This window comes from Apodemus sylvaticus, chromosome 1, assembly GCF_947179515.1.
Source record: "Apodemus sylvaticus chromosome 1, mApoSyl1.1, whole genome shotgun sequence".
Taxonomy (NCBI): Eukaryota; Metazoa; Chordata; class Mammalia; order Rodentia; family Muridae; genus Apodemus; species Apodemus sylvaticus.
In genome coordinates, this window is record NC_067472.1 from 199339683 (window position 1) to 199409976 (window position 70294).

General features: G+C 39.8%; 2 protein-coding genes across 2 annotated transcripts in view; both read right to left on the reverse strand.

Annotated features, from left to right (window-relative positions):
- Positions 1-13397, reverse strand: part of Bsph1 (binder of sperm protein homolog 1) — a 15520-nt gene extending 2123 nt beyond the window's left edge. The window contains exons 1-2 of the mRNA XM_052165412.1: positions 13265-13397; positions 691-720 (exon numbers count right to left, since the gene is read on the reverse strand). Coding sequence (XP_052021372.1) covers positions 691-720; positions 13265-13397 — 163 coding nt within the window. The remainder of the gene's footprint in view (positions 1-690; positions 721-13264) is intronic.
- Positions 13398-43193: 29796 nt separating this feature from the next.
- On the reverse strand, positions 43194-60732 carry Cabp5 (calcium binding protein 5). Its single transcript, XM_052180953.1, has 6 exons — positions 60670-60732; positions 58388-58418; positions 57673-57816; positions 55589-55698; positions 45418-45565; positions 43194-43429 (listed from the first exon to the last, which is right to left on the reverse strand). The coding sequence occupies exons 1-6, from the start codon at positions 60730-60732 to the stop codon at positions 43404-43406; spliced, it is 522 nt and encodes a 173-aa protein (XP_052036913.1). The 3' UTR covers positions 43194-43403.
- Between the last annotated feature and the right edge of the window lie 9562 nt (positions 60733-70294).

Below are 70294 nucleotides of genomic sequence, written 5' to 3' on the forward strand. Positions count from 1 at the left end.
TCTCTATGAGCCTATGGAAGTTGTTTTTATTCAAACCACCACAAACTAGATCCCAAAAATATTACTTATTTGACTCCATGTAGGTCAATACCATATTTTTCATATTGAAACATATATAATATGGTTAGACAGCTGATTATAAAACAATGTTTTTCTATTTCAGTACAGTTTTCCTCACAATATCCCAAATTATTATTAGCTGATTTTCTATATGAATTTTTATATCGGTCATTGCCTATTAGAATGGCAGAAATTTAAAAGTATAAATTTTTAGTTCTGGTAAGAATTCATGGGAGCATATTTCAATCTTTAATCTGTTTAAAATGAATATATGCAATGTTTTATGAAAAAAGAGAAAAATTACTGGAAACAAAATCAATAAGTTCACATTTTTATGGAATCAGAAGACAACACACAGGGACTGAAGAAATGGTTCAGTGCTTAAGAGCACTAGCTGCTCTTCATAAGGACCTGGATTCAGTTTTCAGCACCTATATGTCTTCTTACAACCATTTGTAAATTCAGTTCCATGGAATTTGGTGCCTTCTTCTGGCCTCTAATGACAATAGGCATTCATGTGGTGAGTGGACATATAGTCAGGCAAAACACCCATATACGTAAAATTAAAATAAAGAAAAACATGTAAAGAGAAAGAACATACTAATAATGAAAATTTTCTGATCAACTTACCTTCTGTCTCTGGATTTCTAATTATAGACTCTGAAAAATTAAAATTTAAGCAAAGTTCATTTCTTAGTCTTAATCATAGACTTTAAACCAGACTCTTTTGGAAAATGTCCTTTAGAGATATGTTAATCTGAGATTATGTCAAAGAAGAGACACCATGACCACAGCAACTCTTAATTGGGGATGGCTTACAGTTTCAGACGTTTAGTCCATTATCATCATGATGGGAAGCATGGTATCACATAGGCAGACATGACACTAGAGAAGGAGCTAAGAGTTCTACATTTTGATCCACAAACAGCAAAAGACTGTATCACACTGGGTGTGGCTTCAACAAAGGAGACCTCAGCGACCACCCCCACAGTGACACACTTCTTTCAGCAAGGCCACAGCTACCCAGATAATGTCACACCTCCTAATAATGCCACCCACTGTGGGCCAAACATTCAAACACATGAATCTATGGGAGGCATACCTATTCAAACCACCATAGATATCATACATATTCTGTTTCTAAATCTAGTTTTATGCTCCTGAAATGATTTACTTTATAGAAATCCTACATCCTTTTTCACTGCTAGGGACTGAACCCAGGCCTTGTGGATGTGGCAAGTACCTAGCACCATGCTTCCTCACTGGGGAAATTTTTGACTTATCCTATACATTTCTTAATGGCTTCATTCCAAAGTACATCATCCCTGTAAAACAGAGTAGTACTTCATATTTTATCAATGTCTGAATGGCTCTTAACATTAATTATCCAGAAAAAGTATTTATAATACATTTATTTTATATCATCAACAAAGCCAGGTTCAAATATAATTTTACCATCTTTACTAGTAGCCTATTAATTATCAGTTTATAGGTTATGTCTCTTTTATAATATCATATAACCTATATCAGCTTATAGGTTATGTCTCTTTTAATATCATATATATTAGAGGTACCCTGCTGGAGACACATTTTCCTTCCAGCCCATAATTTAACTCAGGGCACAGTTGGCACTTTAGACCCCTTCCCACCCACAGACAACTTGACTCCCAGGAAGTCCATCACAACCAGGCTAACAGGAGGGAGAGGATCCAGTCAAAAACAATGAGGTCAGTTAACACCTGAGATACTAGATGGTGAGAGGCAAGCACAAAAACATAAGCAACAAAACCCAATGCCACTTGGCAATATCAGAACCCAGTTCTCCCACCACAGGAAACATATAGACCCCAACAAACATGAAAGGCAATATTCTGATCTAAAAACTCATCTCATGAAGATGATAAGACAATCTTAAGGATGACATCAATAGCTCCCTTAAAGAAATACAGAAGAACACAGCTAAATAGGCAGAAGCCTCTAAGAAATACAGAAAACACAATCAAACAGGTGAAGGAATCGAATAAAACTGTTAAGGTTCTAAAAATGGAAATAAACAATAAAGAAATCACAAAGGAAATCAACACTGGAGATGGAAAAACTAGGAAGGAAATCAACACTGAAGATGGAAAAACTAGGAAGGAAATCAGGAGTTTCAGATGCAGACAACATCAAAAGAATACAAGAGATAAAAAAGAGAATCTCGGGTGCACAAGATCCTGACACAGCCTTCAAAAAAAGCTTCTAACCAAAAAATCCAGAAATTCAGGATACAATGAAAAGACCAAACCTAAAAATAATAAGCATACAAGAGAGTGAATATTCCCAATTCAAAGGGCTAGGAAACATCTTCAAAAAATCATAGAACCTAATCTAAAGAAAGAGATGTTCATAAAATTACAAGAAGCCCACAGAACACCAAATAGATTGGACTAGAAGAAAATTTTGTCCATCACATAATAATCAAAACAGTAAATAAATAGAACAAAGAAATAATATTGAAAGTTGCAAGAGAAAAGGGCAAGTAATATATAAAAGAAGACATATAAAAATTACAGAAGATTTCTCAACAGAGACTCTAAAAGCCAGAAGATTGTAGACAAAGTTTATGCAAATCCTAAGAGAATACAAATGCCAACCTAGGCTACTCTACCCAACAAAACTCTCAATCACCACAGATGGAGAAATAAAGATATTCCATGACAGACCCACAGAGGATAAGAGAAGGAAAACTCCAACACAGGGAGGGAAATTACACCCAAGAAAAACAACAAAATTAGTTTCACAACAAACCCAAAAGGAGAGAACCACACAAACTTAATATAACCTTTAAAAACAAAAATAACAGGAACCAAGAATTGTTGCTCTTTAATATCTCTCAACATCAGAAGAGTCAGATCCCCAATAAAAAGACATAAGCTGATCAGCCACTGCCTGCCCAGTTCTTTCCAACCAGGTAGACCCGTGCCGGTTCTGCCATGGGGAATACCCCATTTCCTGATACTTTCTAGAGATCCAGCTGCACCGGGGCATATTTTTTTTTTGTTTTTGTTTTTGTTTTTTTGTTTTTTGTTTTCAAGACAGGGTTTCTCTGTATAGCCCTGGCTGTCCTGGAACTCACTCTGTAGACCAGGCTGGCCTCAAACTCAGAAATCCACCTGCCTCTGCCTCCCAGAGTGCTGGGATTACAGGCGTGCACCACCACCGCCCGGCAGGCAGTGGGGCATTTGACCCTTGCCAAGTCTGCCACAGGGAAGAACCCATCTCCTGATACTTCCTGGAGGACCAGCTGTATGCAGGGCATTTGAGAGAAAAGTAATCCCAGTAGTACAGATTCACAGACCTGCAGGACAGAGAAGTCACAGTCAGACACAGCAAGAACAGCTAACACCTGAGATAACTAGATGGACAAAGGCAAATACAAGATCATTACCAACAGTAACCACGGCAACATGGTACCATCAGAAGCCAGTTCTCCCACAACAGCAAATCCAGGATACTCCATCACATCAGCAAAGCAAGAGCTGGATGTAAAATCACATCTCATGATGCTGTTAGAGGACTTCAAGAAGGACATAAATAAATCCCTTAAAGAAATACAGGAGAACATGGGTCAATGGGTAGAAAACCTTAAAGCGGAAACACGAAACTTCCTTAAAGAAATATGGGAGAACATGGGTCAAAAGACAGAATCCCCTTAAAGAGGAAACACGAAAATCACTTAAAGTAACACTGGAAAATGTGGGTCAATAGGTAGAAGCCCTTAAAGAGGAAACACAAAAATCCCTTAAAGAATTTCAGGAAAACACAAACAAACAAGTAAAGGAACAGAACAAAACTATCCAGGATCTAAAAATGGAAGTAGAAACAATAAAAAAAAAATCACAAAGGGAGACATCTCTGGAGATAGAAAGCCTTGGAAAGAATTCAGGAGTCATAGATGCAAGCATCAACAACAGAATACAAGAGATAGAAGAAAGAATCTCAGGTGCTGAAGATATCATAGAAAACATTGACTCAACAGTCAAAGAAAATGCAAAATGCAAAAAGCTTGTAACCTAACACATCCAGGAAATCCAGGACACAATGAGAAGACCAAGCCTAAGGATTATAGGTATAGAAGAGAGCGAGGATTTACATCTCAAAGGGCCAGTAAATATCTTCAACAAAATTATAGATGAAACTTCCCTAAAGAAAGAGATGCTCACAAACACACAAAAAGCCTACAAACTTTTTGCACAAAAACTCCAAACAGACTGGAACTGAGAAGAAATCCCTCCTGTCACATAATAATCAAAACACCAAATGTGCTAAACAAAGAAAGAATATTAAAAGAAGTAAGGGGAAAAGGTCAAGAAACATATAAAGGTAGACCTATCAGAATTACACCAGACTTCTCATCAGAAACTATGAAAGCTAGAAGATCCTGGGCAGATGTCATGCAGACCATAAGAGAACAAAAATGTAAGCTCAAACTACTATACCCAGCAAAACTTTCAATTTCCATAGATGGAGAAAACAAGACATTCCATGACAAAAGCAAATTTACACAATATCTTCCCAGAAATCCAGCTCTACAAAGGATAATGGGTGGAAAATACCAACACAAGGTGGGAAACCACACTGTAGAAAAAGGAATAAAATAATCCTTCAACAAACCCAATAGAAGATAGCTACACAAACAATTTCACCTTTAACAAATAAGATAACAGTAAGCAACAATCACTTTTCCTTAATATCTCTTAATATCAATGGTCTCAATTACCCAATAAAAAGACATAGACTAACAGAATAGATACATAAACAGAACCCAACACTTTGCTGCATACAAGAAGCCTACCTCAGGGACAAATGCAGTCACTACTTCAGAGTCAAAGGTTGGAAAACAATTTTCCAAGCAAATGGTCCCAAGAAACAAGCTGGAGTGGCCATTCTTACGTCAGAAAAAATTGACTTTCAACCAAAAGTTGTCAAAAAAGATAAGGCGGGATACTTCATACTGGTCCAAGGAAAAGTCTACCAAAATGAACTCTCAATTCTGAACATTTATACTCCCAATGCAAGGGCATCCACATTCATAAAAGAAACTTTACTAAAGCTCAAAACACACATTGCATCCCACACAATAATAGTGGGAGACTTCAGCACTCCACTCTCACAATGGCCAAATCATGGAAACAGAAACTAACCAGAGACATAGTAAAACTAACAGAACTTATGGACCTAATGGATCTAACAGATATTTGTAGACCATTTTACCCTAAAGCAAAAGAATATTCCTACTTCTCAGCACCTCATGGTATGTTCTCCAAAACTGACCATATAACTGGTTACAAAACAGGCCTCAACAGATACAGAAAATTTGAAATTATTCCATGTACCCTATCCGATCACCACGGCCTAAGGCCAGTCTTAAGCTCAAACAAAAACAATGGAAGACACACCTACACATGGACTTTGAACAATGCTCTACTCAATGATAGTTTGGTCAAGTAAGAAATAAAGAAAGAAATCAAAGACTTTTTAGAATTTAATGAAAATGAAGACACTTTATACAAAAACGTATGTGACACATTGAAAAGCAGTACTCAGAGGAAAGCTCATAGCTCTGAGTGACTCCAAAAAGAAAATAAAGGGAGAGCTTACACTAAGACCTTGAAAGAACACTTGAAAGCTCTGGAACAAAAACAAGCAAACACCCAAGAGGAGTAGACAGCAGAAAATGATCAAACTCAGGGCCAAAATCAACCAAATAGAATGAAAAAGATATATACAAAAAATAAACAAAACCAGGAGTTGGTTGTTTGAGAAAATCAACAAGAGAGATAAACCCTTAGCCAGATTATCCAGAGGGCACAGAGGCACTATCCAAATTAATAAAATCAGAAATGAAAAGGAGACATAACAACAGAAACTGAGAAAATTCAAAAACATCATCAGATCCTACTACAAGAGCTTATACTTAACAAATTTTAAAAATCTGGATGAAATGGACAACTTTATAGATACATACCAGGTGCCAAGGTTAAAACTGGATTAAATAAACCATCTAAATAGTCCCATATGCCCTGAGGAAATAGAGTTATTAGTAGTCTCCGCCACACTCCAAAAAAAAAAAAAAAAAAAAAAAAAAAAAAAAAATGCCCAGGAACAGATGCGTTTAGTGGGGAATTCTATCAGATCTTCAAAGAAGAGCCAATACCGATACTCTTCAAACTATTCCACAAAATAGAAATTCAAGGAACACTACCCATCTCATTCTATGAAGCCACAATAACACTTATACCTAAACCAAACAAGGAAGAACTTCAGACCAATCTCCCTCATGAACATCTATGCAAAGATACTGAACAAAATTCTGGTCAACCAAATCCAAGAATGCATCAGAACTATAATGAAGCCACGATCAGGTAGGCTTCATCCCAGGGATGCAGGAATGGTTCAATATATGGATATCCATCAATGTAACCCACTACATAAACAAACTCAAGGAAAAAAACCATATGGTCATTTCATTAGCTGCTGAAAATGCTTTTGACAAAATCTACCATCCCTTCATGATAAAAAGTCCTGGAGAGATTGGGAATCAAAGGATCAAACCTAAACATAGTGAAAGCAATATACTGCAAACTAGTAGCCAACCTCAAAGTAAATAGAGAGTAACTTGAAGCAATCCCAATTGGGGATCAGACAAGGCTGCCCACTCTCCCTATCTATTCAATACAGTACTTGAAGTCCTAGACAGAACAATCAGACAACAAAAGGAAGTCAAAGGTATACAAATTGGAAAGAAAGAAGTCAAAATATCATTATTTGCAGATGATATGATTGTATACTTACGTGACCCCAAAACTTCCACCGAAGAACTCCTAAAGCTTATAAACAACTTCAGCAAAGTGGCTGGATATAAAATTAACTCAAACAAATCTGTAGCCTTCCTTTACTCAAAGGATAAGCTGAGAACTAAATTAGGGAAATGACACACTTCACAATAGCACTAAATAATATTCCATACCTTGGTGTGACTCTAACCAAGCAAGTGAAAGATCTGTATGACAAGAACTTCAAGCCTCTGAAGAAATAAATTGAAGAAGATCTCAGAAGATGGGAAGATCTCCCATGCTCATGGATTGGCAGGATTATTATAGTAAAAATGGCCATCTTGCCAAAAGCAATCTACATATTCAATGCAATCCCCATCAAAATCCCAAATCAATTCTTCCTAGATCTAGAAAGAACAAATCTCAAATTTATCTGGAATAACAAAAAACCCAGAATGGCAAAATCTATTCTCCACAACAGAAGATCTCCTGGGGGAATCATCATCCCTGACCTCAAGCTCTACCATAGAGGATAGTGATAAAAACTGTGTGGTATTGGTATGGAGATAAGCAGGAAGATCAATGAAATAGGATTGAACACCCAGAAAAGAATCTACACATGTACGGTCACTTGATCTTTGACAAATTAGCTAAAAACATCGGGTACAAAAAAGACAGTATATTTCACAAATGGTGCTGGATCATCTGGAGGTCATCATGCAGAGAAATGCAAATCTACCCATTCTTATCTCCTTGAACAAAGCTCAAGTCCAAGTGGATCAAGGACCTACACATAAAAGCAGACTCACTGAAGCTTATAAAGGAGAGAGTGGGTAAGAATCTTGAACACATGGGCACAGGGGAAAAGTTTCTGAAGAGAACACCAATGGTGCTCTAAGATGAAGAATGGACAAATGAGACCTCATAAAACTGCAAATCTTTTGTAAGGTAAAGGACATGGCCATTAGGACAAAATGGAAACCAACAAATTTGGAAAAGATCTTTATTAATCCTACATCTAATGTATACAAAGAACTCAAGAATTTAGCTCCCAGATAGTCAAATAACCTCATTAAAAATGGGGTACAGAGCTAAACAGGGAATTCTCAACTGAGGAAACTCAAATGGCTCTAAAGCACCTAAAGAAATATTCAGCATCCTTAGTTATCAGGGAAACTTATGTGATAAACACATAAGTGACCCCAAAAGTTTTACTAGAAAACTCTTATAGCTGATAAACAATGTCAGCAAAGTGGCTGGATATAAAATTAGCTCAAACAAATAAGTAGACTTCCCATACACAAAGGATAAAAGAGGTGAGAAAGAAATTAGGGGGAAAACACCCTTTACAATAGTTACAAATAATACAAATTAGTTACAATAATACAAACTATTTTGGCAAGCAAGTGAAAGATCTGTATGACAAGAACTTCAAGTATCTGAATAAAGAAATAGGTGAAGACCTCAGAAGATGGAAAGATCTCCTATGGTCATAAATTGATAGGATTCACATAGTAAAAAATGGCCCTCTTTCTAAAATCAATCTACAGACTCAATGCAATCCCCATCAAAATCCCAACTCAATTCTTCACAGAGATAGAAAGAACAATTATCAACTTCATCTGGAACAACAACAACAACAACAACAACAAAACCCAGGATAGAAAAAGCAATTCACACCAATAAAAGAATTCGAGGAATCTCTATCCCTGATCTCAAGTTGTATTAAAGAGCAATAACTCTTTAATAAACACTGAATGATATTGGTACAGGGACATACTGGTAGATCAATGGACTAGAATTTAAAACCCGGAAATGAACTCACATACATATGGTCACTTGATTTTTGACAAAGAAGCCAAAACCTTCCAGTGGAAAAAAAGACAGCATTTTCAATAAATGGTGCTGGTGTAACTGGAAGTCTGCATGTAGAAGAATGAAATTTTTTCCATTCTTATCACCTTGTAGAAAGCTCAAGATCAACTGGATCAAGGACCTCCACATAAAACCAGACCACTGAATCTAGTAGAAAAGAACGTTTGGAAAAGCATTGAACACATCAGCACAGGAGATGTGTTGCACATTTGATATCCTGAACAGAATACCATGAGCTCAGACTCTAAGTTCAACAATTGACAAAAAGGACCTCATGAAACTTGAAAGCTTCTGTAAGGCAAAGGACACTGTCAATAGGACAAATGGCAGCCTACATATAGGGAAAATATCTTTACCACGCCTAGATCTGATAGAGGGCTAATATCCAAAATATACAAAGAACTCAAGAAGTTAGACTCCAGAAAAACCAAACAACACAATTAAAAATGAAGAATTCTCAAATGAGAAATTTTTAGTGGGCAAGAAACACCTAAAGGAATGTTTAACATCCTCAGTCATCAGGGAAATGTAAATCAAAATGATTCTGAGATTCTACCTCATACCAGTCAGAATGGCTAAGATCAAAAACTGAGGTGACAGCAGATGCTGGAGAGGATGTGGAGAAAGAGAAACACCCTTTCATTGCTGATGGAATGGCAAGCTTGTAAAACCACTTTGGAAATAAATCTGGCAGTTCCTCTGAAAATTGAAAATAGTTCTACCTGAAAATGACCTATACCACTACTGAACAGTTACCTAAAAGCTGCTGCAACATATAACAAGGACACATGCTCCACTATGATTATAGCAGCCTTATTTATAATATCTGGAAGCTAGAAACAGCCCAGATGTCTCTGAATGGAAGAATGACTACAGAAAATGTGGTACATTTACAGAATGGAATAGTACACAGCTGTTAAAAATGATGACTTCACAAACTTTGTAAGCAAATGGATAGAACTAAAAAGTATCATCTTTACTGAGGTTACCAAGACCAAAAATGACATATATGGTGTGCACTCATTGATAAGTGGATATTAGCCCAAAAGCCCAGAATACCCAAAATACAACTCATAGATCATATGAAGTTTAACAAGAAGGAAATCCAAAGTGTAGATGCATCAAACCAACTTAGAAGGTGTAACAAAATAATAATGGGAGGCAGAGGGAGGGAGGGACCTGAGTGACAGAGGGAGGGGAAGGGAAAAAGGGAGCAGGACCATGTATGTAAAGAGGCAGGAGAGAAATTCAGAGGGCCAGGACAATGAATAGAATAGAATAAGTAGCAGTGGGATGTGGGGAACTGGGGAAAACATCTGAAAATCCCAAAAGCCAGGGATGTGAAAGGCTCCCAGAACCCAGTGGGGATGACATTAGTTGAAACAGACCGGGGAGATAGAACCAGAAGAAACGACCTCCAGTAGATAGACATGGCCCCAGTGGAGAAATGGGACCATCCACCAATCTCAAAAAATTTAGCCCTTAATTACTCCTAAAGGAAATGACTCCTATCTAAAGGACAAAAATGGAGCAGATACTGAAGGAAAGGCCATCCAGAGACTACCCAACCTCAGGATCCATTCCATCTGCAGCCACCAACCCCCATCACTCACTATTGCTGATGCTAAGATGTGCTTGCATATAGAAGCCTGGTATGGCTGCCTTCTGAGAGGCTCTGCCAGTAACTAAGACAGATGCAGATACTCATTGCCAATCATTGGACTGAGCCTGGTGACCTCAATGGAAGAGTTATGGGAAGGGCTGAAGGAGCTGAAGGAGGTATTGCAACTCCATAGGAAGAACAACCGTATCAACTAACTGGACCCCTCAGAGCTCCTAGGGACTAAAGCACCAACTAAAGAGTATATGGACCTTTCCATGGCTCCTGATACGTATGTAGCAGAGGACTGCCTTATATGGCATCAGTGGGAGGGAGGCACTTGGTCCTGAGGAGCCTTGATGCCCCAGAGAATGAGGATGCTAGAAAGGTAAGGTAGGAGTGGGAGGGTGGGCAATGGAGCACCCTCTTGAGGCAAAGGAAAGGAGCCTAAGGAAGATTGGCGAGGGGAAAACAGAAAGGGGGTAAGATTTGAAATGTAAATAAATAAAATGATAAATAAATTAAAATATGTCAGAGACATAAGGAGAGCAGATTTTCCATCCACATCAGGACTGTCACACTCTTGAACTCACAGCTACTGTGACAGCATGCACAAGGCCCATGGAAATTCAAACCATAGAAAACCCTTACCTATTTTAAAGGACCTTACTTTCTCTTGAATATATACATAAAATAATATTTTTATGTATTTTAAAAGTATGTAGTATTTAATGACACCACTTACTACAACATTTTTACAACATCTAATAAAAGGTTTTTAAAAACAAACTCACCTATAGTTGGTGCATAATAATCTGAAAAACACAATTAGAAACAAATATTTATTTCAGTAAATTTAACATTTAGAATTAAAGAAACAAAAATATCTCACTAAATTTGATTGTAAAAAATTTTATTCTTAATTTGCACATTTGAACACACAGTAGTTGTGATAGCATGCACAAGACCTGTTCAAGCTCAAGCCATACAAAATTATTATATTTGAAGTTAAGTATTAAAGTATCATGGCTTGTACAAGACAAGAGAGTACCCTGAGTGACTGCAACTCTAGTCCAGTGGCCTCAGAGGTCAGTGCAAAGATGAGTTTTGGCTCTAGTGCCCAGGGTCCCATCAAAGAGTGGAGCTTCGCACAAAGACTGCAATGGCAGTTATGAAACCTGCATGAGCCTGAACTAGGTTCTTTGCATATATGTTATGGTTCTTGCCTTGGTATTTTTATGGGACTCCAAATGGGAGTGGGGAATATCTGATTGTTTCACCTGTCCAGGGAACCTTTATCCTCCTCTTGGGTTACCTCGCCTAGCCTTGACATGAGGGTTTGTATCTTATGCCATATTCAACTGATATCCTTAGAGACCTGCTTTTTCTGAAGGGAAACAGAGGATGAGTGGAGGTGCTGGGGGACAGGGAAGGCGCCGGGGAAGCAAGGGAACTGGAGGGAAGGGAAACTGCAGTTGGAATGTATTACATGAGAGAATATCATTTTTAAAATGTAGCTTTGGTCTCTCAGATCTTTGTGAGAGTTGTCTTTCCGTTGCTGATGTTCCAGTTGCTAAAGAAACTTGACTCTATACAACTGTTGTTCCAGAAGTTATTCTGGGACTGTGGCTCTAACCACAGCTCCCAGATAGTAGACAGAATTTATGGGATCTGAAATGGGTTTCCTTTCTCCAGAAAATTCCTAAACCCAAGGTGCAACTGAGGTTTTAACTCCACCTAGTCACCTTGGTGCTGAGTATCCAGCCTCACCCTTGATCCTATTGTCATATATGCATTACAGGATGATGTCAGCAATCCATTTGATTATCAGCACTGTGTTTCATCAGCACCCTAGCTGAACTGCATGCAGTTTTCCCCTAGGAAGTGTCACAGAAAACAGAACATCCCAATAGGCTCAGGAGAAGCGGAAGCCATACCAAACACTCCAACAAGTGCATAAAAGAGACAAAGTAACACAAAAAATGTAACCCTACCTCCACTTGTGATCCATTACCTACCAATAAACTCCAATATATAGTGATCTAAAGTTACATAAATTAAACAGAAATGTCTTTCAAGAGTAATTTTGGGGGTGTTCCCTAGGACTAACATGAAAATATAAGTAATGGGAGCTTTGAAACCAGAAAATATAGCTATTGAGTGTTCAGCCCTAAACGGGACATCTATATTAAGCCCCAGTCACTGAATCTAAGGAAACAATGCAGAAAAGGAAGCAGAAAAAGAGGCAAAGTATGGAGAGAAGTGTGAAATGATGTTCTCTGAACATGGCATAGATTGGCTATCACATTTGTAGCAGCTTGCAAATGATCAATAGAACCAAAGTTCCAGCATAGACAAGGGAGATGTGGGAGGTAATCTTTGTAGGCATATGCCTTACTGGGGAGCTATTGATAGCCAAAAGCTTCTAGGAGAGAGCATCATTCTATTTTGAGGGCATAGCTACTGATAGAACTCTAGGCCTACCCTGTCTGAATTGCCTACACACATGCTCACATGGGTGCCAGTAACTTTAATGGATTATTTAAAAAAGCATTTGGGTTGCAAGCAGCAGAAGACACTCAGGCCATCCTGCCTTCATGGGACAGGTGGTGGGCACCGCTATAAAGAACAAAGAGTTGATGGAGAGACTGGAAAAATAGAAAAGTGGAGCAGTAGTGGAATGCACTGCGGAAAGAGGCAGATCTGGAGATGTGACAAGATGTAGCAGCAGTGAGAACCAGACTGATGTGAGTGGACTGCATTACTATCTAACACCATGGTGATGTCTGTATCGATGCTACCTCCAAAGGCCATGTCTGGGCATATGATCCTACAGCATCAGGGTCTTTGTTGATGTCTGTGGCCCATGTTACCACAAAAGGCCATGCAAATAACTATGGTCTGCACTGACCCCTGTAGTCATGTTGATTTCCATGGACCATACTACTGCTGGGACCATAAGGATCTGAATAGCCTGAACTTCCACCTGAGTCCATAGTTATGTCTGGGTCAGTGCTGCCCTCAGGGACCATGTCTGGGTCCATGGTCTTATTAATGTGGGGGTCTGTGTTGATGTTTGTTGCCTGAAACAATACCAAAGCTCATGAGGATGTCCATGGTCTGGGCTGTTACCCAAAGCTATGTTGATGTTCAGGGGCTGTGCTTCCTCTGGGACACATGCTTGATCTGAATGGCCTGTGCTGCCACCTGAGGCCATGGTGATTTCCAGGTCCATACTGACACTGAGTTCCATTCCTGGGCCTATGGTTCTACTAAAGCCAGGTTCTTTGCTGATATCCATGACCTATGTTACCACCAAAGACCATGTGGATGCCTATGACTGTGCTGTAGCCTGAGTCCATGATGATACCTGTGGACCATATTGCTATAGGGGGTCATATTGTTGTGGTGGCCTGGGCTACCACCTGAGTCTATGGTCATGTTTGCTTCAGGTTGATGCCCAGGGCCATGTCTGCAGCCCAGGTCTGTGTTGATATTTGTGGCCAATGTTGCCACCAAAAGGCATGTGGATATTCATGGTCTGGACTGCCACCTAAATCCATGTTTATGTTCATGGGCCTTGCTGCCAATGGGGGCCATGTTGATGTGAATGCCCTGCACAGTCACCTGAGGCCATGGTGATTTGTGCAGTTTAGGCTGCCTCTAAGGGCCTTGTATGTATCTGTGGACCTACTTCAGGCTAGGGCAATGTTCATGGTCTATATTGTCACCAGAAATCATGTGGAAATTCATAGCCCATGTTCCTGCTGACTGTAAAGACCAAGAAAGCTACTTCTGAAGTTATATTGATCACTATAGATGCATAGTTGAGAAAGATGGACATGGAAGGCTTCTATGACAACCTGTAACCCATCCAAAACCACCAACACCCCCAAATAAAGTAAAAGCCCTAACATTAAGCCACTGAAGCTATTAAAGTGTGATAAGAGTTCTGAAGTTAGCTCTCCACAATTGATATGTTCTAGTTTGGGATGTGGAAGGAGAAAAACTCAAACTTTCTCTTTAAGGGATAGGCTACTAGCAGTGAGTATAAGAATAACACAAATAGGACTTTTGTTCTAGCGGGGTTACAAGGGGGAGAGCTGACATGGAAGGACTGGGGAATGAGTGTGATAGGATGCATGACATAAAATTCCAAAAAAATCAGTAAAAGTATTATGCTATCAACGAGAGGGGAGGCCCTTGGTCCTGTGAAGGTTTGACATCCCAGCATAGGGAAATGCTAAGGTAGCCAAGCAGGAGTGGGTGGGGGGAGCAACATCATAGAAGTAGGTGGGAGGGGGAAAGGAATAAGAGGGCTTATGCAGGGGAAACTGGGAATGGGGATAACATTTGAAATTTAAATAAATAAAATAACAAATAATAAAAAAGAAAAAATGTTGTAAATAGGACATGGTGGAGTAAATTGAAGGGGGAAATAAGAAGATACATATATCCTTATTAGGTATATATACATATACATATATGTATATACATTATTGTATGTTTATATGTATGTGTGAAATTCTTAAGAATAAAGAATCTTTAAAAAAAAAGAAATAGAAGGAGAGGTTGCCATTTGCCAGCTATTGGTTATATATTTTATTCCCAAAATAATAATTTCGATCCTGGAAAGAGATCACTCAAACCAACACTCTTTGAAATGTTTCCAGCCCTCACATCTCCCTATCCAGGACATGATCATAAATAGTTTCAGCATGTACCACTCAAGGCCTGTCTCTTCTGTCGGCCCACTCGCTTGTTCAATCATTGATAGAAGATATTTATGATGTTTAATTTTAAACCTGCCATGATATCACTGCCAAATGCTAATTAAGATTTGATGATTTTCATAATTGGATTTCTCTGAAAGCAAAATGCCTCTAACTTCTGATCATATTCTCTCATCTTCAGATTGGCTATTGCAGTAATAGGATCATTACAACCTATACTGTCTAAAGTAAGCACCACAAGAAGCCTTAACTATGCACTTCAGTAGCTCAAAAAAATGGCCCAGAGGCACTTGCCACCAAGTCAAGTCTGAAGCACAACCCACTTATATCCAAAGCACCCACATAGCAAAAAGAAGAGCCTGGATCCTTACAAGTTGTTCTCTGACCACCATATAAGCACTGTGATGAGAACCCCCCCCCAAAAAAAAAACACAACACAAAACAAAAACTGATGTGACACCTGGCGATAGCTCAGTGTTTAAGAGCTCTTCCTGCTCTTGCAGAAGACTTGGATTCAGTTTTCAGGACCCACATGGCAACTCACAACCATGTGTAATTCCAGTTCCAGGGACTATCGGCCATCCTCCAAGGTCACCAGGCATGCACATGGTATTTATATATGCATGAAGGCAAAACACTCATACATATAAAATAAATCTTTTGGTGAAAAGGCACTGATGGTAGCCTTTGTAACTCTAGGAAAAAATGTTCATGAACTGTTCATAAACAAGCAACAGCTGGATGACCAAAAGTGAAATATCACTGCATCATTCTAAATACAGGATAGAATTTCCAGGATCCATGGGATCTCACTTTATATAGCAGAGATGATGATGATGATATATGGAGGGATAAAATGGCCAATACTTCAAAAGGCCAGATGCTGAAAGTAGAAAGGTCTTAGGAACATTTTAAATAGCTTCTTGTATTATGTACTGTGTGTAGTGTACATGGTAATAGCGAGAACTGGACCAGAAAGATGGCTCAGGGGATAAAAGTGCTTGCTGACAAACTCTGATGACCTCAGTTTGGTTAGCAAAGTCTATATGGTAGAAAGACAGAACAGACTCCCGCAAGTTTTTCTTCGATGTCTATGTGCACACTATGATCAAGTAGATATGCACGTAAACAAATAAATATTATTTAAATTTCTCAAATAAAAACATGCAACCATGTCAAAAGTGTTACCTTTCATTAATCATAAAAAAGGAATTCCAGTTGATAGAAAAGAGGTTATACAAAGAGAATCTTCTCTTTCTCTGTTTTCTCTTTCACTGTTAAATACTTATCCATTCGAGCTTTTAATTGTTTTTAGATGAGAAGACATGCTGAGGAGTACTTAACTGAGTATATACTCTCAACCACTCCATACAATGCAGTTTTCACAGATCTTCAAATACTCACAACACTAAGGAACCAGAATGCAATCCTTCCTTAAATAGCCATTTCAGAGTCACTCAAGACAACACAACTTTGATAAGGAAATGAAATGAGCTTTCCAAAACCAAGTCTCCTTTTCTTCTTATGTAGGCATTTCAAACATCAAAATTAAGAGAGAGCTTGTTCTGTGGTGTGATTTCTGTCAGGAGAATTCCCCAATTTGCATTCTCATTCTTTTCTCCCCTTTCAGTTTTATCTTTCTAGGTTTGGGCCTTTTGGAGGATCCTATCTTCTAGAGAACATTCCTTTTCATTTATTACAACACATGAAATCAGGGTGGTATCTCCCAGACAGGAAATCTCAGAGTTTGTTACATATGGCAATGAGGTACTGAACTGCTTCATCAAAATCCCACCCCCAGTCATACTCACTTCATCCCTTACCTTCTACTTGAAAGCTGAAAAGGGTGTGAAGAGGGCAGATCAAAACCAACAGAAAACCTGCCGGCTGGGCCATGCTTTTTCAGTCAGGTTGGTAAATGTAGCTCACTCTGAAAATCTTGCAGGCCTGGCATCCAGTCACAGCCTCTGTCTCATCCTTGTCACGTCATCTCTCCCCTCCTCCCTGCTCTTCCCACTCATTTATCTCTCCGGAGCTAGACCAGGTCTGTTACCTTTTCTTATCCTTTTGTACTGAAAATGCCTACTTGGCTTCCTATCTCCCTTTTCTTTCCTCTCTTCTTCTTCCAACTCTTATTTCTCCTCCTCCTTCTTATTCCTTCTTCCTCCACATCTACCCCACTCACTCATCTCTAACTCTAGTTCATCTTGTCATCTACAACCATCTTCCCCTGATCCCTTTAATCTCCCCCTATATTTTCTCCCCTTCTCCATTTCCCCTCCCTCTTCTTTCCATTCCCCTCTTTCAACTTCCTCTACTGCTCATTCTGTTTCCCAGTCTCACCCTCCACCTTTTTCTATCCATTATATTTCCTTCTCTCCAGACTACAAAACTAAGCCTCTAGCCTTGCAATTGAATATATAAATAAAAAGAAAAACTTCACATTAATGGCACTAAGTATAAACAAAGAGATCCAAGGTGTTCCCAGGAAGGTAATCACCTGGGTCATATAGGGAGTCACGAGTAAAAGGATACCTTAATCCATCTTCATAAAACAGAGTTGAGGAATATGTTATAGAAACCCAGGAAAGCTTCTTTCTCCAGAGTCCTATGACTTAATAGATTGGTAGAAGAGTGTCTGAATGGCTCTCTGAGTTGTATTCTTTTCATGCTGCATAAAGCATTTACTAAAATGAGTTTACCTCCAAATGAAACAGAAACATTTCTCAGCGAGACTATTTTACCTCTTCCTCCTGGAAACTCCACAGATCCTATGGTCTACTATCAGCTGCCAGTCACCCATTGGGTACTAGGAACATTATGTCCCAGGAGGTACCATCACCCACAAGTGCAGGGGAAATATGTAGACAAAATTCTGACACCTGTGCCTGCCAACAGCAGTGGGTGCAGGCTGGATAGTTGTCTTGTAGAAACCATTGTTGACTTTCTAGCCAGGATGATGGCAGTCTGTGAGATTGTGATGCTGTAAAGAGTTTCAGGGGACTCTGCTCTGAAGTCTTATCTCTCATGAGTTCAGTTGTTTTTCCAATGAAAGATGAAGAAAAATGAAAAAACACAAATGACACAAAGTCAAGGTTAGGTCTGAGAGTTTATCCTTTTACAAGCCTCTTTGTAAAATCTTTGGTGGTTGGTTGGTTGGTTGCTTGCTTGCTTGCTTGCTTGCTTGCTTGCTTGCTTGGTTAATTAGTTTTTTTTAAAATATCACTTTTGGGTTTGATGAAGGATGTGGAGAAAGAGGAACACTCCTCTACTGCTGGTGGGGTTGCAAACTGGTACAACCACTCTGGAAATCAGTCTGGCGGTTCCTCAGAAAACTGGGCACCTCACTTCCAGAGGATCCTGCTATATCACTCCTGGGCATATACCCAGAGGATTCCTGGGCATGTAATAAGGACACGTGTTCCACTATGTTCATAGCAGCCCTATTTGTAGTAGGCAGAAGCTGGAAAGAACCCAGGTATCTCTCAACGGAAGTATGGATGCAAAAAATGTGGTATATCTACACAATGGAGTACTATTCAGCCATTAGAAACAATGAATTTATGAAATTCGTAGACAAATGGATGGAGCTGGAGAACATCATACTAAGTGAGGTAACCCAGTCTCAAAAGATCAATCATGGTATGCACTCACTGATAAGTGGATATTAGCTCAGAAAGTTGGAATACCCAAGACATAATCCACATATTAAATGAGGTACAAGAATGGAGGAGTGGCCCCTGGTTCTGGTAAGACTCAGTGTAGTAGTATAGGGAAAAACCAGAACAGGGAAGTGGGACGGGGTGGATGGGAGAACAGGAGGAGGGAAGGGGGCTTATGTGACTTTTCAGGGAGTGGGGGGCCTGAAAAGGGAAAATCATTTGAAATGTAAATAAAAAATATATCGAATAAAAAAAGATAATTAAATTTAAAAAAAAGAAATTCTATTTTATTAGATATTAGAATGGCTACTACAGCTTTCTTCTTGGTTCTGTTGGCTTAGAAGCTTTTTTCTCAGCCAGTTACTCTGAGGTAATGTCTGTCTTTAATGCTGAAGTTTGTTTCTTGTATGAGGCAGAATGATAGATGCTGTTTTCACATCCTGCCTTTTTTATTGGGGAATTGAGACCATTGATGTCAAGATATTTTAATGTTCAGTGATTGTTAATTTGTTATCTTGATGTTGGAAGTTTTGATGTTTTCTGTGTGTGTGTGTGTGTGTGTGTGTGTGTGTGTGTGTGTGTGTGAGAGAGAGAGAGAGAGAGAGAGAGAGAGAGAGAGAGAGAGAGAGACAAAGAGAGAGAGAGACAAAGAGAGAGAGAGAGACAGAGAGAAATAGAGAAAGAGAGAGAAAGGTGGTGGGCAGGGGAGGGAGAAACAGAGGCAGAGAGAGACAGAGACAGAGCATGCTTCCCTTATTTTGCTGGTATGGAATTATTTCCTGTCTTTTCTCGGATGTAGTTATCCTCCTTGTCTTGGCTTGGAGTTTTCCTTCTGGTATTTTCTGTAGGGCAGGTTTTGAGGGTAGATACTGTTTGAATTTAGATTTGCCTTGAAATATCTTGTTTTCTCCATCTCAGGTGACTGAGAGTTTTGCTGGGTGTAGTAGTCTAGATTGTCATCTGTGGATTTAAAGCTTGCACAATATCTGTCCAGGCCCTTATAGCTTTTAGAGTCTCTGTTGAGAATTTGAGTGAAATCTGATAAGTCTGTCTTTGTATGTCAGCTGACCCTTTCCCCTTGCCATTTTTAATATTATTTCTTTGTTCTGTTGGTTTTGTGTTTTTATTATGTGACAGGAGCACTTTGTTTCTGGTTCAGTCTAATTGGTGTTCCGTAAGCTTCTTGTATGTTTATAGGCATCTCTTTCTTTATATTGGGAAAGTTTTCTTCTCTATTGTGGAAATCATATTTTCTCTTCCTTGTAGCTGGGACTCTTCACCTTCTTCTATTCCTATTATTCTTAGGTTAGGTCTTTTCATGGTATTCCAGATTTACCAGATGTTCTATATCAGGAATTTTTTAAATTTGATATTATCTTTGATTAACGTATCAATTTCTTTTAGTTTATCTCTACACCTGAGATTCTCTCTTCCATCTCTTGTATTCTGTTGGTGATGTTTTCATTTATTGTTCCTGCTCTGTTCCACAGGTTTATCCATCTTCAGGATTCCCTAAATTAATGTTTTCTTTATTACTTCTATTCATTTTCAGGCCTTGAACAGTTTTATTCAGTTCCTTTTCCAGTTTAATTGTATTTTCCTATATTTCTTTAAGGAATTGTTTTCCTCTTAAATTTCCTCTATGCGCTTGATTGTATTTTCCTGAATTTATGTAAGGGATTTATTTATTTACTCTTTAAAGACCTCTATCATCTTTATAAGATGGTATTTAAGGTCATTTTCTTGTGTTTTAGTTATTTTCAGATATCCAGGACTTGCTGTAGTGGGGTAGTTGTGCTTTGGTGTTGTTATACTGCCCTAGATTTTGTTTATGTTCTTTCCCAAGCCTTTAGCCATCTAGATGGCTTTAGTCCCTGGATGTCCCTGTTGTAACAGTTATTGGGAGGGGGCCTGACATCAATGACCCTGGTGTAGTAGACCTCTAGTGGCTATCTTTCAGCTGTAAGATTCCAATTCAGCAAGTATGTATGATTCTGGATCAGCGGGTCTGATAAAGGTGGAGGAAAAGACGTCGAAGAATAGAGGTCCAGTAGGGATAATAGCCTGCTCAGGGAAGCTGGACCTGCCCGAGGACTCAGAGTTGGGTGGGGGGAAAATGGTTCAGGAAGGGAAATTGACCAATATGGTTCTTGACCACATGTCAATGAAGGTGGCCAGAGAGGTGGCAGGAGAAAGGAGGTCCAGCAGGGATAGAAGCCTGCTCAGGACAGTGGGTCATTGTGCCCCAGAGGATATGGCTACAGGAAGTTTTTAATGCAATGTTTATTTGTTTTAAAGTAGTAACAAGGAACATTCCTATTTTTTCCCTTTGGAAGTTATCTCAGAAGACTTTTATTTTAGGAAATCCATGTTTCTTTCTCCCCCTTTTATTAAAAACAGATTATTTTTCTCATACAACTTATCCTGATCACAGTTGCCTCTCTTTCTCCTCTTCATCTCTTCATCTCCCCTCCTATCTCCCATTCCTCTTCATCTCCCCTCCTATCCAGATCTACTTGATTTCTGTCTCTCATTAGATAAGAACAGTTTTTTTAAAGATGGCAATAAAACATAACAAAATAAAATATAAGCTAAAGCAAAAAAAAAAAAAATCACATCGAAGTTTGACAAAGCAAACTAACAGAAGGAAAAGAGCCTCAGAAGAAGGCACTAGAACCAGAGACTCCAGAGTATACACTCAAGAGTTCTACAAAAATACTAAGCAGAAAGCTATACTATATAGGTAGAGGACCTTGTGCAGATCTGTGTCAGCATTGTGCTTGCTGCTTCAGTCTTTGAGAGTTCATATTAGTTTTGTTCAGTTGATTTAGACAGTCTCCATCCCCTCTGGCTCTTACATTCTTTATACCTCATATTTCATGGAGTTTCCTGAGCTCTGAGGAAAGGGGTATTTAATAAAGACATCCAATTTAGAGGTGTGTGTGTGTGTGTGTGTGTGTGTGTGTTGTCTGGCTGTGGGTCTTTGTATTACTGCCCATACGCTCCAAGTGGAAATTTCTGATGACAGCTGAAAAAGGCTGTGATCTATGAATATTTTATTGTTATGGTTTTTAGAAATAGATCCATACTATTTGATTTTTACCCTAGGTCTCTGGGCTATCTTGTCTCTGGTTATTGGTTACCCAAGCAATGTTCAGTATGAGTTTGATCTCCGGGAGTGAGCCTTAAGCCAAATTAGATGTTGGTTGGCTCCAACAAGCTTTGTAACACCATAGCCCTAGCATATTTGAAAGGTAGAACAGATTGTAGATCAAAGCTTTTGTAGCTAAGTTGGTGTTTACATTTCTCTTTTGGTAGGCTGTAAAGTATCTTCCTATACCAAAGACACTAGAAGATTGGAGTGAAGAGTTCTCTCTCTCTCTCTCTCTCTCTCTCTCTCTCTCTCTCTCCCTCCCTCCATCCCTCCCTCCCTCCCTCCCTCCCTCCCTTCCTCCCTCCCTCCCTCTGTGTGTGTGTGTGTGTGTGTGTGTGCATGTGCATGTGTGTGTGTGTTATATCTGGTTGTGCATAGGGCTTAACCTCTCCATGTCCAGTGAGTTGTATGGATGTTATCCAGAGCAATGGGGCCTTTCTGTCAGTGCAACCTATTATCTTGACAACTACCTGGGTGTTGGGGAAGTTCCATTGACCCCCTTGACCAACAATTCAATTGGATGTGAAGCCAATCCTCATACTGGAGGCTTCCTTTTTTAACAAGAGATGGCCAGTTGGGACTCTTTCTCCCTCACTATTCGGAGATTTCATTAGATCACCTTCATATATTTGAGAAAATTTCCAGTGCGCTGTTTCCACACCATCCCTGAAATACCCTTCTATTCTATTCTTTCCCCACAATTTCTCCCTCAGCCCTTCTCCTTTCCTCTTCTATACCTAGTCCTTCCTTTCCTGCCAAAAACACCACCAATCCATCCCTAAATTTTACTATTTACCCATCCAATGGAAAACCATGTGTATTCCAGATTCCCTTCCTCTATGCATGAACTCTACTCTGGGACTAAAGATTGTAGCTTTGTTATCATTTATTCAATGACTAATATCCTCATATAAATGATCATATACCATATTTATCTTCATGGGTCTGAATTACCTCACTCATAATGATTTTTTTCTAGTCCATACATTTGTCTACAAGTTTCATGATTTCATTTTTTAACAGCTCAGCAACACTCCATTGTGTAAATGTACAATTTTCTTTATTCAGTGAGGGACATAAATGTTATTTCCAGTTTCTGGTTATAATGAATACAGAAACAATGAACATGATTGATCAGGTTTCTTTGCAGTAGGATGGAGCATCCTTTGGGTATATGCTAAAGAGAAATATAACTGGATCTTGAGGTAAATTGATTCCCAACTAAGCAGGGTTCATATGAACTCATAAAATTGAAATGGCAAAGATGGGGCCTATGGGGTTCTGCAGCAGGTTCTCTACCTCGCTCTGTCCCAAAAAGGAGGAAGAGGAGGAGAAGAAGGAAGAGGAGAAGAAGGAGAAAGAGGAGGAAAAAGAAGAACAAGTTTGTTTTGGAGTATGGTCAAACTCCTAGTGGCCAGTTCTTTAAAGAAAACTTGGTCCTTCCAGACATGCATCACCCTTCAGAAGCCATCAGTTATGGAAAGCTATACTTGAATATCCTCATCACAATTTTAAGGGCTCTCTTCCATATGTCTAGGCTGTTTTGTAGTCTTTTGCTAAGGGAGGATGGAGGACTTGTCCCAAAAGCCTTATATGTCCCCTTTAATTTATTGTGCATCTGCAGTCATCAATACCACATCAAAGGTAGCTTTCTTGCCCTTTACAGTCATCAGGAGCATAGATCATGGACTTACACATGGTTTCTGACAACAGCACAAACCACAGACATTCACATGGTCTTCAGTGTCAGCACATGCCATATGCATGGGTCTCTAGAGGCAGTTAGACCATGGACATTAATATGACTCTCTACCACTGTATGGACCATGGAAACCATAATAGCCCTCAGTGGCAGCACAAGCCAAGACATCACCTTGGCCTCAGGTAGCAGTATAGGCCCCTTACATCAATATGGTCCCTGGTGGCAGTACATCCCTCAGAGATCAACAAAGACTATGAACATCCACATGGCCTTCTGTAGTAACACAGGCCATGGACATCAAAGACTACAGTAGGACCATGCACCCAGACATGGTCCACAGAAGCAGCATGGAACCAAACATCATCATGGAAACAGGTGGCAGTGCCGAACACTCACATCAATATGGCCCCAGGCAGTATAATATGCCTGCCTGGATCTTAGAACACATGCAACAACTCTTAATTCAATTTCAACCACAGCTTTCTTCTCCTAAAATTAGGAGGACAAGACTTACTATAGAGGTGTGGTACAAAAACTCACATAAAGGATGAGTTATAAATGGAAGATTAAGGTTAATAAATTAACTAAGGAGTAGCTGTCAGGTTTCTAGTAAGGTTGTGATACAAGCATTGAGTTGCAGCTTGTACTGGGTCTGGAGAAGATAGCAGTACTTACTTCTCTCCCTTCTCCATTTATGGGAAGTGGGGTGAAGAGATGGTTTGGTAGTGAAAGCACTGACTACACTTCCTACAGACCTGGGTTCAATACCCAGCACCCATATGGTGACTCGCAAACCTCTGTAACTTCAGTTCCAAGGGACCTAACACCCTCTTCTGACCTCTGCAAGCACCAGACATATACTCAGTGCACTGACAAACATGCAAGCAGTAAATAAATAAACAGACAAACAAATTAAATAAATAAACAACGAATATCTAGCTTGTGTGCCCTACCCCTTGGTTTTCTATAAATGTTTTCTTCTAGAGTCTGCTTTATATATCATGAGATCTTGAGGCGGGTTTATTCTACCTTATTTGAAGACTAAGAAAACTCAAACCAATGTCTGACTGTGACTCTTCTCCAGAGTCATCCTCTTCCCTGCTCTACAAGAAAAATATCCCCTAAGACTTGAGACAAAATATACTCTAAGTATCTGGTTACCCAGTGCTAGGAGATAAGCTTGACCTTTACCTAAATGTTTCAGTGGTGGGTGTCTGGCTACCAAACTTCATCTCATAGCGTGATGCTGGTAAGAGGCTACCAATATTTCCTATTAATATCCAAAACCCAATCTAAGTAGATTCACGCTCATTCAAAATCATCAGTAAATTTCAATCCTACAATATCATTTGACCATTTGCAAAATCTCATCTTGCACAAAATCCCTTTTGTTATGTAAAGTAGTAAGCCTTGAAAATGACTGGTGGATAGAAACATTAGAGTGAATGAAAACATCCTGTCACATTGTAAAACCTTAGCTTGTACAAAAATCAGTCAGATGCATAGCTCTGTTGCACACATCAGCTCACAGTGGTTCTGGTGGCCTGAACAATCAAAATTCCAGAATAAATGGGTCAGGATAATCCAAGGCCCTAACACTGGCAGAGGAGCAATCAACAGTGGGTCATTGCTGAGGGAAGAACAGTGACTCTTCTTTGGGGATTCATTTCTGATAGGTCAGCCATGCACAAGTACATGGTTCCACACTCACATGCATATAGGAAGCACTAATTGTAATTCGGGGTGAGAAAGAGATGATAAAATTGAGAGGGAGATGGGGCAGAGGAATTAGAGGAAGTTAAAGGGAGGTAATAGTCGATGGATATGATAAAAACATATTGTACAAATGCATAAATTTTCAACAAATAAATAAAAAATACTACCTTAAAAATCAGATAGAGACTAGCACACCCAGGAGAGACTAAGGGAAGAGAGATATGGAATGACCTTTAAGATATAAAGCAGGTGCAGATGCCTGCTGTGCAAGTCTGGTGACCTGAGATCAATTCTTATAATTCCTCCAAAGGTAGAGAGCAAGAACAAACTCCATAAAACTGTCCTCTGACCTCTACATGTTACCTCCACATGTGTACCATGGCATGTGCAAGTGCATGCACACATACAGAGAGATAGAGATAGAGATAGAGATAGAGAGAGAGAGAGAGAGAGAGAGAGAGAGATGGAGAGAGGGAGAGGGAGGAGAGGGAGAGGGAAAGGGAGAGGGAGAGGGAGAGGGAGAGGGAGAGGGAGAGGGAGAGGGAGAGGGAGAGGGAGAGGGAGAGGGAGAGGGAGAGGGAGAGAGAGAGAGAGAGAGAGATATTTAACAAAGAAAGAAATGAGCTTCAGGAAGACCATAGTATTAAAATATTTTTGTAACTCATCTTAAATTAATGTACCCACTCATGTCCCTTTATCAGCTTCCAATTGTATTTAGAATGCAAGAAACACTCTGTAGACACCTGTCACATCCTCCACAGCAAATATTCCTCTCGGTCCTTTGAACACATTTGGCCCTTCTCCATCTAATAACCTGCTTTCTTTTCTAGATTATCCTCCTTCTTTTATATATTTTTGTGTTTATTTTTTCTTCCTTCTGCACCCCGGACCACAGGTTGCATATAATATATTCATGGGGAACCTCTCAGTCAAAAGTGTATGTTCCATAATTACCTCTCCACCTTCATGTCCATGATTAACAGAAAGCATGTATTTATTTGTGTGTTTTCACTTCCTGTGTGGTTTTTCAATGAACACTGAGACCATTCAGATATAGGTGCCTGCTTCTTACATTGCTGTGCACACAATACCTACTATTTGTAGCCCCATCATTCTAATAATTCAATAAAAATTTGATTCTGGCATTGTATTTAATACTATATTTAGAGGCTGTAGTGATAGATCAGCAGTAAAGAGTACGGACTGCTCTTCCAGAGGACCCAAGTTCAAATCCCAGCACCCACATGCAGCTCACAATTGTCTATAATTCCAGTTCCAAGGGATCTGACACTCTCACACAGACATACATAAATGAAGGCAAAACATCAATGCACATAAAATTTAAAAAGAGTAGTGTGTGTGTGTGTGTGTGTGTGTGTGCTTATAACAACAATTAAATTTTTGAAAGTTTCTAAATTTGAAAGAAGGGAGGATTTGGAGTGACAAAAGAGGAGGAAAATATGTAATTTTATTATAACTTAGAAATATAAATGAGGTAATTTTAAAAATAGTTTTCAAAACTTTGCTCCTGAATGAATGCATAAGAGAATGCATTGAGGAGGACTTCCGTAAGGGCTGAAGCTCTATCTTGGTATTATAACACGTGCCTAGAATCCACTAGTGAGGAAATGAGGCATGACTTAGGGGCAGCATGCTTGTCTAGAGTGCATGAGATCCAGTGTTTAATCCCCAAAGAATTCCATCAGCAGCCTGGAGAGAATAGATAAGACAGCAAAAGGATGGAAGTTCTAGATACACAAAACCAAAACAAAGGAGAAAAGACATACCCATCTGCACAAAACTGTACTTTGATCTTTACCCCCTCTCTCTCACACACACACACATACATACACACATGATGATGATGATGGTTTTACATTATTTTTAATATATTTTGCTATCACATAATAAAACCCAACAGTAGTTTCCCCTCCCTCATCTCCTCTCACTCTCCTACCTTCCCCAAAGGCCCCGTTTACTTCTCCTCCATTTCTTTTTAGGAAGCACCAGGCCTTCCATGGATATCAAGCTAATATAGCATATCAAGTTTCAGGAAGACTAGGCAACTCTCCTCATATTAAGGCTGGATGAAGCAACCCAGTAGGAGGACAAGAGTCCCAAAAGCAGGTAACAGAGTCAGAGACAGCCCCTGTTTCCACTGTTAGGAGTCCCACAAAAAGACCAAGTTACACAACTGTAACATGAGAAGAGGGTCTAGGTCAAACCTATGCAGGCTCTCTAGACATTACTTCAGTCCCTGGGAACCCATTTGAACCCAGATTAGCTGATTTTGTGGGTTTTCTTGTGGTGTTATTAACCCCTCTGGCTCCTATAATCATTCTTTTCCCTCTTCCACATGATTCCCCAAATCTTCCAACTAATGTTTGGCTGTAGGTCTCCGTCTCTGTTTCCGTCAGGCTCCATTTCCTCCACTGCTAGGAGTATTAGCTAGAGTCACCCTGTAGAATCTTTGGAATTTCCATTTAACCAGCTTTCTAGTGATGGCCTCCAAATACAGTTGTCTTTCCCAATACTCTCTCCCTCCCTCCTCCCTCAACCTGATCCCTTCTGTTTCCACCCCCACAAACCCCACCCCCATCCACCTGAAGAATATGTTCTATTGCCCCTTTCCAGGGAGATTTATTGATACAGAGCCTGAAATTGCTATAACTCCTATAACTAGTCATGTTTTCCAGCACTGGCCTCTGTGGTAAATGCCTGTAATGCTATTCTAGAGGCTGACACAAAGGATCTTAAGTTCAAGGCTTGCCTACACTTGCTGGCAGAGTGGGTTCAATACTATTGTGGACAATTTAACAAGATACTGTTTCAAAATAAAATGTAAAAATGTATCTGAGAAGGTATTTTCAGTAATGGGTTGGGGCATGGCTCAGTGGTAGAGCACTTGCCTATAATTCATCATAGAGGGATTACAAGTGGGGGCATGACTCTGTGTTAAAATCCTTACAAGCTTTTCTGAATAAGGCCTAAAAGCCCTCATAAATTCAGTCTTTTATTATTCAATAATATCTATCCAAGAGATATTGGTGGTCTATTAGAAGTTACAGAACACTGATTTTGTATTTTAAAATGTGTGACACCCCCTAAGCTTTGGGCATAGGGTTGTACCTATAATAGATACATTCTAAAATATCATCACCTATACACAGAAACATTTTGTCTTGTTCCTTCCTATAGTTTAGGCCTTAAACATCTCCCTCTTCTTTAGTACATATATTAAAGCCTTACTCTTCAGGTTATGGTGCCATGGAGATTTAAAAAGAAGAAACTTGGAATGGTGGGACCAAGTAGGAGGCCTGAAAGGAAATACAGGATCCCAGTCTTATTTTGATCAGGCCTCTGTTGGTCTGTCCTGGCCTTGGTAGGGGTGGAATGACATTGTCCCCAACCTTGGAACAGGGACAACACTGCATGGGACTCCACAGGCATCAATGGCTGCTATGGCATAATGATCACATAATATGTGGCATAATGTTCATATTTTCATGTTCTTCCTTCAAAGAATGCCTTCCCTGTCAACATTACTAACTTCATGATAATCAGAGACAGCCTGAGCCCAGAAAAAGATGTAGCTAATGTCTCAGCAAAATGGTAAACACTGGGACCTTCAGGATACCCCTTAAGGCTGCGGAAAAGAACTCTGAAAACAGGAGTTTGAAAATATTTAATTTCTTGACTGCAAAATATAAGGATGCAATATGAATTATATGAGGAGCTTCACAAATCTAAAGAAACAAAAGCAGCTGATCTGTGAACCAACATCTCAGAAAAATACTAAGGAAGGAAATAAAGAGACTTAAAGAGTGGTAATTGCAGGAGATCCCACCCACCTAAGTTTTTGTTTATGCTTACAAATGCGAGCAGATTCCTGAGTTCCAGGTTAGCCTGGGACAGAGAAATTTAGGTCCAGGTGAGGTCTAAATGGTAATTCCAGGGTGGAGTCCGACCCAGCTATCTTTTCATCTGTGCTGATACTTGTATCATCCCCAGAGTCAAGAGGCAAAGGTCATAGAATGCTGATCCTTAGGATGGTCAAGAGGGAACCTGGAATGAATAACTAAATTGATATGCAAATAAAAAACTTCATTTTGATATGCATGAGATGAGCTATCAAAAAGCAATAGTTCCTTTTTAAATGCCATAATTTATTTATATTTTTACACTTCATATTTTATTTCTCCACATCCCATATCTCCTCCCAACCCACTGTCTCCACATGGATGTCTCTACCCCCCACTCTACCTGACCTCTAAACTCCCAGAGGCCTCCAGTCTCTTAAGGATTAGGTGCATCATCTCTGATTGAACACAGACCCAGTGGTCTTCTACTGTATGTGTGTTGGAGGCCTCATATCAGCTGCTGTATGCTGCCTGTTTGGTGGTCCAGTGTTTGAGAGATCTTGGGGGTCCAGATTAATTGAGACTGCTGCTCCTCCTACAGGATTGCCCTTCTCCTCAGCTTCTTTCAGCCTTCCATAATTCAACCAGGTCAGCTGCTTCTGTCCATTGGTTGGGAGCAAATATCTATATATGACCGTTTCAGCTGCTTAATGGGACTTCTAGAGTGTGGTGGTGCTAGGTCCCATTTTCTGAGCATTCCATAGCCTCAGTAATAGTGTCAGGCCTTGGGACCTCCCCTTGAACTGCATTCCACTTTGGGCCTGTCACTGGACCTTCTTTTCCTCAGGCTCCTCTCCATTTCCATCCTTGTAATTCTTTCAGACAAGAACAATTATGGGCCACAGTTGTGACTGTAGGATGACCCCCTCTCCCTCATTTGATGCCCTGTCATCCTGCTGGAGGTGGGCTCTATAAGTTCACACTCCCAACTGTCAATCATTTCATCTAAGGTTCCTCCCTTTGAGTCCTAAGAGTCTCTTACCTACCAGGTCTCTGGTGCATTTTGGAGGGTTCCCCCTACAACCTCCTATTTCCTGAAGTTGCCTGCTTCCATTCTTTCTGCTGGCCCACAGGGCTTCAGTCCTTTTCCCTCACTCAATAACAGATCAGGTTTCCCTCTCCCCTCTACTATCTACCCACTCACCCCAGTCAATTTTCCCTCCCAGGTCTCTCCCTCCCTCTTGTGGTTGCTTTGTTTTCCCTCCCAAATGGGACTGAAGTGTCCTCACTTGGGCACCTCAGCTTGTTGACCTTTCTGATACAGTTCTTTGCACTGTATCTTGGGTACTCTTTTTCCATTGTATATTTTTGGCTTCTTTATCAAAGATTTTCTGTATCCATTCTTCTGTCATGGGACATCTGTGTTGCATTGATATTCATAAGTGAGATTGGTCTGAAGTTCTTTTTTTTAATTGGGTCCTTTTGTGGTTTAGGTATCAGAGTAGTTGGGGCTTCATAGAAGGAGTTAGGTAGTGTTCCTTCTCTTTATATTTTATGGAATAGTTTGAGAAAAATTGGTATCAGTTCCTCTGAAGGTCTAGTAGAATTTGGTACTAAATCTGTCTGCCTCTGGGCTTTTTTGTTTGGGAGTTTTTTATTTGGGTTTTATTGCATATATTCATTTACATTTCAAATGTTATACCCTTTCCCGGTTTCCCCACTCCCCAAAAACTCCCAACCCATACTCCCACCCCCTACATCCAAGAAAATGCCCTTCCAGCCAACCCACTCCCTCCACTTCGATTTACCCACTCTGGGGCATCTATTGAGCCTTAACAGGACCAAGGACCTCTCCTCCCACTGATGCTAGACAAGATATTCCTTTGCCACTCTTTTGTCCAGAACTGTGTACTGCTTGGTTGATGGCTTACTCCCCAGTAGCAGTGGGGCATAGGGTTGGCCGACATCAACATTCTTCCTATGGAGCAATAAAGTCCTTCAGTTCCTCCCGTCCAACTCCTCCATTGGGAACCTAATGCTCAGTCCAATGGTTGGTTGCTAGCATCTGCCTCTGTATCTGTAAGGCTCTGGCAGGGCCCCTCCAGAGACAACCTTAACAGGCTCCTTTTGGTACGCACTTCTTGTCATCCATAGTAGTTTCAGGGTTTGGTGACTGTTTATAGGGGGAATCCCCGAGTAGGACAGTCTCTGGGTGGCCTTACCTTCAGTCTCTGCTCCAACTATGTCTCCATAATTGCTTCTGTGAGTATTTTGATCCCTTTCTCAGAGGAACCAAAGCACCTCAACTTTGATCGTCCTTCTTCTTGAGCTTCCTGTGGTATGTGAATTGTAACATGTTTATTTTGAGATTTTGGGCTAATATCCACTTATCAGTGAGTGCATATCATGTGTGTTCTTTTGTGATTGGGCTACCTCACTCAGGATGATGCTTTCCTAGTTCCATTCATTTGCCTAAGAATTTCATGAATTCATTGTTTTCAATAGCTGAATAGTACTCCATTGTGAATAGATACCACAGTTTCTGTATCCACTGTGTATATATACCATAGTTTCTGTATCCATTCCTCTGTTTAGGGACATCTGGGTACTTTTCATCTTCTGCCTATTATAAATAAGGCTGCTATGAACATAGTGGAGCATGTGTCCTTATTAAATGTAGGAGCATCTTTTTGGGTATATGCCCAGGAGTGGTTAGGTCCGCAGGTAATACTATGTCTAATTTTCTGAGGAATCGCCAAACTAATTTCCAGCGTGGTTTTACCAGCCTGCAGTTCCACCAACAATGGAGAAGTGTTCTTTTTTCCCCCCACATCCTCTCCAGCATCTGCTGTCCCCTGAGTTTTTCATCTTAGCCATTCTGACTGGTGTAAGGTGGAATTTCAGTGTTGTTTTAATTTGCATTTTCCTGATGACTAAGGATGTTGAACATTTCTTGACCATTAGATATTCCTCAGGTGAAAATTCTTTGTTTAGCTCTGTAACCCATTTTTAATAGGGTTATTTGGCTCTCTGGAGACTACCTTCTTGGGTTCTTTGTATATCTCGGATAAAAGCCTTCTGTCAGATGTAGGGTTGGTAAAGATCTTTTCCCAATTTGTTGCTGTCTGAACCAAAGAGTGTTTGAGAAAAAAATCTGTCTAAAGCAGAACAGAACACACACACACACACACACACACAGAGAGAGAGAGAGAGAGAGAGAGAGAGAGAGAGAGAGAGAGAGAGAGCAAACAGCATGAAAAGATGTCTCCAGCAGACTACAGAGTCAAGACCTGTCTACAGAAAGCTGTCTAGGAAGCCATCTCAAGCAGAACATAGGCTGCCAGCTATTTTTTTGCTGCTCCCACACATCCCCCCCCCCCCAGAACCCTTCTCCAAGCCAATTCTGGTCCTTGGAAGAAACTTCCAAAGAACACGCTTATATTCCTGTTGGTAAACTTGCTTTCTTTATGTCTCCTCTGCACAAATTTTCTGATGTGTGTTTTTTTTTTTTGGTTTTTTTTTTTTTTTGGCTTTGTTTTGTTTTGTTTTTTGTTGTTCTATGGATGTTTGTTAAATGACCCTAAGATTGAGATTCTGGATTATGAACAAGGAATGCAGCCATAAGTCAAGTCTAGCACTTCCACTGAAAGAGCTCACACTGAACGAGACTGTTAGAGCATAGACAATACTCAGATTGGGGAGTTATTTCAGATATTTGCAGGATAATATGGGCGTGGTCAAGACTGTTGATGCAGGTGGCAAGCAGGTTGTCATAGATAAGGAATATGAATTTACAGACAGTAAGAGAATAATGCAATGCAGGGTGGGATAAGGGGCATGAGAATAAAGGAAAAAACAAGAGAAACTATAGGGTAAGGTCAAAGAGATATTCATCAGAAAGCGAACGCAAAGGTCAGTAGGGTATGGATTATGGACGACTGTAACCCAGATAAGAAGATTAGGCCATCTGCTGGATTGCTTTGCAGATGGCTAATAGTATTCATTATATTTTGGTTCTTACTAACAGCTCTGAAGGATAACTTTAATTCCATGCATAGGAGCCATCTGCCCTTTCAATTTCTACAACCTTCCATGTACTTCGTGCATCCCATGGTTGAGGAAACACTTTACTGTTGTTGCAGTTGTTGCTGGTGTAGTTGTTGCTGTTGCTGCTGCTGCTGCTGCTGCTGGTGGTGGTGGTGGTGGTGATGATGATGGTACTGATGAAAACATGACAGAAATGGTCATAACAGTGACAGCTCATATTTACTAAGCAGCACCCATGCTTCCTATATACATTACATAGTTTCCAGATTCAAACAAGTTTCGACTTTACAACATCTCCGAGAGCCACAGGTGAGAAATGCCATGTTACTTAAGAACCCATAACCACATCAACCCATTTATGAAATTCGAAAGAGGAATTCTCTTCTTTATTCTTGTTAGTCCTTCCCTCATGGTCCAAAGTAAGGGATGAGGCAATAGTGTCAAACAGCTTGAAGATGCACTTCATGTTGCCCACTCGTACTAGTAAAGAACAGATTATTATAGCAGACATTGTTTAATTCTTACATTCATTTAACACATCATGGTGTATATTGGGCAGAAAAGCATTTCCTGGTAGAGAGAGAACAAGATCCTTCTGCTTTATATCTATTAAACTCAGGGACTCAGAATTTCATAACCATGTTCCTCCAATTTGAAATTTAGGACCCAGTAAGTTTTTTCTCTGGAAAGTATGCCTGTGCATTCTGATATATAGAGAAGTAGCAGATGCTAGATCCAGAACTATCAAACTCTCCACCAGTTATAGCACCCCACCAAAAGTGTAAAATTTTTGTCTAAACTCAGTGGGTGGGAGAATTATATCTCCCTTTCTACTACCTTCCTCAAACATGTTGCTGTGTATTTAACTAGCAGGCAACAGAAGACACTAGACAGAGGATTCCTTGAGAACTGATTTGAACCAGAAGATAAAAAACAGCATTTCCAGTACAGTGTTTGGGAGAAGAGGAAGAGGGATTACTTATCAGATTGTTTTACTTGTGGACTTCTTAATGTCACTAAAGAATATTGGGGAAGGGAGAATGGTAGCTGTGAGCCTGGATTAACAAACATGAAAGTTGAGCTGGTATTCTATCTTTACTCCAAGCAAGACATTAACTTTATAAAAGCTTTGTGTTGTCTGAGTATTGGCTATAACAATACACACTGGGATATAAGACCAGATGTTAACTATCACATATTGAGTATAGTAATAATAATAATAATAATAATAATAATACAGTAATAGCCTATACTTTGGCTTTAATTTGCATTTTGCCTCTTATGATTACCTTCATCCTTTTTATTTATTTTTTATTTATTGAAAAGGGAAGTCCCTTCATTTTTTTTTAAAAAAAATCTGTTAAAAATTGTTTCCTATGGTTTATTCTACTAGTTGTTCCTTCAGCATAGATGGTGACTAATTCATCCCTCTGGGGTCTGTGAACATATAGAACAAAACATGAAATTCTCATTTTCATACAGAAAAATAAAAAGATCAAGGGGTTGTATTTCCCAAGCTTAACTAATCAGATGTCATCTTCTGTTTACCACATCTAAATACCACTAAAACTTACTACGTACTTGAAAAAATTTTAAATTCCCATACTCTTGACTTTAATAAATTTGTCATCTTTTTGATATAATAAAAAAGCAGTACTGTTTTTGTGCATAGAATGCAAATAAAAAGTGCTATGAAAAGTGTGTTATTAAATTTCACTAGACAGCACTGTTCAGATAAGGTTCTGAGCCTAGTCTTACCCTACTTTTTGTTAAAAGGAAAGATTATGAAATTATACAGTGGAGATGTACCTGTATTAAACTGAAGCTTTCCCTTTTCATAATCAAAAGGATTCAAAAAAGCATTGGAAAGGGATTTGTTTTTTCTCCCAGTATATGATATTTCACAATGAGTCATTGTGTGTCCCTGCTTATCTAAAGTCTTGTCATACACGAAAATGTATTTTTGTAATATTGGCGGTGCCTATTGCACTCTCTTAGAAACGTCACAGGGGTGATACACCTTGTTTACATTTGTTGTGTCTGAAACATGTCCTAGGTAGCTCTACCTCTCAACTTTGTACAATTGAGAGTTACCTGAGAAAGGTAACTCATCTGAGTCTCATCTGAGGAATTACCTAGATCAGACTGGCCTACAAGCCTATCTGTGGAGAAAGGTCTTGGCTGTTAATTGATAAAAGACATCCCAGGCTACTGTGGGCAGTACTATCCATGTGCAGGTGATTCTGGGATCTTTAAGAAAGATAACCTGAGTCCAGCTAGCAAGCAGTATCCTCCATAGTTCCTGATGTAGATATCTGGCTGTGAAGTACCATGGTCCACAATAATGCTGTTTGGTATGACAAGCAAGTTTGACCTCAAGTTCCAACTTCAGATCCTGGACTGACTTCATTCTGTAATGGACTGTAACTATAATATAAAATGAACCCTTTCCTTTCTTAATTTGTTTTTGGTTAGGGCACAGCAACAGAAACCAAACTAATACAAAACACTTCCCTAGTACTCTTGATGTAAACATGACATAGGCTTTCATATCACTAAGAAGCTAGTTTCACAGAACAGATATGTAGCTTTCAAAACACCATGAAAACTTGATCTATTTGTGTTACTACAACACAATACTAGAGACTTGGTGGCTTATGAACAATAGAAATTCATTCCTCCACTATGAGAACACAGCCCACAGAATCAATTAATCAGGGCACATAGGCGGTCACAGAGACTGAAGCAACAACCACATACCCTGTATGGGTCTGTTTTAAAAGGGAAGCAGAGGAGTGCCTCTGGGAGGAAGGAGAGGTAGGAAATGCTAGGAGGAATGGAGGGATGGAAAACTGCAGTCATGAGAACATCTGAGAGAAGCAATTTTTTAGAGATACCAAAAGAATGAGGAGGACAAGGAAAAGAAGAAGAGGAGAAGGAAAGGAGGAGGGAGGAGCAGGAGGAGAAGCAGAGGAGGAAGAGGAAGAAGAGGAGGAGGAGAAGGGGGAGAAGGAGGAGGAGGAGGAGGAGAAGGGGAGGAAGAGAAGGGGAGGAAGAGAAGGGGAGGAGGAGGAGGAAGAAGAAGAGGAGGAAGAGGAGAAGGGGAGGAGGAGAAGGAGGAAAAGGAGGAGGAGGAGGAGGAGGAGGAGGAGGAGGAGGAGGAGATGGAAATGTTTTCTAAGACACTGTATGATTCAGAGTTTGAAGAGGACCCTCATTCATGCCTCAGATGACAACTTTGCATTGTAAAATTTCATATGATTCATGTCCTAGTAGCATTACCTTAAGAACTGTGGGTTTTTAATTTGTGTTTTTAATCAACATATTTATTAATCTTGGTTTTTGAGATATGGTCCCACCACGCTGGCCAAAAACTTACCATGTAGCCTAAAGTGGCCTTGAACTGTACTCACATTCTGGAGAACTGGTTTTCACAAACACAAGTCATTAAGGTCAGCTCAGGGCTGAAATTTCAGGCTATGAATTCGAGAAATGCAAATTTTAAATTAAGGTGTGTCCTTAACTAATATGTTGTTGGAATTCTCTTCCGATTCATCTTTCAGAGAACACAGAGTTGTGTCTTCCCTGTCTTCTACATGGGAAGGTTTCTCTCCACCTGCACCAACTTCAATACACATTCACCCTTATGTTCATTCACCCCAACCTCTAGAATTAATAATAAAATGTGAGTGGTGGAAAACTATAGTCTGCGGAGCTTATAAAATTAAGTTCTCACAGTTACATCCCTCTGGCTTAAGGCTTTCAATAGGGCAGATTTCCAAAGGGACCATGTTTATGTGAAACGATATGCCCTTTCTCCTTAGATATGAACATGACCTTTTGAAAAAATTTTAAATTATTTCATTTATTTACATTCCAAATATTGCTCCCTTCATGTCCCCCATCCCAGAGTTCTTTACCCTATTTCCCTTCCACTTTGCCTGAGAGGGTGCTTCCCCACAGGCAGCCCACTGTTCTAGGGCACCAAGTCTCTCTACAGGATTAGGTACATCCTTTACCACTGAGGCCAGACAAAATAGTCCTCTGCTACATATGTAGCAGAGACCACAGATCAGCCCATGTTTGTTTTTTGGTTGGTGGCTTAGTCTCTGGGAACTTCCATAGTTCAGATTAGTTGACATTGTTGGTATTCCTATGGGACTGCTATCTCCTTCAGCTCCTTCAGTCCTTCCCCTAACTCTTCTATAGGGATCCCTGACCTCAGCGCAATGGTTGGCTATAAGTTTCTGCCTCTGTCTCAGCTGCTGATAGAACCTTTCAGAGGACATCCATGCTAGGCTCCTGTCTGCAAGCACAGCACAGCACAACATCAGTAATAATGTCAGGTTTGGTGTCTACCCATGGAATGGATCCCATATCGCAAGAACATGTGCTCCACTATGTCCATAGAATCCTTACTTGTAATAGCCAGAAACTAGAAGCAACCAAGATGTTTCACAACTAAATAATGGATACAGAAAATGTATTTCACTTACACAACGAAATACAATTCAGCTATTAAAAAACAAGGACATCATGAATTTTGCAGGCAAATGAATGTAATTAGAAACTATCCTAAGTGAGGTAATGCAGACCCAAAAGGGCATGCATGGACCATTAGTCTCTTGTGATATTTTCTTTTGACCCACGTTGGTGCCATGATCATTTTGGAGTTTGGAATACCAGATATTTAAGTAAGTGATGCTGACACTATAATGTTAGTAAATGATAGTATTAAAATAGTGCTCTCAAAGTAAAGATATAATATTTAAGACTAATCAAGAATACCACACTGTCTCTTAGATTATATAGTTAATAAGTGGGAAAAATGGCTGGAGAGATGATTCAGAGATTAAAAGCCCTGACTGCTCTTGCAGAAGACTAGAGTTCAGTTCCTAGTATCCATACAGTGGTTCACAATGATCTGTAACTTGGTTGATAGCATTATTTCTCTATGCTTGAGTTCCTGCCCTAACTTCCCTCAGTGATAGAATGTAACCCGAGAGTTGAAAGATGAAATAAACCCTTTTCTTCCCAGGTTGCTTTTTGTCATGTTCTTTATCACAGCAATAGAGACCAGGGTAAGACAATGGTGAAATGAATTGAAATAGTCTATGACCAACTTTGTAGATCTCAGGAGGTTTAACATTAAGGTAAACAAAACACGAGCAGCAAACCTTACCCTGATATAAATTTGTGTTGCTGTTAAGTTACAAAATTTTCATCATGAAAAACTATTAACTTTATCAGTTTTTATTTGTTTGTTTATTTGTTTGTTAAGGCTGTTTTATTTGTTTGTTTTTATTTTATTTATTTATTTATTCATTTATTTGTTTGTTTCATTGTTACAAATAGTGAAGGCCATGTGTGTGTCAGTTTGTGTTAATGATATAGCTTCAAGCTGAGAGCAGACATGGAGAAGGATATAGATAGATTTGGATAGAATGTTAAAATAAGCATTAGAAGTGAGTGATAGTATAATAAAAGGATAAGGTTGATTCAGAATTATGAAAACAAACTGAGGGTAGATCTGGGGAAGAAGATTCTCGATATTATTAACATTTCTTAAATGATAAGGAAAAAACATAATTGCATTTTATGCAAAATGATTGTGTCCATGGACAAGTGCCTTTGTACACTCTTTTATTTCTATGTAGGCAACAACATACAATGAAAGAGCACCATGAACAATTTGTACTAGAATTCAAGTTCTAATTCTGACAGAGCCTAGGAGTATGACCTTGGAAAGACCCTAATTTTACAGGGAATGTTTATTGAGTGAAGAGGATGGGACTGTACCTCTCAGAGATGCATGGATAGACTCAATAAGATCCTAAGATCATAACACAGACCATAACACAACACCAGAGAGCATCGAATAAATGTTCTTCCTTACAAAGTCAAGGTGAGACATCTATCAAGATGGCATGTTAAATAGGACAACCCTATTAAAAAATGGGGTACAGAGTTAAACAAAGAATTCTACCTGAAGAACTTCGGATGGCGGAGAAGCATCTTAAAAAATGCTCAACTTTATTAGTCATTAGGGAAATGCAAATCAAAACAACCCTAAGATTTCATCTTACACCAGTCAGAATGGCTAAGATTAAAAATTCAGGAGACAGCGGGTGTTGGAGAGGGTGTGGAGAAAGAGGAACACTCCTCCACTGCTGGTGGGGTTGCAAATTGGTACAACCACTCTGGAAAGCAGTCTGGCGGTTCCTCCGAAAACTGGGCACCTCACTTCCAGAAGATCCTGCTATACCACTCCTGGGCATATACCCAGAAGACTCCCCACCATGTAATAAGGATACATGTTCTACTATGTTCATAGCAGCCCTATTTATAATTGCCAGATTCTGGAAAGAACCCAGGTATCCCTCAACAGAAGAGTGGATGCAAAAAATGTGGTATATCTACACAATGGAGTACTATTCAGCCATTAGAAACAATGAATTCATGAAATTCTTAGGCAAATGGATGGAGCTAGAGAACATCATACTAAGTGAGGTAACCCAGACTCAAAAGGTGAATCATGGTATGCACTCACTAATAAGTGGTTATTAACCTAGAAAACTGGAATACCCAAAACATAATCCACACATCAAATGAGGTACAAGAAGAAAGGAGGAGTGGCCCCTGGTTCTGGCAAGACTCAGTGAAGCAGTATTCGGCAAAACCAGAACAGGGAAGTGGGAAGGGGGTGGGTGGGAGGACAGGGGAAGAGAAGGGGGCTTACGGGACTTTTGGGGAGTGGGGAGGCTAGAAAAGGGAAATCATTTGAAATGTAAATAAATTATATCGAATAATAAAAAAAAAAGAAGAAAAACTACTTCACATTTTATCAAGTTTCTACTGCCTAAGCCTAAAAAAAGCCTCTGAGCACCAGATCAAAGGCAACCCACTGAGGTCCCCTTGAGCTGACCCTAGAATCTTAGCTTGCATTCTCTCTGTAGTACCTGTTTAAACCTTTCTTCTGTGGGCCTTCTTTTGAGACCAATACTTCTTTTTAAAACTATCCATCAGGCTGGAGAGATGGCTCAGTGGTTAAGAACACTGACTGCTCTTCCAGAGGTCCTGAGTTCAATTACCAGCTACTATATGGTGGCTCACAAGCAGCTGTAATGGAATCTGATGCCCTCTTCTGTGTGTCTGAAGACAGCTACAGTATAATAATATATGTAAAATAATTACTCTCAACACTAACCCTCTGCTGACTGTGGATTTCATTTGTAAGTTTATGATTTTTATGTATATGATCATGAACATCTGACACCCTAAATCTGGAATTAAGCCCATCTGAGAAAGGAAATCTTCCATCCCATTCATCGGATGTTTCAGTTTCAGTATTTAACAATACTGCTTCATCAAGTGAACATTTGTGTGTCAGGATCAGAAGTAAGGTATAACCACTAACTCTGCTTGAATGAGACACAGTGGGTGTGGAGCTCTCTCTTTCTCTCTCTCTCTCTCTCTCTCTCTCTCTCTCTCTCTCTCTCTCTCTCTCTCTCTCTCTCTCTGTGTGTTATCTATATTTATATTTATTTTAAATAATACATTTTATTCTTTGATATCTTCAAGCATCTTTTCAGTGTATAATGATCACATCCATCTCCCACTATGCCCCTCTAAGGAGTCCCACGTTCCTTAGTGACTCCACCCCTTTCCATCCTCAACTTCATGTCCTCTTTTTACTGTGAATAATAGCCCAAATGCTACAATAATAACCTAAATGCCCAAATGCTACAGTACTGATTTGCTAGTGGCGTGACATTTGTGGGGCTAACCAAGTGCTCTCTGATAGACTATGAAACCTACACCATAGGAGGAAATTCACTCCTGGTAGGCCTGGTCAAAAACCCATGACTGGGAAACTCACAGGCTCTAGAAGAAAACCTAGTGTTGTTTCACAAAATTGTCATACTGTTAAACTGAATTCTAAATATTTACAATTATAAATATATTTATGCTGTTTCTTTACTTTGGTCAGAGAAGCTTCTTTTGGCTTGGTAGATAGTGATTAATGCACAGATTCATAACTGGCCAGAGTTCTGTATATAAATAACTATGAGTACTCAGAAGTGGATGAGCCATCTGTATCAACCTTCCACCGTTCAAGGCTCAGGGAAATAATAGGAGAGAGAGGTTGAAGAATGTAAGAACTGGTGGATCGGTAGGAGAGCTGTGAAACGATGATTTCTTGGCACCACAAGGCTGTCAACTACCTCAACTTATAGTAGCTATGGTTACTTGCATAAGATCAAGATAGTCAAATCTCCAGCATTGGTGGGTACGGGAGGAGGGCATCTGAGATATCACCACTATTAGAAGAGCCACTGACCAGTTCCAAAAGAGAGAATCACTGTCTTTTAGAGGATGTTCATGCCCTAGTGGATATAAGCATACCACTCTTCCACTTTAACTTTCTCCAGAGGGTTATTCCCAAGAAATCCAATACCATATACCTGATTTTCTTTTTTAATGTTTATGGATGTTTTGTCTGCACGTGTGTGTGTGTGTGTGTGTGTGTGTGTGTGTGTGAACTATATGCATGAAGTTCCCGAAGAAGCCAAAAGGGAGGCAGACACACTGGAAGTGAAGCTACAGATGACTGTAAGCTACCATATGGATGCTGAGGGTGAGGCTCCAGTCCTCTGGAAGAGCAGCAGAGGCGTCTTTCCAGACCAATGCTTCCTGTGTCTTGTTTTTTTATTAATTACTCTATTTATTCACTTTACATCCTGATTGCAGCCCCACTTTCTCATAACAATCCCCCAACTCATACATAGCACCCCTCCACTTCACCTCTGAGAAGTGGGAGGTCACTTCCTGAGACTTAAGGAACCTCCTTTAGGATTTCATGAGTCCTAATAAGCTTTCCTCTGGGTAGAAATGTTTCAATTCAGAGAAAACTGCTGTGTAAATACTGAGAGAGAAAGAGAAAGAGAGAGGGGAGAGAGAGAGAGAGGGAGAGACAGAGACAGAGAGACAGAGAGAGACACACAGAGAGAGACAGACAGACAGACAGAGAGAGACAGAGAGAGAGACACCAAGAGAGAGACAGAGAGAGAGACAGAGACAGAGACAAACAGAGAGAGAGAGAGAACACTAACAGGAAATCAAGTAATCCTGGATAGTGACACAACAGAAACAGCAACCACAGACAAGAGAGTGGGAAATATATTTTTCTACTTTTACTTTATTTCAGTCATGTAAATTGAGGGTATTGGATCAAGGATCAGAAGACATATTCTATATTTCTTGGAGGAAGACATGACAAAAATTCTTTATATTGAATGACAAAGCAACCGACAAACCATATCTATACATGAGGGATGAGAGTCACAAGTCACCTAAGGTAGAGACAGGCCTGGAGAAGACAGGGACAGATGAACACAGCAGCAGAGGGCTTCCAGGAATGATGCTGCAGTCACTTGGCTTGGGGAATTCTCTCTCTCTCTCTCTCTCTCTCTCTCTCTCTCTCTCTCTCTCTCTCTCTCTCTCTCTCCACTCTCATTTTACAGGGGATTAAATATTCACAGGGATCAGCTTGCGCTAAACCTTGATAATCCAGATTTTCGGTTTAGCTCAGTTCCCCCAGGGTCATCTCACACTAGAGCAGGGACAGAGGTGTATACATGGAGAGTTTACTGTGCTTCTGGGAAATTGGAAAACCACAACCTTGAATGCCTCTTCCTGAGACATTTCTAAACTAATACTTACTAGGATTGCCATTATAACCCTGTGACTAGTAGGATGCTCTACTACTAAAAGAAGGAAATGGGTTGTTAGAAAGGTAAGCTATGTGTGTAACTTTTTGAAAGGATTTCTTTTCTTTCTTTTAGACTATGAAAATGTTCCCACACCATCTTTTAACCAAGGGAGTCATGAAAGGAGAATCGGGTGGGAAACAGGTTAGGAAATGATACCATAGCCTCCAGAATGTTTGAGTGGCACTACATCTTAGTATAAATCAGATTTATGTGCATAGAGTCTTCCTTCTAAACTTGCTTCTATGTATGCCTCTGCTCCCAGGAAGCAAAGCAACTGTTTGCAATTGCATGCCAGTCCATACGGTGGCAAGACCTCCTCCACTCTCCATCCTTTAAGGTATTCTATGCATCCAGTGCTCTACAAGTGTTCAGCCATGTTGACAAGGTAGCTTCTATTGCCTCTTCAACGAGACATCATCTTCACAAACTCTGAAGAAAGAAAAAAAGCTTCTGTGAGGCTCCTCCATGAGGCAACTAAAGTTACTTTCTTGAGCTTCTCCTATGCTGCAGATAATGACATTAATCTTTAAGAAATACCTTTAACTCTCTATGACACGGTGTTCATAAAACATACTAAGAGCTTATAAACAGAAATTATTAATACTTTACTTCTTTGTGTGTGTGTGTGTGTGTGTGTGTGTGTGTGCTATATGAATGTATATACAGATGCACAAACACCCGTACATGCATGTGGAGGACAGAGGGGGATATCCAATGTCCTTCTCTAATCCTCCATATTTCATTCTCTTGAGAATTGGTCTCTCACTGAACCTGGGTTTTACTATTTATTGATGTTGTTTTAATATGTGTTTGTATTTTCCCTGCATGCATACCTGTGTGCCATGTGCATGCAGTGCCAAGTGAAAGCAAATAAGGATCTCAGATCTCCTGGAATTGGAGTTGTGAACCTCTTTGGGTGATGTGACCTCTAGAAGAGCAGCCAACACTCTGAACTACTGACCCATCTTTCCAGACTCTTTCCACCATTTTTTTTTTGTTAGTCTGGTAGCCAGGGAACTACCGTGAACCTCTGCTTTCTAGCCCTATCTTCCATCAGTTACAGGCACAGGGTACTGGGTACTATGTATCCAAACTTAGGTTCTCATAACGGGGAAGCAAATGCTCTTACCTACAGAGCTATATTTCTAGACTTTGTTCTGTCTTTCAGTGATTCTGGAAAGTGCCATTCTACAAAATTAAAAGAGTCTAGTAAGGGAAACTGGCCTGTTTCAGATAAAGTGAACAGTAAATAGAAAACCCTGCAGGAAAAGATAACATTACATTTTTAGACTTAATTCCAGATGAATTTGCTGGCCCCACTGTGTCTTGAGGTCATCCTATCCTTCCCTTGCTTATAGTTGGGCTAAAGACCTGTCTGATAGCCTCACTTCTATTTTCCCTCACTTTCACTGGTGCACATAGTACATCTAAGACTCATAAAATCCAGCAGGTACCAATCACATTTACTAAGTTTCCATTTGGGAACCTGTAGAGCAGATATGGTTTACAAACACACACACACACACACACACACACACACACACACACACACGCACATACACTGTCCATTGACCTCACACACAAACACTAGAGAGGGAAAGGAGGAGAAGAGAGACCTCAGTTGTACTGCATCATAGAAACAAACACAAGATATGTTCCATAGAAAAGAAAAAAAAAAAAAAAACTCCTGTAAGGCTCACAGTCAGGCTTAATGCATTCAGTCAAGGGAAAGGGGATATTCTGGAAAAGGGGGAATTGCCTTGTTTCCTTGAAGGATATGTAAGTCTTATAAGTGCAACAAGAGTTCAGGACATAGTTACAAAGGAAGGATGAAGAATAGGAAACATTTTCCCCAGAGCATACCAATTCAAGTCATAGTTGCAAAAGATAAGAATGGGTAGGCTAAATAGGCATGGACGTGAAAAACAGACTGTAGATTTTGGCCTAGCCTGAGTAGCTAGATGCCGAATACTTTAATTCAGAGAATATCACAATTTAAACTTGATATAGCCAAGTTCAAATTTGCCTCCCTCAAATATGACTCTACAGAGTACTAGTTCATAGTTATTATCACCTTGATACAACCTAGAGTTGTGGAAGGGGAAATCTCAGCTGAATAACTACCAGAATCAGATTGGCTTGTGGGCATACCTGTGGGGCTTTGTTTGGTTACTAATTGGTACAAGAGTCCCCAGTCTATGCTGGGCAACACCATTCCCTGTATAAGTGGTTTTGGGCTACATGAAAAAGCTAGCTGAGAAAAGGCTAGGGAGTGAGCTGTTTTATCACAGCAACACAAATGAAATTAGAACACACCTTCAAATGAGAATGTGGAGAAGATTAAAGAGTGGCTAACCTGGAGAACCACATAGAGAAATCACAGGTGTAGATTCCTGGATCTCTGCCCAAAGTATTACCTTCAAAGTCAACAGTGCCATCTCCATTGATATCAGCCTCCTGTACCACCTCAGCAATCTCCCGGGGTGTGAGCTTCTCCCCCAGCAGCCTCTGCATAGTCTGCTGCAGCTCTGCCAGTGTGATCTCCCCATCTCCATTGGCATCAAACTAAACAGAAACAATGAGACTAGATCAGCTTTACAGGAAAGAATGGCTTTGAGGAAGGTCACAGTTCTAGTTACTAACTGAAGCCAAGAACTAAGCTAAGCACTTAAGACAAATCACCTACTATAATATTAGCTCATCAACATTATTCTTTTAAATTTTCACCTACATTATTTTAAAGGTATTTATTAGGGTGTCATTTATATACAAAGAGATATGTATATGTATAATGCATTCAACTAGATGAGTTTGAACATATGTATAGACTCAAGGAATCATCATCATACAACTAGATGAATTTGGACAAATTATCATGAAGTAGTATGATAGATATGTCATGACCAGGAGCTTCTGTTTTCTTTCCATGTCTTTAAAAAAATTATTACATTTATTTGTTTGTTTTTGTTGTTTATTTAGTTAGTTAGTTATTCATTCATTTATTTTACACTCCAGATTTTACACTCCCCTCCTGTTCCACCCTCTGACTGTTCTGCATGCTATACCTCCTCCACAGCCCCTTACCCCCATGAGGATGTCCCTACCACTCCCCTACTCAACCAGATCTCTAAACTCCCTGGGGCTTCCAATCTGTTGAGGGTTGGGTGCTTCTCCTCCTGAACCCAAACTGGGCAGTCCTCTGCTGAATATGTGTTGGAAATCTCATAACAGCTGGTATGCGCTGCCTGGGGTAGTCCAGTGATCTTGAGGGTCTAGGTTAAATGAGACTGCTGGTCCTTCTATAGGGTCACCCTCCTCCTCAGCTTCTTCCAAACTTTCTTGAATTCAAGGGGCAAGAATCTTCTGTCCATTGGTTGGGTGCAAATATCTGCATAATTGTTTGTTTATGTATGTGTACACATGTGGCCACATACATTTCATGAAGCACTGTGAAGGTTAGATATCAATTTGCCAGACCTACTATATGAGTCCTGAGGACTGAATGTATATCATGAGACTTTTTTAATATTATCCTTTGTCACTATGAATATTATATTCTCATAAATATTAAATTTCTTTCTGATTTTATTCAGTCATAAAGGAAAATTTAATCATGACATTTGTAAGAAAATGGATGGTACTGAAAATCATTGTGTTAAGCGAACCAGATTCAGAAATGAAACTAGAAAGCAGACAATAAGAGGGGAAGAAGAGATGGAAAGATTGTCCATGCTCATGGATTGGCAGGATTAATATATTAAAAATGGCCCTCCCCCCCCCATTCTGTCGAGGTGCTAGACCTGTGCCACATCTGCCGCGGGGAAGACCCTATTTCCTTATACTTTCTAGAAAACTGGCAGGAGCACTGCATTCAGTAAGAACCACCCCTCACCATTAGAGGACCAGAGCTGCTCTGGGATTCACTACCCAGCAACCTCCAGATTACCACTTCCCTTCCATCCCTTCTACCCCTCCCTCCTCACCCACCACTGCCCCGTTCCTTCGAATGTCATAGACCCATGCCACTTCTGCCATGGGGAAGATCCTACTTCCTGATACTTTCTAGAGAACTGGCAGCAGCAGGGCATTCAAGAACCGGCAGTAGCAGGACATTTGAGAACTAGAAGCCTGCAGGGCATTTGACCCTTGCCAAGTCTGCCACAGGGAAGACTCCATATCCTGAAACTTCCTAGAGAACCAGCTGTATGAAGGGCATTTGAGAGAAAGGGAATCCCAGTAGTACAGAAACACAGGCCTATAGGACAGAGGAGTTAGTCATAGCAAGACCAGCTAACACCAGAGATAACTACATGGCCAAAAGCAAACGCAAGATCATTACCAACAGAAACTGAGGCAACATGGCACCATCAGCCCAGTTCTCCCACAACAGCAAATCCTGGATTTGCTGTTGTGGGAGAATCCATCACATCAGAAAAACAAGAGCTGGATTTAAAATCACATCTGAAGATGCTGATGGAAGACTTCAAGAAGAACATAAATGGCTTCCTTAAAGAAATACAGGAGAACATGGGTCAACAGGTAGAAGCCATTAAAGAGAAAACACAAAAATCCCGTAAAGAAATACAAGAGAATATTGATCAATAGGTAGAAGCCCTTAAAGAGGAAAAACAAAAATCCCTTTTAAAAATACGGGAGAATATGGGTCAACAGGTAAAAGCCCTTAAAGAGTTTTCCACAAAAATCCCATAGGGAATTATGGGAGAACATGGGTCAGCATGTAGAAGCTCTTAAAGAGGAATCACAAAAATCCCTAAAAAAACACAAAAGAACATGGGTCAACAGGTAAAAGCCCTTAAAGAGGAAACACAAAAATTCCTTAAATAATTTCAGGAAAAAAACAAACGAACAAGTGAAGGAACAGAACAAATCTATCCAAGATCTAAAAATGGAAGTAGAAACAATAAAGAAATCACAACGTGAGACATCTCTAGAGATAGAAAACCTTGGAAAGAATTCAAGAGTCATAGATCCAAGCATCAACAACAGAATACAAGAGATAGAAGAAAGAATCTCAGATGTTGAAGATTCCATAGAAAACATTGACTCAACAATCAAAGAAAATGCAAAAAGCAAAAAGCTTGTAACCCAAAACATCCAAGAAATCCAGGACACAATGAGAAGACCTATAGGGACTATAGGTATAGAAGAGAGTGATGATTTACATCTGAAAGGCCCAGTAAGTATCTTCTACAAAATTATAGATGAAAGCTTCCCTAACCTAAAAAAGAGATGCCTATGAACATACAAGAAGCCTACAGAACTCCAAACACACTGGACCAGAGCAGAAATTCCTCCCATCACATAATAATCAAAACACCAAATGTACTAAACAAAGAATATTAAAATCAGTAAAAGAAAAAGTCAAGCAACTAATAAAGACAGAGCTATCAGAATTACACAAGACTTCACACCAGAGACTGAGAAAGGCAGAAGATCCTGGGAAGATGTCAAACAGACCCTAAGAAAACATAAGTGTCAGACCAGACTACATTACCCAGAAAAACTTTCAATTATCATAGACAGAGAAAACAAGAGATTGTATAACAAAAGCAAATTTATACAATATCTTTCCATAAATTCAGCTCTATAAAGGATAATAGGTGGAAAATACCAATTCAAGGCAGGAAACCACACCATAGAAAAAGCAATAAGGTAATCTTTCAGCAACCCCAATAGAAGATAGATACACAACCAGAATTTCATCTTTAACTAAGAAGGTAACCGTAAGCAATAATCACTTTTCCTTAATATCTCTTGAAATCAATGGTCTCAATTTCCCTATAAAAAGACATAGAATAACAGACTGGATACTTAAACAGGACCCGACCTTTTGCTACATACAAGAAACCCACCCCAGTGACAAAGACACTCACTACCTCAGAGTCAAAGGTTGGAAAACAATTTTCCAAGCAGATGGTCCTAAGAAACAAGCTGGAATGGCCATTCTTATATCAGACAAAATTGACTTTCAACCAAAAGTTGTCAAAAAAGATAAAGAGGGACACTTCAAAGGAAAAGTTTAACAAGATGAACTCTCAATTCTGAACATCTATGCTCCCAATGCAAGGGCAACCACATTCATAAAAGAAACTTTACTAGAGCTCAAAGCACACATTGTATCCCACACAATAATTGTGGGAGTCTTCAACACCCCACTCTCAAAAAATGGACAAGTCATGGAAACAGAAACTAACCAGAGACACAGTGAAACTAACAGAAGTTATGGACCAAATGGATCTAATAGATATTTATAGAACATTCCATCCTTAAGTAAACAAATATACCTTCTCAGCACCTCATGGTACCTTCTCCAAAATTAACCAGGCAATTGGTCACAAAACAGATCTCAACATATACAGGAATACTGAAATGCACCTTATCAGATCACCACAGCCTAAGGCTGGTCTTAAGCTCAAACAAAAACAACAGAAAACACACATACACCTGGACTATGAACAATGCTCTTCCCAATGATAGCTTGGTCAAGGAAGAAATAAGGAAAGAAATCAAAACCTTTTTAGAATTTAATGAAAATGAAGACACATCATACCAAAATTTATGGGACACAATGAAAGCAGTGCTAAGAGGAAAACTCATAGTTCTGAGTGCCTCCAAAAAGAGAATGGAGAGAGTCTACACTAACAGTTTAACAGTGCAATTGAAAGCTCTAGAACGAAAAGAAGTAAATACACCCAAGAGGAGTAGATGACAGGAAATAATCTGTGGTCTTCAATAGCAACAAAAACAACAGAAACCCCACATACACATGGAAACTGAACAATACTCTACTCAATGATAAGTTAGTCAAGAAAGAAAGAAAGAAAGAAAGAAAGAAAGAAAGAAAGAAAGAAAGAAAGAAAGAAAGAAAGAAAGAAAGAAAGAAAGAAAGAAAGAAAGAAGGAAGGAAGGAAGGAAGGAAGGAAGGAAGGAAGGAAGGAAGGAAGGAAGGAAGGAAGGAAGGAAGGAAGGAAGGAAGAAATCAAAGACTTTTTAGAATTTGATGAAAATGAAAGCACAACATACCCAAATTTATGGGACACAATGAAAGCAGTGCTGAGAGGAAAACTCATAGCCCTGAGTGCCTCCAAAAAGAAGCTAGAGAGAGCATACACTAGCAGCTTAACCACACACCTGAAAGACCAGGAACATAAAGAAGATAATTCACCCAAGAGGGGTAGAAGACAGGAAATCATCAAACTCAGGGCTGAAATCCAGCAAGTAGAAACAAAGGAACCCATACAAAGAATCAAAAAACTGCTCTTGCTTCTCTTACTCACTTAGCCTCTCTCTTGCCCTCTTGGGCTCTCTTCCCTTCCCCCTTCCCTTGCTGCCTCTCTCCATGTGGTCAGGACTGGCCTCTAATCCTCTTCTCTTCTCTTCTCTTCTCTTCTCTTCTCTTCTCTTCTCTTCTCTTCTCTTCTCTTCTCTTCTCTCTTCTCTTCCCCCCTCTCTCTCTCTCTCTCTCTCTCTCTCTCTCTCTCTCTCTCTGCCTTTCTCTGCCTCTACTACCCCCTTAACTTGCATCCCATGCCCTGAATAAACTTTATTCTATGATTTAAAAAAAGAATCAACAAAACCAGGAACCGGTTCTTTGAGAAAATCAACAAGATAGATAAACCTTTAGCCAGACTAACCAGAGGGCACAGAGACAGTATCCAACGTAACAAAATCTGAAATGAAAAGGGAGAAATATCAACAGAAACTGAGGAAAGTAAAAAAAAATCATCAGATCCTACTACGAAAGCCTATACTCAACATAACTGGAAAATCTGCATGAAATGGTCAATTTCATAGACAGATGCAAAATACCAAAGTTAATCAGAACCAGATAGACCATCTAAACAGTCCCATAATCCCTAAAGAAATAGAAGTGGTCATTGACAGTCTCCCAACTAAAAAAAGCACAGGACCAGATGGTTTTAGTACAGAATTCTACCAGACCTTCAAAAAAGACATAACACCAATACTCTTCAAATTATTTCACAAAATAGAAACAGAAGGAACACTACCCAACTTATTCTATGAAGCCACAATTACACTGATACCAAAACTACACAAAGATACAACAAAGAAAGAGAACTTCAGACCAATTTCCCTTATGAATATCAATGCAAAAATACTCAATAAAATTCTTGCCAACCAAATCCAAGAACATATGAAAACGATCATCCACCATGATCAAGTAGGCTTCATCCCAGGGATGCAGGAATGGCTCAATATATGGAAATCCATCAATGCAATCCACTATATAAACAAACTCAAAAAAACCACATGGTCATTTCATTAGATGCTGAAAAAAGCATTTGACAAAATTCAGCATCCTTTCATGTTAAAGGTCTTGGAAAGGACAGGAATTCAAGGCTCATATCTAAACATAGTAAAAGCAATATACAGCAAACCAGTAGCCAACATCAAACTAAATGAAGAGAAACTTGAAGCAATCCTACTAAAATCAGCAACTAGAAAAGGTTGCTCTCTCTCTCTCCATATCTTTTCAATATAGTTCTTGAAGTTCTAGCTAGAGCAATTAGACAACATAAGGAGGTCAAAGAGATACAAATTGGAAAGGAAGAAGTCAAACTATCACTATTTGCAGATGATATGATAGTATAGTTAAGTGACCCAAAAAACTCCACCAGAGAACTCTTACACCTGATATACAACTTCAGCAAAGTGGTTGGTTATAAAATCAACTCAAGCAAATCAGTAGCCTTCCTATACTCAAGGGATAAACAAACTGAGAAAGAAATTATGGAAATGACACCCCTCACAATAGCCACAAACAATATAAAGTATTTTGGTGTGACTCTAACCAAATAAGTGAAAGATCTGTATGACAAGAACTTCAGGTTTCTGAAGAAGAAAATCGAAGAAGACCTCAGAAAATGGAAAAATCTTCCATGCTTGTGGATTGGCAGGATGAATATAGTTAAAATGGCCATCTTGCCAAAAGCAATATACAGATTCAATGCAATCTCTATCAAAATCCCAACTCAGTTCTTCATAGAGTTAGAAAGAGCAATTCTCAAATTCATCTGGAATAACAAAAAACCCAGGATAGCTAAAACTATTCTCAACAGTAAAAGAACTTCTGGGGGAATCAGTATCCAGACCTCAAACATTACTACAGAGCAATAGTGTTAAAAACTGCACGGTATTGGTACAGTGACAGGCAGGTAGATGAATGGAATAGAATTGAAGATCCAGAAATGAAGCCTATGACCTATGGTCACTTGATCTTTGCCAAAGGAGTTAAAACCATCCAGTAGAAAAAAGATAGCCTTTTCAACAAATGGTGCTGGTTCAACTGGAGGTCAGCAGGCAGAAGAATGCAAATCAAACCATTCTTATCTCCTTGTGCTAACCTCAAGTACAAAGGACCTCCACATAAAAGCAGACACAGTGAAGCTAATAGAAAAGAAACTAGGGAAGAGCATTGAGCTAATGGGCACAGGGAAAAGTTTCTGAACAGAACACCAATAGTGTATGCTCTAAGATCAAGAATTGACAAATGGGATCTCATAAATTTACAAAGTTTCTGTAAGGCAAAGGACACTGTCAAAGGGAAAAACAGCAACCAACAAATTGGTTGGTGAAAAGATCTTCACCAATCCTACATCCTATAGAGGGCTAATATCCAATATATACAAAGAACTCAAGAAGTTAGACTCCAGAGAGCCAAATAACCCTCTTAGAAATGGTGTACAAAGCTAAACAACTTTCTTTTTTGTCTCCTTTTTTTATTGAATATCATCTTCATTTACATTGCCATGGTAAAACCATTCCCAATTTCCCCCCTCCCCAAAGACCCCCAACCCCTCCTCCCTCCCCTGCCTCCAAGTATATGCCCCTCCACCCGGCACACTCCCACCTCCCCCCCCCACCTCGGTTTCCCTTTGTTGGGGCCTCTGTTGAGCCGTTACCTGACCAAGGACCATTCCTTCCACTGATGCCCAATAAGGCCTTCCTCTGCCACATTTTTGACTGGAACCATGTATGCCCCTTGGTTGATGGTTCAGTCTCTGGGAGTCTTGGGGCATCTGGGTGGCGGAAATCATTGTTCCTCCCATGGAGCTGCTGTCCCCTGAGTTTTTCTTTTTTTTTTAATTACTGATATATTTTTATATACATTTCAAATGATTTCCCCTTTTCTGGGTCCCCACTCCCCGCAAGTCCCATAAGCCCTCTTCTGTCCCCCTGTTCTTCCATCCACCCCTTCCCATTTCCCTGTTCTGGAATTCCCCTATACTCTTGCACTGAGTCTTTCCAGAACCAGGGGCCATTCCTCCATTCTTTTTGGACATCATTTAATTTGTGGATTATGTCCTGGGTATTCAAAGTTTCTAGGCTAATATCCACTTATCAGTGAGTGCATACCATGATTGATCTTTTGAGACTGGGTTACCTCACTTAGTATGATGTTCTCCAGCTCCATCCATTTGTCTAAGAATTTCATGAATTCATTGTTTCTAATGGCTGAATAGTACTCCATTGTGTAAATATACCACATTTTTTGTATCCATTCCTCCGTTGAAGGACACCTAGGTTCTTTCCAGCTTCTGGCTACTACAAATAGGGCTGCTATGAACATAGTGGAGCATGTGTCCTTATTGCATGCTGAAGAATCCTCTGGATATATGCCCAGGAGAGGTATAACAGGGTCCTCAGGAAGTGACATGCCCAGTTTTCTGAGGAACTGCCAGACTGACTTCCAGAGTGGTTGCACCATCTTGCAATCCCACCAGCAGTGGAGGAGTGTTCCTCTTTCTCCACATCCTAGCCAACACCTGCTGTCTCCTGAGCTTTTGACCTTAGCCATTCTGAGTGGTGTGAGGTGAAATCCCAGGGTTGTTTTGATTTGCATTTCCCTGATAGCTAAGGATGCTGAACATTTCTTTAGGTGCTTTAGAGCCATTTGAGTTTCCTCAGTTGAGAATTCTCTGTTGAGCTCTGTACCCATTTTTTTTTATAGAGTTATTTGACTCTCTGGAGACTAACTTCTTGAGTTCTTTGTATACATTGGATATTAACCCTCTATCGAATGTAGGGTGAGTAAAGATATTTTGCCAAATTGTTGGTTGCCATTTTGTCCTATTGACCGTGTTCTTTGCCTTACAGAAATTTTGCAGTTTTATGAGATCCTATTTGTCAATTCTTGTTCTTAGAGCATAGGCCATTGGTGTTCTGTTCTCAAACTTTTCTCCTGTGCCCATGTGTTCAAGATTCGTCTCCACTTTCTCCTCTATAAGCTTCAATATGTCTGGTTTTATGTGCAGATCCTCGATCCACATGGACTTGAGCTTTGTACAAAGAGATAAGAATGGGTCAATTTGCATTTTCCTGCATGCAGATTTCTAGTTGATCCAGCACCATTTGTTAAATGTCCTTTTTCCACTGGATGTTTTTAGCTCCTTTGTCAAATATCAAGTGACAGTATGTGTGTGGGTTCTTTTCTGGGTCTTCAATTCTATTCCATTGATCTTCCTGCCTGTCTGCATACAAATACCAAACAGTTTTTTATCATGATTGCTTTGTAATAGAGCTTGAGGTCAGGGACAGTGATTCGCCCAGAAGATCTTTTGTTTGTGGAGAATAGTTTTCCAGATGAATTTGAGTATTGCTCTTTCTAGATCTATGAAAAATTGATTTGGGATTTTGATGGGGATTGCATTGAAAGGCAGACCTATCAGAATTACACCAGACTTGTCTCCAGAGACTATGAAAGCCAGAAGAGCCTGGGCAGATGTCATACAGACTCTAAGAGAACATAAATTTCAGCCCAGACTACTATACCCAGCAAAACTGCCATTTTGCCATGTCCCACCCCCTTGCTAGGGTATTCTAGGCAGGTGCTCTACTACGGTCCCACATCCCTAACCCCTCACTGGGGGATTCTAGGCAGGGGCTGTACCACTGAGCCACGCCCCCAGCCCTCCACTGGGGGATTCTAGGCAGGGCTCTACCACTGAGCCACATCCCCAGCTCCCCACTAGGGATTCTAGGCAGGGGCTCTACCACTGAGCCACGCCCCCAGCCCCTCACTGGAGGATTCTAGGCAGGGGCTCTACCACTGAGCTATGTCCCCACATCCTAGAGACTTTGTCTGTTTTTTGTTATGTCCATCATTTGGTCTTGGCTCCCTTCTACAAACATTTTCCTATCTATCACATAACTTCTGCCCTAGAATGTGATCCCTGTCCTTGAATGTGCTTTCATTAAACAGTTCTGCCCATCTAAAATTATTAAACTCTTAGATTCTTCCTTCCTATAGCAGGAACCAAGAGGTCCCATCCTGGGGCAACAGAGGGTACTGGATATCATCTGTGATCTTTGAGCTTCAGTTTCTTCATATGTATGATAGGAATTGTATTTACTCCTAATATTGTATGGGAGGGTCAAATCAGATAAATGCATATTGCCAAATGTTTGTAATATGGTATTCTCCTTCCTTGTACCTAGCCACAAATAGTTGATTTTGGTGGGAACTCTCTGTGGTGTAGACTAAGAAAATTAGCCCCTCGATGTCTCCCTTGCCCATCTCTCAGTATTTTGGCATTATTAACTTACCTCCTTGAAGGCATCTCGCATCTCCTGGACACCAATCATCCCTGCTGTTTCTGCAAGCAATTTGGGGGTCATCAGTTCCACAAAGTCTTCAAAGTCTACACGTCCACCAACTGAGGAAGAAGGAACATAGTTAGCAAGGATTCTACAGGCTCTGAGTTTCCATCCCTTCACTTTCCCATTCAAGCCATAAATAGGTCAGCTCCCAGCCTCCTGCATGCTAAGGTTTTTCTTTGAGTTTCTACCCCTACCCAGCCAAGTCAAGTTCTCAGGTGAGAACTTGACTAATATGAACTTATTAGACAAGGGATATACACATAACTAGGTGACCTTCATAAAGTCTCTTTAATTTTTATTCATATTAAACTCAGTCTGTCTCTCTGTCTCTCTTTGTCTCTCTGTCTCTCTTTCTCTCTCTTTCTCTCTCTCTCTCTCTCTCTCTCTGTGAGTGAGTGTGTGTGTGTGTGTGTGTGTGTGTGTGTGTGTGTGTGTGTGTACATAAATGCAGTTACCTCAGAGAACAGAAGATGGAGTTACAGATGGCTGAGCTACCCAACATGGATGCTGGGATCCAAACTCAGGTCCTTTGCAAAAGCAGTAGACACTCTCAACCACTGAGTCATCTGTCCAGACCCACTCAGCAAATCTCTTATTGGCCTAAAGCTTATGCATTGCCCCCTCTATAGACCAATAGAAGAAATACAGATTTAAATGTGGACTAGTCTCTTTGAGGTATGATGACACCTTTGTGTCCATTAAAGACTTGTGCCAAGACATCCATGGCATATCATATAAAGCAAGTCAATGCTCAAGTTCCTGTCATAAGTGGCATAATGTATGTATCTTGCATTTGCAGTCTCCCATATGTTCTAGTTACCTCTAGATTTTCCATTATCTACTATACTGAGATGCTCTGTGAATAACAGCTGTGCTGTATTATTTAGGAAACATGGGAAGAAAGTCCTTATGTGTTTAATGCAGATACAGTTTATTTTCTAAATATTTTCTGCTGCACTTGCTTGAACATGCAGATAATGGAAGCAGCAAACAGAGACTTAACTACTATTATGACATGAAATTAAATCTTCTTATCTCAGATTGATACCCAAGAGCCAACCTAATTCTGGCTTCAATCACAGAAGTGACTTTGATTCCCATTTAACGATGCATCCCTGAGCAGTGCTACTGCATGGCACTGGCACCAAGTCCAGGCTCATGGTCTACACCCATCAAGCCCCACTACAGAGAACTCTACTGATAAAAAGTTACATTCAGTAAGGGCTCATGGGGAATATGACCTTTCCCACAGTGGCACCCCTTCCTTTCTACAACATGATGAATAAGTAAGCCATGATCATGTCTTTACTTGATATATGGGGAAACTGAAAACCAGGAATATTCCAGAAGTATTCCACTATTAAAAATGACTACAATAAGTAAATAATGAAAGTGGGACTCATGGGCAAGGTGGATGATTTAGACGGTAAAAAGGAGTTCCTGCCCAACTTGATGACACTGATTTCAAGCCCTAGAACCCACATGGTGAAAGAAAAAAGCCAGCTCCTTCAAATTGTTCTCTGATTAGGACCCAAATACTGTGGTGTCTACATGTACCCCTATCCTCCCTCAAAACACAAAAGAATTAAAATTTAAAATTTTAAAGTAGGAAGTTAGAGAGCTTCGCTAGTAAGTTTACTACCTATTCCTGCAGAAGACCGGGGTTTAGTTCTCAGAACTCATGTGGCAGCTCATGACTATGGATAACCCAGCTCTAGGGGACCTGAGACACTCTTCTGGCCTCTGCAAGGTGTCACGTGCATGCTTGGTGAACAGACATACATGCAGACAAAACATTCATACACATTATTTTTTAATCTTTAACACTGTTAATGATAAAAGATGCAACTAGTATCTATAGCCATCTCTTAATAACTACTTCAAATGCAGCCTCTTCAAGCATAGTCTGAGCTGCTTTCTGGAAGATGGCTCTTCCCCTTAACGAACTTCCTATTTAAAGTAAACATCTTTTTATTCTTACTCCCACCCTGTCCCCAACTCCAGGCATGTCTCCTGCCCCTTGTCCTCACGGTTCATTCGGATTTGCTGGCCCAACTCAGTCAACTCCATCTCTGTAGGCATGTAACCCATCGTTCTCATGAGATTGCCCAAATCCTTGTAAGAGATGAACCCATCTCGGTCCTTATCAAATTCAAGAAATGCTTCCCGGAGCTCTAAAAGTTAAGGGAGAAGAGTGTTAGAGCAACCTGAAACAGCCATCAGAGATGACTGGTATCCTTTGAAACTATCGATGAGACATGGCTAGAGATTCTACAAAGAATACATTTAATGAAGTAAGCAGGGATATGAAAAAATGTGCTAGCAAGAAGATGACCCTAAAAGCACTGAAGTTCTCGGACTCTTGAGTAAATTTGCAAGAGATCTAAAAATAAAAAAATAAAAAAACCAACCCCCCCCCAAAAGGCAACTTTTTTTCTTTCTTTTTTTTTATTTGATATATTTTTTATTTACATTTCAAATGATTTCCTCTCTCCTGGCTCCCCACTCCCCAGAATCACTCTAAAATCAGTATCATTTCTGAGTCTCTGACTTACACAAATGAAACAGACCCCTGTCAACAATCAAGGAGCATAACCAAAAAAACTCAGAATGAAATTTGAAGATTATATTTGATTAGGGACACAGGAGAAAAGGAATCTTCACACGGGGTAATTTAGACAGAAATGCAGGAGAAGAGGGCAGTAATGGGTGGCTATGTGAAAAGGCATCTGAGAAAGGAATTACCATCAATCTCGTCTTGTCCCAGTGGTCTCTCCTGAAAAGAACACAGGGGAGGAGATTGAAAGAGTCAGAAATCTAATCCCCGCCTCCCCAAACAAGCCAGTTGTTTCTGGTCCTTTATAGTCTTCCTCTAACTTTCATCTTCCTCCCTGCAATACAGCTTCCATCCCCAGCTCTTCTCTAATGACCCTCTTCTCCCATCCCCACTCATTTCTTGTCTCACATCCTTGCATCTTAATCTCCCACTTTCTGTCCTAAACATCCTGGGATCAGAATTTCTTCACCAGATAAAGAAAGTACAATATATCTCATCTACTGTGTTCAGAGGGATACCTGTGTGAGTTTATTCATTATACTTATGCCTCAGAATCACATCACTGAGGTAGACTCAGATATTCTTATCTTACCCATGAGAAGCTAAAGAACAGAAAGATTTAATGAACCTACTAAAGGTCACACAGCTCGTAAATGGAGTATTCCCTTTCAAGGGAGAGATACATAAGTTTGTTCTATTTTTCTTTTCTTTGTTTGTTTATTTGTTTTGAAATGCAAGTACATGCCAAGTACTTGTGAGGGATCAGAGGACAATTTGAGGCAATCAGTTCTCTCCATCTACAAACCTGGAAGTAGAACTCATGTCACTAGACTTAGCAACACATCCCTTTGCCTTCTGCTCCATCTCATTGGCCCCTATTTATTTATTCTATTATTCATTGATAAACTAACAGCTAAGAAGAACTTCTAATTCTCCTGCCTCCATCTGCCAGCCACTAGAATTACACAGACAACCCACCATACCCACTTGTATGGTACTGGGGTTTGAATCTACCTCATAAATGCCAAATAAACTCTACAAGCTAAGGTATATTCAGATGCTTCAACCATTAAAAACAATTTTATGTTATCACCAGAAACAGTTTTACATCACAATGTTGTCACACACCTATATCATTGTTCTTTGCTGACTTTGACACCACCACATCTAGCACATGCTCCATTCTTCCTAGTCCTATTTCTTTCCCAAAATATTACACTATTCTGTTTTATGACATGCATACTGCTTTGAAGTCACTCAAAGATCAGACATACAACTGAAATGCAGGACTCCTGACTCCTATGGCAAATTCTTTCTGCTACATCCCACTAACTCTAGCACATCTATCCTCATTCCTGGGGTGAGCTTCCCCTTGTGTGAAACCAGTACTCAGGGGGGTTTCCATAAAATGCTCAGTGTCAGTCTTACATCTAGGAATTGCTGGTCATTGTTTCCTAATCATAGGTACACCCAAAGGCAAGCTTGGTTAGCAGGTATAATGCCTGGTAATTAACTTCTATCAACCTTATTCTTGGAGACCTCACTTTGGATTTTCTTTCTTCTTTTCTTCCCATCTCTTACCTTCCCTCGTCTCTTCTCCCTCTCTCCTTCCTATTTTTCCTTCCTTTCTTTTGTCTTACCTGGCTTGCCTTACTGTGACCCATGTTCCCTCACCTTCTCTTCCCTTCTACCTTCTCACCTTACTTCTCTCACCTCTCCTTTCTTTTATTTTCTTCTCTGGTGATTTTAAATCCTTACAATGAAGAACATGCTTCTGAGACTCAAATGTGACTGAATAAGTAAATAAATAAGAAAATTAACAGATGGATGGATGGACGGGTAGACAGACAGACAGACAGAGACACTTGTTGGCTGTACAGGTTTAAAACAAAATACTTCATGACTTAATGGCCTCAGTTTACAAGTTTATTCTCTTGTAAAATAGGAATGAAATTACACCCAACCTCATGTGCTGTTCTGAGGACTGAATGCCATCAAGCATGTAAAGCCTTTTTCAAAGGACTAGACAAACAGCAAGACTTAATAATCAGTATCTATTGTTAATATCATCAGCAGGATCATCACAATAAACATCGTCATCAGAAGCAGCAGCACCACCACCATCACTATCATCATTGTCATGACCATTCTCATCACCACCAGCAGAAGCAGCATCACCATCATCACCATCATCAGTGTATGATTTCCCATATGAAACAATCATGCTATCAACAATGGCTCCATACCATCTCTCTTTTATATTTGTCTCACTCCATCATCCCCCTCTGCTTCTGACCTCTGATCCCTGATCCTTATGCCTACACAGTGCTACCGGAGCTTCAGCTCATTCTCTCTCTCTCTCTCTCTCCACCAGTTCCCCCTGTTGCTCAGCATTTGCATATCCTTTCTTTTCCCCATGCCCCAGATCTCTTTGCTCTTCCTACCATCCTCTGCACCATCCCCACCTTACCCGTTGCTTCTCAGCAATGCCTTTTCTCAAGAAGATGCAGGCAGGGCCCATGGGAAACTGCATCGGAGCAGGTAGAGTTCACCAAGCTCTGATGTCAAGATGACGCCTCCTTCCTGCTTCCTTGTAGCAGGCAACCCAGCTTACTGATGATCTCAATCCTTTGCAAACTCCTCCTGTCTTTCTTAGCCTCTCCCTCAGTCCCTGTGAGAGATCTGTGACAACTCATGGAAAAACTCTATTCAGACAGAGTAATCAGAGCTCTTCCTACCTCCCATTTATGTCTGGAGTGAGACGGGAGGGGGGACAGTGTGGGCCTCTGAAACTCTTTTATCCCCAGAATGGAATTGGATAGTACATTTTGAAATAGGGATTAGGGTGAAGCCTCCAATCATCTGCTGTACCAACAAGCATTTTTGAACACTCATCTAAGCCTGACTTTTGGTGAGTGAAAGGTGAAAAGGATGAATGTGGTCATCAGTCATGTGTCCAAAGGAGCAAGAAGCAAAAATACTTAATACCAGAAGGTCACATGCACTTGAAGGAACTTATATGCTGCTGTTTTGCTAAATAGGTATTTTGCTAAATTGCCTTCTAAATATGTGTTTTTATAGCTATAAATTAGTTCTGCTTTTGATGATGACTAGAAATACCTCTCTAGAGTAGGCAGCTGAGAATGCTGAGACAATAATCAGGCAAAATGCTGAGTATAAGTGTTTGTTGAGTGCCTAGTCTTAAATGGACATTGCTATCAACCCCTTCCTCAAGACTCAGGAAACATTAAGGAGTTCAGGGGGTGAAAGAATAGAAGCACCAAAATGTGGAAAACATGTTGTGAAATATTGTCTTCTGAACAAAACATAGCCAATGCACTCAGACACTCATTGCACCTATGGTTACTTGAACAAGATCAATTGAACAAGATAAGTTAGCAGTGGAGAGAGAAAGAGACAGAGACAGAGACAGAGAAACAGATACAGAGAGACAGAGAGAATGTCGATAGGGAAGCATTGAGAGGTATCCAGCAGAAGAAGGAAGAGCAAAGCGAGTGAGGATATGCTCAGTATACATTGTATACAAGTATGAACTTGCCAAAGAATGAATAAAATATAAAAGGAAACATGATATCAGATGGTATGGAACTTCCTAAGGAGACATAAATACATGTTCATTCTACATAAGGCACTTGCAGCCAACCCAAATCTGACTTGGTGAACCAGAACAGATGAGATGAGGAGATTCCCTATATAAATACAGAATTGCTCAGAAAATATGGTTTTGGCATGATTTCAATGTGCCCCCAAAGATTCATGAGTTGGGAATTTGGTCCTCTATGGGAACTCATTATGGGTGGTATCCTAGTAATGGACTAAGGCATTTTTCATGGGAGCCCCTCTTAGTTATCTCAACATGTTTTCCTTTAAAAATAATGACCCTAACCACTTCCCAGAGTCTGGTTTCTTGTCAGAGAAACTTGGAGTTGGAGAGAAACTTGAAGCAACCCCACTAAAATCAGGGACTAGACAAGGCTTCCCCCTCTCTCCTTATCTTTTCAATATTGTACTTGAGGTACTAGCTAGGGCAATTAGACAACATAAGGAAGTCAAAGGGATACAAATTGGAAAGGAAGAAGTCAAACTATCATTATTTGCAGATGATATGATAGTCTACCTAACTGACCCAAAAAACTCCACCAGAGAACTCCTACAGCTGATAAACAACTTCAGCAAGGTGGCAGGTTATAAAATCAACTCAAGCAAATCAGTAGCCTTCCTATACTCAAAGGATAAGGAAGCTGGGAAAGAAATTAGAGACATGACACCCTTCACAATAGCCACAAACAATATAAAGTACCTTGGTGTGACTCTGACCAAACAAGTGAAACATCTGTATGTCAAGAACTTCAAGTCTCTGAAGAAGGAAATTGAAGAAGACCTCAGAAAATGGAAAAATCTTCCATGCTCATGGATTGGCAGGATTAATATAGTTAAAATGGCCATTTTGCCAAAAGCAATATACAGATTCAATGCAATAACCATCAAAATCCCAACTCAGTTCTTCATAGAGTTAGAAAGAGCAATTCTCAAATTCATCTGGAATAACAAAAAACCCAGGATAGCTAAAACTATTCTCAACAACAAAAGAAACTCTGGGGGGATCAGTATCCCTGACCTCAAACAATACTACAGAGCAATAGTGTTAAAAACTGCATGGTATTAGCACAGTGACAGGCAGGTGGATCAATGGAATAGGATTGAAGATCCAGAAATGAACCCACACACCTATGGTCACTTGATCCTCGACAAAGGGGCTTAAAACATCCAGTGAAAAAAAGATAGCCTTTTCAACAAATGGTGCTGGTTCAATTGGAGGTCAGCATGCAGAAGAATGCGAATTGATCCATTCTTATCTCCTTGTACTAAGCTCAACTCCAAATGGATCAAGGACCTCCACATAAAGCCAGACACACTGAAACTAATAGAAAAGAAACTGGGGAAGACCCTTGAGGACATTGGTACAGGGGGAATGTTCCTGAATAGAACACCAATATCTTATGCTCTAAGATCAAGAATTGACAAATGGGACCTCATAAATTTACAAAGTTTCTATAAGGCAAAGGACACCATCAAATGGAAAAATTGGCAACCAACAAATTGGGAAAAACCTTCACCAACCCTACATCTGACAGAGTGCTAATATGCAATATATACAAAGAACTCAAGAACTTGGACCCCAGAAAACCAAATAACCCTATTAAAAAATGGAATACAGAGCTAAACAAAGAATTTTCACCTGAAGAACTTTGGATGGCCAAGAAGCATCTTAAAAAATGCTCAACATCATTAGTCATTAGGGAAATGCAAATCAAACCCTGAGATTTCACCTTACACCAGTCAGAATGGCTAAGATTCAAAACTCAGGAGACAGCAGGTGTTGGCAAGGATGTGGAGAAAGAGGAACACTCCTCCACTGCTGGTGGGGTTGCAAATTGGTACAACCACTCTGGAAATCAGTCTGGCGGTTCCTCAGAAAACTGGGCACGTCACTTCCAGAGGATCCTGCTATATCACTCCTGGTCATATACCCAGAGGATTCCCTGGCATGTAATAAGGACACATACTCCACTATGTTCATAGCAGCCCTATTTATAATAGCCAGAAGCTGGAAAGAATCCAGATGTCCCTCAACGGAGGCATGGATACAAAAAAAATGTGGTAAAGTTACACAATGGAGTACTATCCAGCCATTAGAAACAATGAATTCATGAAATTCTTAGACAAATGGATGGAGCTGTAGAACATCATACTAAGTGAGGTAACCCAGACTCAACAGATCAATCATGGTATGCACTCACTAATAAGTGGATATTAACCTAGAAAATTGGAATATCCAAAACATAATCCACACATCAAATGAGGTACAAGAAGAACGAAGGAGTGACCCCTGGTTCTGGAAAGACTCAGTGTAGCAGTATAGGGTGAAACCAGAACAGGAAAGTGGGAAAGGGTGGATGGGGAAACAGGGGGAGGGAAGGGGGCTTATGGGACTTTTGGGAGTGGGGAGCTAGAAAAGGGGAAATCATTTGAAATGTAAATAAAAATATATTGAATAAAAAAATAAAGACTATATATTATATGCAGTATAATATATATATATACATACATACATATTATGTGTAGTGTGTGTGTGTGCACGCGCATGTGTGTGTGTGTGTGTGGTGTGTGTGTATGCGTGCGCACGCTACAGTAGGCATGTGGCATCAATTTATGAGATCTACCATATGACTCTGCAGGATTGAACTCATGTTAGGAACAAACACCTTTATCTGCTGAGCCATCTTGCCAGACTGCAAGAAACACATAGGTTTTTAAATGTATATATGTATATGTGTCCAAGCATGATGTTGGGAGTGCATGCTATAGTGGCTCCAGACCAATAGCTTCAAATAATCACATTGCAGTCAGACCCTGAGTTCTTTTCTAAATAACACCATCTCTGCTCACAGCAATCTCCTTTCCTTAAATATATAAAAGTTTCTTTTCAATTACCTCTAATGTGTCTCCAGCACTGAAGTCAAATGAAAGGATGAGATGAACTTCACAAACAGGAGGCAGAACAAGTGGGTAGGGAGTGGTGAAGGCAAAAGCAACATCCACCAGATGGAGAAACTCATGCCTGCACATGGCCTCATCTGCAATGGTACCCAGAAGCTTGGAATACCCAAGACACAATTCATATACCAAATGATGTCCAAAGAGAAGGAAGGAGTGGTCCCTGGTCCTGGAAAGGCTTGATGCAGCAGTGTAGGGGAATACCAGGACAGGGAAGCAGGAAGGGGTTGACTGGGGAACAGGGGAAGGGAAGAGGACTTATGGGACTTTAGGGGAGGGGGAAATCAGGAAAGGTGAAATCATTTGAAATTTAAAAAAAGAATATCTAATAAAAATAAAAAGTTCTCTGCATACATTTTCAAATAAATTTTTGAACAATGAAGAAAAAATAGAATTTGTCAAATCTCAAGCCAGAATGTAGGAATAGGAAGCAATTTTTACAGAAAGAACTGTTGTCTCAAAGAAGTGAGCAGAGACCCATGTCCAGCTAGAGTTCACTTCTGCCACTGTCTAGACATTATTTGAGTGTGACTCATGCACTGGAAGCTTGGTCAGCAGTGTGAAGAATAGAGATGGAGGAACCTTTAAGAGAAGTGGCTTCCATGTGAGCTCCTTCGTTGATGGTTTAGTCCCTGGGAGCTCTCAGGGGAGGGGGTCTGGTTAGCTGATAGTGTGTGTGTGTGTGTGTGTGTGTGTGCGTGTGTGTGTACGTGTGTGGAGACAAGAAGATGATGTCTAGTGCCTTCTATCATTTTCCCTACCTTGTGTGAACATGGAGTTTATTAATTCTATGGGCTACTCAAGCATGAGAATCTGAGTTCAGATCTCCAACAACCACGTAAAAGGCCAGATATAGTGGCATATGCTTCTAGTCCCAACAATGATGGTAGACATAGGAAGATCCTGAAGGATTCCTATTAATAAGCTCCCTGCTCACATAAAGAATGATAGAAGAAGGCATCATCATTTTGCCTTCACACATGTGCAAATATACATGCATCACACACACACAGCACATTGCACAGTTGAGGTGAGAATAACACTTCACAAGGTGACAACGACTATAAATGAGACATTCTGAGACATATAGCTGGCATATACATCTTCTCATCCATGTCATCAGTGATTCCCAACAAGCAGGGTGCACACCTCTCATAATATAATATTGTACCTAAGCTGTCATTCCTGCTTCAATTGTCAAACCAGGTCCATTAAACTATCTGCAAGAGGATAAAATGCAGAATGTTTATCTGCACAGTACAGATTCTGGCTATGGTGTTGAATATTTTATTTTTCTTCTTAGGTATTTAAGACAGTGTTTATATTGACTGAACTGGTATCAAATTCACTACATAGAAGAAGATGATCTTGAACTCCTGACCCTCCCTGCTTCTATCTCCCAAATGCTGAGATCACAAACATACATACAAGTCCTGTGTTGAGTGTGTCTAAGGCAACTTTCTCTAGGGCTATTTCTTTATAGGACTGGACACAGTAGGCTGGAGCTTTATTAATACTGAATCTCAAGACTTAACTTCCAAATATGCCTCTAGTGAACCCACATTGGTAACTTAAAATTGGATGAGACAATGTATTACAATGTATAAATGTATAAATATATAAATGAGACAATGTATTAATGTATAAATCAAGGTTTCTTCTTACAGAGAATAAGCCCATTATGGAAATTTTCAGTTTTAATACAAGAAGGTAGACCGACTATGGAAAAACAATATAAGAGATGTGCACTAACATTATTCACTGCTTCTCTTGTATGTAGGGAGGCTAAAACAAATCCACTAAAAGTATCTACAGAGACATGAAGAAATTTTAGTTGTCCAAATTCAAGAACATAAGTAACATCTATTTGCCACAAAACATTGGGTATTGATCCTTGAGGGTCAACTCCCAAATGTGGGACAGGTAGCAATTTATCATAATTTGTGCATTGTTTAACAATTTGATGACTCTGATTTCAAGTTAACCCAAATAGAAGCCACAATGCTCTAGAATTTAAATAATGTAATTTATGAACTTCTTGACTTTCTTGCAATTTAATAAAGAAAGCATTTCTATTGGCAGCATCAGGTTTTGGCATTGCCAAGAGATAAGGCACCTGGGAGATTAATGTGGGCTCTAAGCTGTCCCAAGAAAAACTTTCTGATACAAGCTCTAATACCATCCACACACTGTAAAAATATAGGAACAGCTGGGTTTTCAGACTTAAAATTGCCTAAAGTCTCCCAAAAAGGGACAGAATGAACTATATAATGAGAATCAGAATAGACATTAACAGTGGTATCAGCAAACCGTTTTAAAACTTCCAACACTTCCTAGAGCTCAGTTATTTGAGCAAAAGATGTGGGAACATCTAAAATAACAGTATTATCTTCATAAGGATATATAGCTTTGCCATGACAGAGCCATCAGTGAATATTGTCAAAGCCTTGTCCAAAGGATAGGAAAGAAGTGATAAGAGGAAATATAAAGGAATGCGCATTAGCAAATTGAATTAATTTATCTGGAGGGTAATGATTATCAATATCACCATTAAAACTGATACAAGCTGGGCTCTCCACCATCTTGGCTCCTGGACGCCGGCAGAGCTGACAAGCAGTGCCAGGTACACAGACATATCCCGAGTCTAGCATTGCTTGGGTCTCAGCCCGTCAGGCTTCTGCCTGCACCCAGGGCCTGGACAGCTCTGCGGGCCAACTGTGTGCCAACCATGTCAGTGGACATTTGTCCTGCAGAGTGATCAGCACTTGGAAAAGTCCCTGCACCATCTACCATTTTCGCTCACTGATGGAGCAGACTGGCAGGATCAGGTTCACAGAGACAAACCAAGTATAACATTGCTTGGAACAAGACACACCAGGGATCCAAGAGCAACCAAGAGGAGAGCAGCACATCAGCAATCTGTGCCAGGGGAAATCCAGTCATCCAGTGGTATAAAAATAGCCTTATAGGCTCACAGGAGGTTCAAGCACCAGCCAGTTACAAGACCAACTAACACCAGAGATAACAAGGTGGCAAAAGTCAAATATAGGAATGTTATTAACAAAAATCAAGGCAATATGGCAGCATGTCAAACCCTATTCTCCAACAACAGCAAGTCCAGGATACCCCCAACACACCAAAAAAAAAAAAAAAAAACCCAAACCAAATCAAGATTTAGATTTAAAATCACTGGTCATGATGCTGTTAGAGGAACACAAGAAGGACATTAATAAATCTCTTAAAGAAATACAGAGGAAAATGGATCAAAAGGTAGAAGCCATTAGAAGGGAAACACAAAAATCATTTAAGAAATTCAGGAGAATATGGGTCAAAAGAAGCCAATAAAGAGGAAAAGCAAAAATCACTTAAAGAAATACAGGAGAACTTGGGTCAACAGGCAGAAGTCATGAAAGCGGAAACACAAAAATATCTTAAAGAAATACAGGAAAACACAAACAAACAAGTGAAGTAACTAAACAAAACCATCCAGGATCTAAAAACAGAAATAGAAACAACTAAAAAATCGCAAAGGGAGACAACTTAGGAGAGAGAAAACTTTGGGAAGAAATCAGGGGCCATAGATGCAAATATCAACAACAGAATACAAAAGAGAGAAGAAAGAACCTCAGATGTGAAGATACCATAGAAACCATTGACTCAACAGTCAAAGAAAATGCAAAATGCAAAATGCTTGTAACCCAAAACATCCAAGAAATCCAGGACACAATGAGAAGACCAAACCTAAGGATTATAGGTATAGATGAGAGTGAAGATTTACAACTGAAAGGGCCAGCAAATATCATCAACAAAATTATGGAAGAAAACTTCCCTAACCTAAAGAGAGAGATGCCCATGAATATACAAGAAGCCTACAGAACTACAAACAGAAATACCTCCTGTCATATAATAATCAAAATCCCAAATATACTAAACAAAGAAAGAATATTAAAGGCAGTAAGAGAAAAAGGGCAAGTAACATATAAGGGAAGACCTACCAGAATTACACCAGACTTCTCATCAGAGACCATGAAATCTAGATGATCCTGGGCAGAGCTCATGCAGACTCTAAGAGAACACAAATGCCAGCCAAGACTACTATACCCAGCGAAACTCTCAATCACTATAGATGGAGAAACCAAGATATTCCATGACCAAACCAAATTTACACAATATCTTTCCACAAACCAAGCCAGCCGTACAAAAGATAATAGGTAGAAAACACCAATACAAGGAGGGAAACTACACCTTAGGAAAAGCAAGTAACCTTCTTTCATCAAACCCAAAAGAAGATAACCACTCAAATATAAAAATAACATCAAAAATGACAGGAAATAATAATAACTATTCTTTAATATCTCTCAACATCAATGCACTCAATTCCCCAATAAAAAGACACAGACTAACAAACTGGATAAGGAAACAGGACCCTACATTTTGCTGCATACAGGAAACACCTCAGTATCAAACACAAACACTACCTTAGAGTAAAAGGCTGGAAGACAATTTTTACAAACAAATGGTCTCAGGAAAGAAGCCTGAGTAGCCATTCTAATATCAGATAAAATTGACTTTCAATCTAAAGTCATCAAAAGAGACACGGAAGGACACTTCTTGCTGGTCAAAGGAAAAATCCACCAAGAACAACTCTCAATACTGAACATATATGCTATAAATGCAAGGACACTTTCATTCGTAAAAGAAACTTTACTAAAGTTCAAAGTACACATTGCACCTAACACAATAATTGTGAGTAACTTCAACACTCCACTCTTGTCAATGGACCAATCAGGAAAACAGAAACTAAATAGGGACACAGTGAAACTAATTGAAGCTTTGGACCAATTAGATTTAACAGATATATATATAGAACATTTCATCTTAAAGCAAAAGAATATACCTTTTTCTCAGCACCTCATGGTAACTTCTCCAAAACTGAACATATAATTGGTTACAAGACAGACCTCAACGAATATAAGAAGATCGAACTAATCCCATGCCTCCTATCAGATCACTATGTAATAAGAGTGGTTGTCAATAACAATAAAAACAACAGAAAGCCCACATATACATGGAGGCTGAACAGTACTCTACTCAATGATACCTTGGCCAAAGAAGAAATAAAGAAAGAAATCAAAGACTTTTTAGAATTTAATGAAAATGAAGGCATAACATACCCAAATTTATGGGACACAATGAAAGCAGTGCTAAGAGGAAATCTCATAGCCCTGAGTGCCTCCACTTTGACATTTCCGAATAACATCAGCTCCCCTACAACCCACAGACTGCTAAAAATTCTAACAGCATCATGAGAAAGTTCCAGTTTCTTTTCTTATTTTATGCCAATCTAACAGTTCAAATTGTCTGTCCTTCTCATTTCTAAGAATGGGATACTGTTTACTCAAAAATCCAATAAAACTGTAAAAATGAGTAGAAATACATTAAAGAAAGAAATTATTTGGGAATGACTTCCCATTGCCATCTTGACTCCCATATAAGGAATGCACCCATAATGCATT

Bases quoted from the DNA above. Each gene is read 5' to 3' on its own strand.
- Cabp5 (XM_052180953.1), bottom strand. From the start codon at position 60,732: ATGCAGTTTCCCATGGGCCCTGCCTGCATCTTCTTGAGAAAAGGCATT. The intron at 58,419-60,669 runs GTAAGGTGGGGA...TGTTCTTTTCAG, and splicing joins GCATTGCTGAGAAGCAACGG to GAGAGACCACTGGGACAAGA. The intron at 45,566-55,588 runs GTAAGTTAATAA...GTTTCTGTTTAG, and splicing joins TGCGAGATGCCTTCAAGGAG to TTTGATGCCAATGGAGATGG.